Below are 72,089 nucleotides of genomic sequence, written 5' to 3'. Positions count from 1 at the left end.
ACTTAATTTTCGTCAGAAAGAGGTCAGGTTGGGCGCGTCCTTTTGAAAAATGACTGAATTTTTCGATGCAGGCATAAAAAATAAAAAAAAATCTGTGTAAATAGCCTTTATCATTTGGTGAACTTTGCCGATAACGAATTTTTCTTCTTTTGTCGTATATATTGAGATATAGCACCAAGGATACACAACACAGGAATGTCATATTTTACCATTGTATAGAGCAATTATTTAGCTACAAAACGGTATATGTAACTTTGTATTTAGATGGAATGAAACAGAAAAAAATGGGATAAGTAAATTTATCGAAAGCAAAATTTTCTTTAGCGGGAGTAGTGCAAACCAGCGATCGCAAAAGTTTTTTTCAAATCCTCACCATCCGGTTATTTTTCGAGTAATTTGAGTGACTTTGCTGTCATTGGGAAGCTAAATGATTACTAATGACTGGGTAAACATCAAAAATGGCCTATGAGATGTTTAAATGCCCTTGCATTGAAAGGGAAGATAAAAAAAAATAAACGTAAAATAATTGACTGTAGTAAGTAAGATGTTGCACAAACACATTTGAAAATTTTGTTGTAAAGCTCAAGTCTTTAGCTTTACAACAGTATAAAATTTTTGTAATTACGAGAAAATAAAGTGGAGAAAAAAATTGTTGCACGTATATAAAAAGTCAAGTTTAGCCGCAGGCATGTCTGAAAAAACACGCTATGTAGAAATTTTTTTTCAAATTTGTTATTTTTGACTAATATGGGTGACGTTGCTGTCATTGTGAAGGTACATGATTGTAAATTACTGTGTGAGCATCAAAATGGCTATGAGATGTCTAAATGCCCTTGCATTGAGAGGGAAGATAAAAATAAAGAAAAAAAGCGAATAAACGTAAAATAATTGAGAAAAGATGTTGCACAAACACATTTGAATATAATTTTGTTGTAAAGCTCAAGTCATTAGCTTTAAAATAGTACAAAAACTTTGTAATTAGAGAAAATAAAGTGGAGAGAAAAATATTGTCAAGAGAGAGAGATATGAGAAAGTCAAGTTTTGGAGAGCTTTCAGCACTGTCAAGCTACTGACATTCAGTAACTATATCCTTCGGAAAGACTCCTTAGTTTCAGCAGTTTACACAATTCAAATACATTACTGCTCCAGAAAAATTCCCCGAGGAGCGATGAACATCAAAATAAAAATTTCGGCAACGCTTAAGAATTGACATTAACTATACACTTCATTTCCACGTGGTGGAGCAGAGATTTCCCCTTGTGTAACGATTCATTGAATAAAGGAAAGTTTCTGGCAGGAGGAGAGGTTTCTTGCTTGCGTTTGCGTGCGTCTGTGTGAGATTAAAGCCAGAGGATCAGGCGAGATCCATTGTAATTTACAAGGATCATTAGTCAACACTACCTTTGTTGAAATAAGGACCGTCTGAGAAAATATGCTAGAGAAAACTGGTCAACTAATGAGCAGAGTTTCCTGCAGACGTTGTATGAGAGAGAAAAATATCTAGAATGAAATATTATATGACGCTTTCAACCAGCAATTCAAAGGTGGTTAGGCTAGGGAGGGGAAAAACCTTAAGCCCCGGCTAATACTCAAAGTATCTGAACTTAATATTTGGTGACACTCTAACAAATGATCTACTTAGGAGAGAGAAAGAAGAGATGAGAGGGGGAGGAAAAAAAAAAAGTGAAAAATATTGAACCTGTGACAAATTAGCAAGAAGCGTCGAGAATATGAAAACGTTCAAGGGTCATATAGTTCATTACCTTTTGCTTATTGTACAGTAGGTTATACGGCTCATCTGCTGAAAAGGATTAACGCGGACACATCGGAAGGAATTTTATTTAAATACTAACAGAAATTTGGCTCTATGAAATAATTTATTCGAACAAATTCCTCTTATTTACTAGTAAACCAATGATCAATGCTCATTCAATAAAAATGTCTATTTGCTGTCCCAGATGCCTTGATTGCCTGATTTGGAATTCAAATTATAAGTGTTGTTGTATGCCTGCTTTATCATCATTTCTGGAGAAGAAAAGTCTTTTTCCCTTTCTGTATTCTGCGGTATCAGGAAGCAATCCAGAGAGATATCATGACGTTAATTATATGGTATCGAAATTGAAATAAAGCATTGTTTGCAACTAGATGAAATTCGTTCTTTCATTACATCGTAATTGATAAGATTGGGGAAATATTAGTATTGACATGAAAGTTTAAGTTATTTCATAAAAGGCAGCAAAAAGAGAACGATAACAAAATAATAATTTTAAAATAATAATATTTAAGTTTATATATATATATATATATATATATATATATATATATATATATATATATATATATATATATATATATATATATATATATGTATGTATGTATGCATGTATGTATGTATATATATATATATATATATATATATATATATATATATATATATATATATATATATATATATATATATATATATATATATATTCATAGATATATATAGGTTATATATATATATTTAATGCTTATAGGCACTAACTTATGATTGAATGCCATTTTGCAATATCATGAAGAATAAAAGTGTATGAAGGTTACAAAGTAAAGACCCAAGTTCTGCATAGAGGAATTCTATATAGCCTATATAGAAATTTCTAAGGAAAAAACATTGTTAAACAACATGGCATTTGGACTATATATATCACTGAATAACTAAAAAAAAAATTCAGATTTCTGAGGCTCTGGTTCTATTAAAGTCAACAATTTTATGAGAACAATAAAAGCATCTGCAAGTCAACAGCTCCACCTGTCACAGAGATTTGGTAAAAGCCTTTGCTTTCGAAAACAATCTGCTTTTTATTGTTTATTTTTTGTAAGGAGTTCTTGTTGCTGTAAGTATCCCAGCAAACTGTGTCTATTCATAGCCAACACACTTCAGCACGTACGCTTACGGGGAGGTCGAATAGCAGGATCAGTAATACGTAATATATAGTACATATTTTCTTCTTACTTTTGAGTCATGGAAAAATGTTTTCAGATATTCCTTTATAAAAATTAATGCATTTGATTTTTAGTTTGTATGATACTTTAGTCATTCAATGATTACTTACGACACAAGTCCAAAAATCTATCTTCAACACATCTCTCATCCTCTGCCTCTCTCAAAATTCTTGTTAAGTAAGACTGTCTTCGAACTCTTCTAGGTGGACAGGGGAGCCCAACTGACACAGTCAACTGCCAATCTCGTTGGGGTTGTTCGAAGAATATGTCAAAGACAGCTCCGAGGTCTCCTTCTTCGTCACCTCATTTGTACCTGGGACTTCCATAATATCCCTTCGTTTTTAAGTCTCTCCTGCCATCTTACGCATCATTGTCGTAGGCCTCCATGAATCGCGTCCATTTTGCTCTGCAGATTGTATAATCTTACTTCAGTTTGCCGATTTGAACTGTTTGACTTTGAAATCCTGATGGTCTACCGTTGTTTGAGTTTCCTTTTAAAGTTATTCACCTCATCATCGTCTCTTCATGTCGTGTTGTTTATTTCCTGTATGTAACTGACCTCATTACTTCGGTTTTTCTTGGGTTTATTTTGAGTCCAATATATGATAAATACATCATATATAACACATTCATATATATATATATATATATATATATATATATATATGTATATATGTATGAGTGTGTATACATATATAATATATTCTATTAAGCAAGATTTATAAATATTTTGGTGTGTTGCTAAATAAAACGGCAACATCTGCATATTCTTCTAAATATGCCCTGTCCTGAACTTCTCTTCCATCGCCGACCATTATGAAATCTATGAGAGGGAAGTAGTTAATAAAGATAAAACAACATATTTCTTATCAGAATTGACGGATTCAAACCTTGGAGAGAGTTATTTAAGAAACTTCGTTGCTTATATCTCCTATTTTGTACAGGACAATAAAAGATTCCACACAATAAAAATTAGAGTGCATGCATCCGAACTGAGAATTTATTAACACTGGTCTGTTAATCTGTGATGAAAAACTGAACGTGAATGTGACCACGCAGACCTAACTTTCTGATAGAACTGTCTGTTTCTTTAACCCGAGACTAATTTTCTCCATCGAGCTGTGCATTGCTCGGAATGGCTCACTTTTCGATAAAGATGGTTCTGCTATTGACATCTGCTTCGAGATTTTCTCCTACCATTTTTTTTATACATAATCTGCTCTTGTATGGACGTTTATAGTATCTCGATACATTTATCTCCGAGGTAAAATTGCTCAGTCTGAAAGTTCTCCTAAGCCAAAAAGGATTCGGGTGTAATTTTGATCATAGGCCGGATTTTTTTTATGCCACGGTCAAGAATTCTGATTTTAATATGGGAACTCTGCGAAGCATTCTAATCTCTCTCTCTCCCTTTTCTGGTAAGTTGTTACAACTTAAAATACGAGAGAGAGGTTCTGTTTCTCTTGGTATAAAACATAATATAAAGCTGTAGAAATAAGCTCCTATCAGTAAAAAAAGAAAGTAATGTTACTTTAAAATCTCTAATTTTGCTATTATTTACATGGCTTTTTCTTCTACCATTCTACTAATAGTCATCCTAATATTTTCCCCATAACTGATTCATTTGATTGAGCTCCTTCCCATCTGGCCGTTCTTATATAATTATTTCAGTGTGATAAAGGTTGATGATGGTGTCAGTGGTCACCTAGAGTGACCTATATGATTCAGATGTCCGTTTAGCCGTCTTTGAAAGCAATTTACCTTGATACAGGATACGCCATTATCTCACTGGCCATTGCTCTTTCGTATAATTTTAAATTTTCAATTACGAAATTTCCCGTAAAACTGACTTAACTCACCTAAGGAATTTTTACACTAAACTTCCCGAATTTCTTTGACGCCCAGCTTAGATGCAAACGGCCTTAGCTGGCAAACTGAGAATGTCCTATGATTTCAGTCGCCCTATGATTGATATTGGCAGGGAAGAAGAATATTTTGAAAAACAAATATTTTGAAAAAAAGTTATAATGATAATAACAATGGTTATAAAGAAAACGAAAAACTTTACCTGTTAAAAGCAAATTTCATATAGTGTGTCGAGGTAGTTTACGTTTGAAAATATTTTGAAAAATCTTTCAAATAAAGTTATATTCCGTCTCTGTTGACTGAGAATAATAAGAACAATGGTTATATAAGAAAACGAAAGTAATCGGGTCCCCTTCTTCAAAACTACTTTGACATCCTGATGTGGCGGCATCCTTTAAAAGCGGAAGACCTCCGGTCTTATGCCTCTTTGAAAAGAAGAAAGGAGCTCTCGAGACCAGAAGTGTCGAGGTAGTTTACATGTTTTGAAAATGAAAGATTTACACAGTGGCTCAATAAACTAAGAAAAATCTTTTCAAATAAAAGTTCAACAATTGAAACGAAAGTTATAATACTGAAAAGATTACTAAAACTTGGTCATTGTAATTTTGATGAGTGGAGAACACGAGTAAGAACTTTGCCATAATTCCAGTGGTTAATATACTTATTTTTATGAAAGTTTTAACGAAAGACAAAACCTCGGGTCCCATTCTTCAGATCGGAACTACTTCAGGGCGATATTACAAAGTACACTCAGACTCGGCGAAAAATTAAAATTAAAAGAACAGATTATACTTCTCTGAGCCTTGATAGCTCAGTGGTAACGTCGACTGGAGTTGTTCTGGATGATCAGAGAGGCGTCTGTGTCGGGATTATGTATGTAATCGATAGCTTAAAAGCAAATGGGTGTTACAGACTAAATACACACACAAAACAAAGCCACTCCAACATCTAAAACATAACAAAACAAACATCTCACAGTCTGCCTCGTCCATTTATCACTATATAATTACGCTACTGGGGTCTCGGTGATAACTCTACCCAAAGCCAAATCAAAATCAAAGAAGGCATATTACCCCATACAAAAATGGGAAAAAGCACGTTAAAAGAAGAAGAAGATGGATATGATATTGGGTCCCTTGGTTCTGGAGAGTCCCAGTGGCCTGCAGCCATTCTGTGCCCAGCATATCTTATATGTTTTTATCTTTTCAGAATTATATAATGATCACGGTGTTTCAGATTCTTGATCCCTTAAAAATGTTTCTCACTATAAGGGCAACTTCAGACTCTTATCTGTGCTTAACCATAAATCGTGAAACTGGATATAAATATAAGCTATTCTTGCGCCTGTGATATTTTTTTTTTTATTAAATTAGCATATAATGGAGTTATTGTTTTTTTTTTAAGTGACCATTTTCAGTTCCATCCTGGAAATGCCAGGGTAATTCTATGACCATTTAAGGTCACTTGTGCTGTTTGCAGATGTAAATCTTCCAGGATAGGAATGTATATGAAAACGCAAGAAACGAAGTGAGTTTTATTACAAACTTGTCAGATGGACAAGAACTCCAGGACTACAGTGGACGCTTAACCCACACGGCTAGCATATATATACATGGTTATATATATCGTCTTAAATACAAACAGAGTTATATGTGGTGTAAACGGTTAACATGGCAAGGGTGGATATCGTCTCTAAATACAAAACACCTGAGTTCGACGGGAGATTTGTATTTGGGAGCCGATATCCACTTATACCTCACTTGCTAGCCGTGTGTAAGCATCCACTGTAGTCCTGATTGCTGGTTCGAGCCCACGGGACATATTATCAACTAAAAATTTCGGGAAAATATATTATTTCCCCGATGGGAATTAAATAAGTGATAAATGAACATCTAGATTTTGTATAAACCACAAGCCGAATAGGACGATAAACGCTGAGTCAGTTATTTTCAAATATACACCAGAGGTTAACTTATACCCTCTTGATAGCTATCTGTTAATAATTCTTCACGTTCGCAGTGCCCGTCCATTTATTTTTTTACATCATATTTGCGGATTTGATATTAAGCGATATTTGTAGCTTCATGATCGTATATTCGGTGTGATAAAAAAATGTCATAAAAAAGCTGCGTGTTTTTGAAATCATGGTCGAGGTGGGTTATATCCAGAATTTCCTGCTCTCGACGGGTAAATTTCCAATAACTTATGCTTTGACAGCTCAGTGGTTAGCGTCGACTGGATTCACTGGATGCGCGCGTCTGTGTCGTGGGATCGAGATCGGCAGTGGTCCATTTATCACTCATAAATTCCCTTCGGTGATAATTCCCATCGGATATTCCCGAGGTAACGTGGATATTTTCGATATTTGTAGCTTCAAGATTATATAAATCACGGTGTGATAAAAAAATGTCCTATATTATTTATATGTATGTATATATATATATATATTATACTTATTATCTTTTATATATATATTCTTTGATAAAAATCATATATATATTATATATATTTATAATGAGCTTGTTTGCGATTGTTTTCTTTGGCGCGCGAATGGATAAATAACCCGGTTAATAATTTCACGTTATTTTTTTTTACCATATGCTGCTGTCAGTATTTCCTGAAAGGCCCTTTTGAAACTCCGATCCCTTTGCAGCCGCTACAAATACGGGATGCTTCTCTTCCACGTCGCAACTAACTATTTTCCTGTTTAGTTATATATCTCCTGATTATTTAAATGCCTTCACTTATTATCTTTTTCTATTCTTTGATAAAAATCAAGATATTTGAGTATTTATAATGAGCTTGTTTGCGTCTTTGGCGCGCTGGGGTGGGTGGGGCGGACAAATCGGTTTGCAGGGGGTGGGTGGCTGTGTTATGTCTCCCCTAATGTCACCCGGGGACGACAAACAAGAGCCACTCGGATTTTATTAGCATAGATTGTCAAAAACTTTTCCGCACAGCAAAAAGGGATACAGTGTTGAAACCTCCTTCCATCTGACCATTTAATTCCTCTCCCTCTCCCTGCTACGTATCCCATCCCCTCCCCTATTTCTCTTCTGAGTCACTTCTTACTCGTTGCTTCTTGTTGGCATCCTAGCCTTTATAGTTCTTTCCTAAAATTTTCATAGTTTAAAACACACATTGCACTGAAATGCATAAATGATGTGAATACCCCCTGAATATACTGTAATACTTTAGGATAAATATTGTAAACAACTGCCCTTCAAATTCCTCTGTAATGCATAGATCATTATGAGTCCATTAGTTGTTACATTTAGCAACTATAGAAAATAAAGGCAATTTATTGTCACGATAGTTGCAGTTTATTGAAAGAATATTGCAACAGATCCTTTTAAGAGATAGATTCCATAAATGATTATCCAGAAGAAAGAAAAAATATGAATGAATTAACATAAGAAGAAAAGAAAGTAGAACTAAACAAGAGGTCATGAGTTAAAAACGGTAAGCTTACATACTTATCACTAAAAGAATAACCCTCACTTCTCCATTAAGTAGCACAGTTACAGTTAGTAGTTAGGTTCACGGTTAAGCTCACGCCAAAGTTATTGCTTGAAAAATACACTTGGAAATGATGATTGCACTGAACATGCTTGTAAACTCGCAAGTGTTGTTGATATGCTCATAACAAGTTTTATGAGGTATAACGATATATTCAAAGCCATGAGTAACTTACGTTTTCTAACTGAAGATCAAAATGTTCTCCCACCATCAATATAAGCAGTAATATTTTCTGAAATAGTAATTTGGGTCTCTTAGGTATAACAAAAAGAAGGAAATAACAGGAAATAAGATGAGTTGAGAATATCATGTAAAAGAAATGAAATGAATTGGATAACAGAGAAGTTTGTACAAAGTTGGAAAGAAGAATGGAAATCTAATGACCGAGGGGAATCACACATCGTAAAAGGAATGGTCAAAACTGGGAGGAGCCAATGAAGTTGGGGCTATGGGTATAGAAGAAAGAAAGAATAGGAAGGGATAACAGCAAGTGGATGGTCTAAGGTGGAAAAATGCAAGAAGAGATACAAATGCGGTATTTACAAAATGTTCTATGAATGACTGACGGAAATGGGAGTAAAAGAGGTCGGTAAAATAATTATTGATGTTGCGAAGGTGGAAAGCTAAACTAAGAAATAATAAGTGAAAAGACCCATAAACTGTAACTACGAAGTAAGAAAACGCGATTGGATAAAAGGAAACAAAAATGATTTCTACGAAAGAAAAAATAGGAAATAAATTATGGGAAGGAATGGTTTGTAGATGGGGATAAGTAGAAAGATGATTAATGCGTAGAAATGGGAAAGTAGGTTTGAAAGAGTGACAGTGGAAAAGGATAACGGAATGGAGGTGGTACAAAAGCGGAAAGACGGATGGAGGATAATTAATCAACCAGAAAACCCACCTGCCCTAAGGTTGATGTAAGCGAAGTAGAGGAAATAGAAGTTGACAACTTGGAATAAGATGAAGTTGAAAACATGCACTGAGATTTTTTCCTATTCTTGATATCTGTGAAATAATTCTCATGGACAGTTTTTTGATGTAAAGACACGAAAGGGATCATTTTCATATCATCAGTCTTTTTATTCTTAGAGGTTAAGAGTCAGTATTATAGGTATTTTTTTTTCTAAATCAATTTGTTGATGAATTGTTTATTTTCGTTGTTGTTAATGTACTATTTTAGCTGTTTTTTGAGCAACTTTTTTTTTATTTGCTGTGAAGCAATGTTTTACATCAGCCATTAATTAATTAATTATGTCACTCACTTCGTCTTATCAATAAATTACCTTTATAGATTATTTATTTCTTTCTTTCTGATTAAATGTAAGTATTCCTTACACTGACCACCATAGTGATAATTCAAAAAATTGTACATAAAGACATTTTCTGACAAATCCAGGGGTGATTTTGTCTTTAGCTATTTACACCATTTTTCATGCCAGCGTGAAGGTGTTATGGAACACCCTGTCCTAAGATATACCAAAATTGACCTTACTGATGTGTGGCTATCTGTACAAAGTCTTAAGAACTTTAGGAAAAGATCACAATAGCAAAAACTTTTCTGGTGGATAATTTGAAATAGACGGCATTTATATTTTTGGCTAGTTCATTGCCATCCATAACAATTTTCATAAAAAAATTATGTAAGTATTGAATTCGGATTTCTTTTTTCTCAATTTCAATATACAAAATTTGCAAGCTACATAAAGTGTAATTCTAAGAATCTGAAACGTTTTCATAAGGAAGAAATGTTACCATGACAGTAGAAAGAAAACTTTGCCTCAGTTACAAGAAGAGCCTTTCACTCAAATTATCTGTATTCCGAGTCAGTTCTTTTTTTTTTAACACAATAAGGAGGAAAGCATGAAAACTCGAGAAATATGTTGCTAAAACCGATGATGCAAGTAATAATTCCCATGAAAATTTGTCATACAGTGTGTGAAGGAATCTGAATTCAGGGACCATCCTTTTCACATTCTCCTCACAATAATAGCTACGCCTATCCATCTATGCTTGTTTATACACACGCACACACACACAAACACACACACACACACACATATATATATACACATACATATATATATATATATATATATATATATATATATATATATATATACAAAATCGTGAAGCTACAAATGTCGCTTAATATCAAATTCACGCTACCTCGGGAATATCTTCGATGGAGAATTATCACCAAAGGGGAATTTATAAGTGGTAAATGGATTGGTACTGCTGGGTCACGTCGTGAACCTCGACACAGAACTTATCCAGCATAGTTCAGTCGACGTTACCACTGAGCTATCAAGAGAGGTATAAGTGAATGCCGAGTCTGCTGTGCTGTTTTTACCTGTCGTGAACCAGGATAAAAGATTGTACTTGATAGCTCAGCATTAACGTCGACCTGGAGTTGCATGATAGTTCATTGGTAGGGTTTTGCAGAACAATCCATTTATTTTATAAAATAGTTTTATTCTAGAGGAGCGTGAATTTGATATTATACATTTGTAGCTTCATGATTGTATATAAATCACAGTGTGATAAAAAAATAATAAGAGCTGCGTGTTCCAAACGTACCAATGAACTATCATGGGAGGTGGGTTAATGCCGAGGTAGGTACAATTTCACTGAAGGGACTGGTATAAGCAGATAAACTCGGCATTCATTTATACATGATAGCTCAGTGGTAACGTCGACTGGAGTTGCTGGATAAGTTCTGTGTCGAGGGTCCGTGACCCGGCAGTACCAATCCATTTATCACTTATAAATTCCCTTTGGTGATAATTCTCCATTGAGATATTCCCGAGGTAGCGTGAACTTGATATTGCGACATTTGTAGCTTCATGATTGTATATAAATCACGGTGTGATAAAAATTATATTAATATATATATATATATATATATATATATATATATATATATATATATATATATATATATATATATATATATATATATATATATATATATATATATATATATATATATATATATATATATTATAGCAATGAAAAGCACCAGTCACTTGGGCAATATAGGCTAATCAACAGAATTAGACATGGGACACATCTTATGGTACATTTACATAGCTTTATTAGCGACGCTTCAGGGCCTTCCCCCAATATCACAGCTTTAAAAAGACAAATACAAATAAAATAGAATAAAGGAATATCGCCTTTTTTACTGCTGTTGCGTTATGGAAACGTTTATCCTTTTTGAGAAACAGAGATGGGGTTTATTTCTTTTTACAGTTTGCTAATGCAGCCCACACTAGTATAAAGTGAACCCTCTATTATGAAAAAGAAAGTTAGTTTTTTTTAAACATTGAAGTCTCACGCAACGCAGATAGTTTTACACTTCGGTTTTTAGAAAAACAAGTTCACCGCCTAGTTACAAATTTGTATAGCTTTTGCAGTTTTAGCTTTAAACTAAAGGGTTATATTCTCTCTTTCGCTGGGCCTTTTTCTTTTCGTCTGGCTAATCCGAATTTCACGAAGAGTTAACAATTTTACAACAATACTTCTTGGAAAATTGTTACCAAGGAGGTTTTTCTTTAATCGTTGAGACAAGTTCCCAAACGATAAATGAATACCGAAAAACAACGATCCAACTGCACGAGGATGCTGCTGCCATTCTTTGCCATTGTCCCTTTTATGAACAGAATAACGTTTTACAGCCAAGTTAAGCGACTAATAGGAGAACATTGTCCGGCCATGAAATGTCAATTGACCATAACGAATCCATTGACTATCGGCTCCTTTTTTCGATGCAAGGACAAATTGAGCCCCCCCTTCGGTATCTAATGCGGTCTATCTATTTTCGTGTCCCAGCTGTAGTCTGGGAAATTATGTCGGGACCTCTCGGAGGCTTCTGAAGGTCGTATAGATAGCCATAGGGGGTGACTTATGGCACAGGTGTCCAGCTGTCATCTCCACAATTCTCGAGTATTCGGGAGCATGCACAGAAATTCAAGTTTGATATCGAGTCTAAACATTTTAAAATCCTTACACGGGCTTCTTCCCCTCAACAGCGTTCTGTCTTCGAATCGCTTTTCATAAAAATGTTAATCCGACACTGAACAGATCACTGCTACCCGTCTCTACCTGGCATGACCTTACTCACCTGGGACCTTTTGTTTTCTGCTCTAGCCACTCGTCTTCTTCCCTTTGCTCGAGATGGAAATTTTCAGAGTGGTTTATGTCTTGTGTATTCTCATTATAATTGTATATTGATGCTTTTAGGGTTAGTCTTCTTTTTCATTCTATTTTGTGTGTGTTTGTCCTTTTAGAGCTGTGATGAGGGCCAAGGCCCCGGAACGTCGCTAATAAAACTATAAGAACATGCCATAACAGGTCTTCAAATCAGCCTTACGAAATGTTCTTTTGGCATCATTTGATATCGAAATTCTAAATACTGTTTGTGGACTCGTATTATGCACGCAAACAGTCACGTTAAAATAATTAAAAGTCAGTAAAAATGAGAGAGAGAGAGAGAGAGAGAGAGAGAGAGAGAGAGAGAGAGAGAGAGAGAATCTCGAATCCTTTGCATTTACAACACCAACAATCATTACTTATTTATAAATCATATACAACACCACTTATCGCAAATGCATATATCAGTGTGTTATATAGTAACTTACATATTATTTGGTACATGTTACGTATTTAAAAAACGTTGGTATGAAAGATAAAAATTGTATGATGATGATAACGATGGGTCTGCTGTTAATTTAAGTGACCCAAGGAGAATTCCAAATTACATAATGTCAACTGTAAGTGATTTTCAAGCGATACTGAAAAGGACGTCAACAATGCCTACGAAATTAATTAAATATATGTCAAGTTTCCATCAAGCATTTGTGAAATTGTTATACATATTGAAATTCGTCAATATTCCAATGGTATAAAGAGTCCAAGGCTGATTATTAAGGTTGTCCAAGAATACATTCACGCATTTTTATTCAACTGACATCAGATGAAGTTATTTGATTTCCAACAACAATTCTCTTTTCTCACTGGAATTCCTTTTTCACTAATGCATCAAAGACAATTCTAATTCCGCTTTCCTTTATCGCCGCCATATCCGATCATTACTTTACATCAGACATGGATATTGCTTAAGAGTTCAAGAAATTACCACGATACTGAAGTACTTAGATCGACAACGCCACTGACGTCGGGATTTTCGGGTGTCATAATTGACTCCAGCCACTGGTCGTACTAGAACCCGATTACTACATAATGGCATTCAGGTTTACTTACGATTCCGGAGAAAATCCGGCAGTCATATAGTTTGTGGGGGTCCTTATAGTATATGGCTATTGAGAAACTGCCATATTCTGCTTTAACTGACGAATCGTGAACGAGGGTACGAGGCCCCTGTTCAGAAAACTTCCACAATAGCCGCTCGAAATGCATACACAAAAGGCTAATTAACCTAAATACAAAATCCCCCACCCACCCCACATACTTTTCACCTTAATTTTGCATGCACAAGTTTCCTGAACATTAAGGGCTTCCTTTTTAATACCACCTCCAATTTGTTTAAAACCCTGTCATTCTCATATATTTTCACAAGAGACTTGAACAAACTTCTCAGTTTTATCCCTAATCAGGACCGCTGTTTTTAAAGAGCCCTTTTTAGGGGTGTCCATCTTCTCTTAAGCATTCCTCTCCATGTCCCTAGCAATTCCGTTTCCATGATCTGCAACATGTCACTCCATCATCTCCCCTCTTCATCAGGTGCCAAAACTATCTTAATTGACTTTTTAGCCTTCTTTGACACTTCAGTAACTTTTACTGGTCATCGGATGTATTTATTTCTTATCCTACCTCTTCTCGTCACTCACTCATACAACTGAGCATCCACATAAAAGTACCTGGGCACGATAACAGATGCAGTGGATTATATGGATACAGAGGTTAAGAATGGGTGGGCTAGAAACGGCACTACTGAAGAAAATAGAAAAGTTAGATGTGGCTGAAATATTTACTTCTCCCTACGTCCACATTTCTAATAATTTTAGTTCTTTTTTAACAGCACATGGAACAGTTTTTTGTCATATTAAACTCACCATTTCTTCTCATATGTTTTGGAAAGTAAGGTCTAAAAATCATTTTGTTTATCTTATATTAGTATATTATTTGTAGCGTGTCCTGCCTTTGTAAATATACTGCAGGATATCAGATATCTTTACAGAATGGTGCTTGCAGTGAAACCATATGAAATTTACTACCACTCATCACTAACATATCTTAATTTATTAGATTACTTAAAAACAAATTAACTCTGAACTACTTAGTACAGGCAATAAATAATTTACAAGTCACCATTCGAGTCATAACAAATAAATATGGTAATATGCTATACAGTATTATCTTCCAGATCAGGGACAGTCAATCATTCATTTACAGAATATCAATTACTTACAATGCGAGTAAAATTATTAAAATTATATTAAATTATATGAGAGACATATGAGATGAACTGAAAATTAACACAAGAATGAGATTTCACCTTGTCCAATTACCTGAATCTTTATATAAGCTTTGCCATACAATTCCTCTGGCATCTAAGCTAAATATGACAGTATACAAAGGAAAAGTATGTATTTACAATTTTCTGTACAGTATATAACAAATGTTCGTCCTGCTTTAACCCTAAAACATTACACATTACTTGAACCTTAATCTGCTTTCATGAGGTCCAATTCCCCACAAAAGGAATGATGTACGGTTTTCAAAATACAAAAAACAATCTTTACCACAATATAGTTCCTAACAAGTAAGGCTTCAGCCCTCCTTGAAAGGAGTTTGGCACACCTCAACTTGGCACCTACGGAACATTCCTCTCAAAATCAGCTTCAAGTACTTGTGCAACAAATTAGAGTTGGCCATGCATTACTCCTGTTCCCACAACTCCCAACGGTCCTTCCAGGCAAACAATGTGATATATTTGCCTCCAAATATTCACAAGCCATTACAACTACACTTATCCGTACCTTAACAAACAGTTTTCTCTAAGCTCAGGAGAAAATTGGTATAGTACTACTTTCAACTGCAAACTTAAACACTCCACCGACCATGGTTAAGTTCAAGTATTTTAACATTCTGACCTAATGACCATGCGGGACGGGTAATACTGTACACAAGCCAACACTTAAACTATCTAAATCTTGCTTGTATCTCACAAAACCTTCACTTTTGGTTGTTTTGCAAACTCAAATATGTTCATATTACATGCTAACATCATATATAATTCACATATAATGACAACAGTTTTCATACAAAGTAAAAAAAGCAGAGTCTACAGGACCAAAACTTCTTTTTAGTATTGATGAACTGAGGTTAACGGAAGTGCGCAGTAACAATGACCAAACCTAGTGATTCCAAACTTGGCCTAAACAGTTGTTTGTTTGGTTGCATCAAAAAGTAATTTTTTCTGAGATTTGATTAACTGTGTTTGGAAGCAGATAAGCAATACAACCTGCACAGATTTAAAAGTATTCAAACGTTAAACTAAGCATTTTAGCTACTAGTAACGAGCGTTAGGCCCACATTAGGTCTTAGTGGATTCAAATATGCAATGAACAAGGAAATAAAACAACACAACAAAAAGGTTCTTAATAACAGGTAGAACATTCTTAATCAGAAAAAAGGTTCTTAATAACAGGCAGAGCATGCTTATTCAGAAAATAGCTCTGATTAAGAACATTAGTAATAAGGAAAACAGTTAACCTAAATCAGCAGAGAACCAACACCAAACCATTAATACTGTAAACGAGTCAGCAAATATTAAGAGTACATAATGCTAAGACATGAAACATTAGGGATATATAAAATGGATGGTGAAAAAAAAAAATGCCTTCTGCTTGCTGAAGACCCATCTGCTGCTTTAAGGTTGCTGAGTCCTCAATGCTGCATGCAATTTTGCAGCAACGAGCTGCTCATATGAAAAAAACATTGTATAGGTCACATATATCTGGTTGCATCAAACCTTAAGAACATCTCAATATTCACAATAGAAATGGCAGATTTTAACCAGACTTGCCAATAATTTAAGGGGTAATTGGAATAACAACCCATGGAATAAAATGCAAGGTGGTATCTATAACAACAATGATTATGAATTCTGGCAGCAAAAGGGGTTTGTAAATTACCCCCACTCGAAGATTTGGTACATTACTTTGAATATAATGTCACATGACAACTTGGAATGTTAAGTCAGATAAACAACAAAAAACAAACTTGAGCAGAAAGACTGTACTTCACAGCAATCTGTGTACTTTACTATTATAAAATAATTTCTTCAAAATATCTTTAAAAGAAATGTGTATCTATAAATGAAAACAAAACAGACAGATTACCCAATAATAATTAATATAAAGAGCATTTCACTCATGACAGAAGACTTGCCCTGAAAAAAGAAGGGGATATACGAAGCTATCTATATTTTCTGGACAGTTTTGGTCAAGCCAATAACTATTGAAAAAAAAAAACAAATAAATAAAAAACAAATGTCAAAGGATGTAATCATGCTGGTCCAGGAGGTGGTAGGTGATGAGATGCCATGATCTGATGACAGAAGACCCCCTTCTGGATACCGGTAATGTAGCATTACATAACCCAGTGTCAGCTCCCCTCTTGACTTTGTCGACAAACTATTACTGCAAGTGAAGTCAAACTCTTGCTCAGATATGTATGGTGTAAGTTTCTGTGGAATATTGCTGAAGCCTGATACCCCCTCTCTACTTTTTTTATTTTTGTAACCGACCTGTAAATATCTGCAAGAGTGAAAATACATTAAAATCAATGTTATTTCTTATAGGACATTTAATAATAACCCATGGAAATTAAAATGAAATCTTTCTACCAACACATAAATCCTAAACAAACGGGCAACAAAATCCTTATACCTCCAGGGTTTATACTGTATTTCACTTCCGTAACATTCACACCAAATTAACCTCTGTTCATTTAATAACACTCATCAGTGCATAATTTTGATTCCATACCACCATCATCATCTTCATAAACAATTTTACATCAGATTTTTCCCTAATGAGATTTGCTGGGCGTGAGTCCTCTCCATGTTGTTCTGGTCTCGTGTACTTTTGTCATCCATTTACCCAATGAAGTCATGAATATCTTAGATTTAGAAGTGTGTCTTTGAACCGCTCTTATTTTACCATGACAATGCCTTTCTGCATGAAGGTTAGATAATGAGTAAAGCATCCTGTGGTTTCTTCAAGATCTTCATGAATCTTTTCCTTCATTTGTCCTTCACGTGTACTGTAATGTACTGATATAACTCATAACAGGTACTAGACATGACAAACTCTGGTCAGCTAGAGTTCTTTTTATTTGCAATAGTAGAAAACTACCTACCTGAAGACTTCCCATTTATTTACTGGCTGACTGGGCATGTCAGTTTCATGTTTTTAATGATGTGTCAAGATACGTTTATAATCAACTTAATAGAACAAGCTATTGAAGTCACCGGCATGTGCCTTTGATAAAGACTTTTATCAAGGTTGGGAGTGTGATAAACAGGAATCAGCAGAGACAACTGACATTTGGTTAATGATGCCCCACACTTAATTAATCGTATATTTTTTATAAACCCCAGTATTAGCACATATTTATCCCATCGACAGCGTGTTCATCTACACCTAACACATACAGTCTATTTTTGTGTGAAATAGTACCACTGGGGAAATCTTATAAAGGCCTTTTTCAGTTAGCTGCACGTCATGAGTTCCAAAGTTGTTTATCTCTGACAACAGCAGAACTTTCTCTCAGACTTCTATAAAAAAAGACCTCTTTATCTGTAGTAGTTAAAAAAAATCATCATCACATGTGGGTCAGTGTAAGGTAAGATTAATCCATTAAGTTGTCAAACCACAATTACTACTGGGAGTAGAGATGTAAACTAGATAATGAACACAATGACTACAAGAAGTTTAAGTCACGTAGGGAAGCTTACTTAAGAGCTGTAGGTTAACCTGCTTCTGGAAGTGTTGAAACTACTTCAGGACAACCTGGAAACACTCAGTAATAATGATCCTTCTTCACTCTCCCTTTCTGCTATAGTCCTTGTGTCAGCACTTGTCTTCACACTTTAATGTAGTACTGTACTCTGGTTAACCTGTTGTTACAGTACTCTCACTATGTCTTACGGGGAGGGTTGACATATTTTATCATTAATGCCAATTTTTTTTTATTACTGTCAAAATTTGATATTAATTTCTGTTGGAAATGGGTAGTTAAATCATTATGCACACCCCACATTCTAACAATACATGGGGGGTAATCACATTCTGGAGTTGAAAGTAGGACATGCCTGTACTGCTTTAATACTATGTTCATTTTCGTCAAAAATTAAAATACTAGACCCATAATATCCTATAAGTATTGAAGGGGGAAGGGCACAGTGGGCGAACAGGATTTTCGGTGAGGAAAACACAAAATGAGTGAAACCCAAAAGCTGTTTTTAACCTAACCTAACCTAGTGCACCAGGTCACTTACATGGCCAGGGGCTTGGCATCCCCTGGACCTCCAACAACCTAAAAAAAAACTGTGAATGAAAACAATAGGGTTGCTCCCTAACCTAACCAGTCGTGCAGGTTCCTTACCTGGCTGGTGGGTAACTGAGGTGTTGGTTTTGCTGTACCTTTTACCCACCCCAGCCTAACCTGGGGCACAGTAAATTATAATTAACAGGGCTGAAACCTAAGCTAACCTAACCTGGGGCACCATGTCCTTATTGGTTGGAAGACTTGGCATCTGAACACCTCCCCTAAAACTTACATAACCTTGGTCACCTGGTCTTTGCTTACACCTAGTACCACTTCAAGAAAGTTTATTAAAGCTTGACTTGATCAGATTCTGAACTAGCAAAAGTACCGTCTTTGTAAGCCTATTTCACTCTTGTATTTTTCCCGCCGAAAACCCTGCCCTCCCACTGTAGTACCTCATAAATGTAGGATATAAGTGGTTCTGGTATACTTAAATTGGTAATTTGTTACAAAATGAACGTCAGAAACATTCAAAACAAACACCAAGATTTAAATAAGCCAAATAATCCAAAGAACAAAGTTACAGCTTGCACCAAAGGAGACATGACTAAGAACAGATGTCAGTTTTTCAAGCAGCGACTGAAATCGAAAATCCAACTTATTTAGAGTATCAGGTGAAACTTAAAACAAGAAAATTAATCTGGTTTCAACAAAGTCCTCGCACCCACATTTTTTGGTGAAAATAACGTTATCATTTCCTTTTAAACCATTATGGAATTTTGGACTTGAAATAAAATTTTCTTATATTTTAATGTGGGCTCCGAACGTTTCTAACACTGGTCTTTTGGACAAACTGGTACCTTTAGTGATAGTGAACACCTTATAATCCACAATTTGGGGGACCAACATGGGAGAACTGAGTTTCTGAGTCGGGGTTACATACAAATTGAGTTACTTACAAGGATCTTAATCTCTCCGATAGTTCTCATTCAGATTAAGGTAAATTTAAGGAATGATGTCACATCAATATCAAGCACTCGCTTAGATGCTCTAGGCTAGGTTCATTAGGTTAGGTTGGGGGGTCCTGGGGTGGGCACTGGCATACCAGCTAGGTATCGACCTGGTCCTCCAACTGGATATAAAGGTGGGGTTCACTATCTCTAAAAGTCCTTATTTGGTAAAACATAGGAAAATATTTCCCATTCCACAATGCAATAAATGTAAAAAAAAATGTTTACCAAAAAAAAAAATTACATTAGCCATCCTTACCCACAATGCACTGAGACAAAATGGAATATAATCGGGAGGCCGCTGTTCTTTCTTCTACATAAAGTTACCCCTATGCTTAGGACTAATTTTCTTTATTACTTTTTTATATCGTTTTCTTTCTTTTCTATGGGTAACAATACGAGAATCTCTTGCGGTCATGTGAGTTGCGTCTGTAATCTCGGAAAACATAATAAACGTTGCAATTTCACAGAGTACAAACAAGACCATTCGTTCCAGTAAGTTTTTTTGGGCGATGCCTTTGTTTTTATATATATTTCACTTTATATCTAAATAAAGAGATGGTAAGACAGGAAACAAATTAAGTAGCGTTAAAGTCTACATTCTTCTTATAACATGATCATTTAACCGACGATCATATACTATACAAAGTACGTTATAATGCACTTGTAGCAGATATTCTGAAATCATCTCCTACCTTACAGGATATATATATATATATATATATATATATATATATATATATATATATATATATATATACAGTATATATGAGAAGGTATTAGTGTTATACCGGCACAGGTGTTGTCTAGTTTTATTAATTGGTTCCTTACTGAATGAATGTACAGAATCTTCAGAAGTTGTTATTGGCTGGCGCAGGAAGCCTAATGTGTGAATTTCTACGCACAGACAAAGACAAAACAGAATTGTGTTTCGGACATCTATGCTTGTCGACAGACAAGCAGATGAAGAACATAATATGTGTAAAATGATAAAACACATATCAGTCGAAAGGCCAAGAAATTCCACATATGGACATTTGCATGAGATTCGAGACAGATTCATGAATACAGTGTAGTAGCATAATATATGTGAAAATGGCGAGACGTTTGGCGTCTTCACAAGCAGAAACCTACATACAGTTTGATGCAGAAGACTCGGTGGAACATTACGAGTACATGATAGAATGCTTGCATGGTAATGCAAGTAGTGGTGATTGTACATGAATCGAGACAACAATGGTTGGAGAGAAATAGACAGGAATACTGTATGGTAGAAGCTGCGTTCCTTCGAGCGATCGCCGCTGACGCAAGGGAGGAGAGAGAGAGAGAGAGCGGGATGCTTTGTCTTGTTTTGTCCGATGGCTGACTCACACGAACATGTGCCCATAGCACCGCCATGCGGTCACTTACAATACCGCCCCCACCCCCAAAGCAAGGTCCCGATAACGGAAATCGTCTTGCTGACAATCTGAATGGGCGCGAAGGGCTTGGGCTTTGGGCGGGCAGCAGGGTGAAGGGCGACCCCGGTCAGCAGGAACTCGAGGAGGACAGCAGCGGGCTGAAGGATGACGTCGGCTGATCCTTCGGTAGCTAGCTCGAGGGGGACGCCAGCAGGCTGAAGGATGACGTCGGCTGGTCCTTCGTTGGTCAGCTCGTCCGGTACGAGTTCGGGGGCAGCGTCAGGCTTCCTGGAGGAGGCGTCCAGGGCTCCGGTGGTGGGGTGGGTCATCTCGGTGGGTCGGACATCTACTGAAGGCTCGGGAACGACTGAAGGCTGAGTCGAGGAGGCACCGAAGGGTTCGTTGGCGCATGGGTCGTCATCGTGGGTCGGACGTCTACCATCGGCTCCTTCGGGTCACTCCAGGGTCACCAGTGTGAGGAAGGTATTGAGTGACATACTGGCTGGGTGTTGTCTAGTTTATTGGTGGTTCCTTACTGAATGAATGTGCAGTTGTTGTTGTTTCAGATTTAGCTGGCCTTGTTCCAGCACGGGCTCTTGCTCCCAGAGGAGCCTGTAACTCTATGTTGATGAGTCTGTGAGATGGTTAGGTTATGAATGTACAGAATCTTCTAAGTTGTTATTGGCTGGTGCGAGCCGCAATGTAGTTTCTACGCACAGACAAGATGAAACAGAGATTATGTTTCGGACATCTGTGCTTGTCGACAGGCAAACAGATGGCGATTGTGAGAGACATAATAAACGTACAATGATAAAACATATATCAATGGAAAGGCCAGAAAATTCCACATATGGACATTTGCATGAGATTCGAGACAGATTAATGAATACAATGCAGTAGCATAATATATGTGAAATGGCGAGACGTTTGGTGTCTTCACAAACAGAAACATACATACAGTTTGAGACATTGGTGGAACATTATGAGTATATGATCGGAATGCTTGCATGGCAATGCAAGTAGTGGTGATTGTATATGGATCGAGACAACAATGGTTAGAGGGAAACAGATAGGAATATTGTATGGTAGAAGTTGTGTTCCTTTGAGCAATCGCCGCTGACACACGGGAGGGAGAGAGAAAGCGGGATGCCCATAGGACCACCATGCGGTTCCTTACACACACACACACACACACACACACACACACATATATATATATATATATATATATATATATATATATATATATATATATATATATATATATATATATACATTGTCATGAAACATTACCAAGCACCTGGTTATACAAAACTAATCACAGAATTCAAAATTTACCTCACTTCAGCCAGATACCTGAACTGTCATAACAATAAAAATTATGACTGAGTATTCTAAAGGTAACAGTGATCCCTTAAAAAAGCTCAATAATCATGTGAAAAATCAAACTAAGTTTATCAAAACAACTGTGAGGTACTGACAGTTAAACAAGAAATATACTAGAGTAAAAGGGGATCACTCCATCAAACAACTTTAACGGTTTCCCTGGTCTTAATTCACTTCAGCAAAATTAAGGGGAGCATTTGACGAAAAAATCGAAAAATCAAAATTTTCTGAGATATTTTATATATGGCATCATACATATCCTGACTATCTTCTCAGAAAGTTTTATTAAAAAATTCGCCATAGTTTAGGAGTTATAAACAAAAACAGTAACCCTATCATAGAAAAATTACATTTTTCGTATAATGTAATGATAATGTCAGTATATCGGTAGTAATTTCCTTTTAGCTATGAAATAATAATATCTAAATGCGTTATATGGCAACCCTGTGGACCTAGTGCGCATCCAGCGAAAACCAGGAATCGCAAGGCAGGCGGTGGCGTCAGACAGTCAGTCAGTAGCAGCTCAGAGCTTCACTAAGTAAGCGTCGCACTGCCCAACCTGAGCTGTGTTTTGACACTAAGCTTTCTAGCTTCATTTAGCGAAGTTATATTACTTTGCAAGTCTATTGTTATATATTTTTGGCATAAATATGTCATAAAAACATCAAACTGTGTAACAGCAAGCAAATAAATACACAGAGAAGCAAAAAATATCGTATATCTCAAAACTAAAGTTATCGACATTCAAACTGCATCTCCTCCATAACGAATGCACCGATCTCAATGAAACAAAAAGCAAACAAAAGCTAAATAAATTGTCTACAAACAAATAGAGTTTTTTCATTTGTCCCTCGAATTTTGGGAAATTTTTCCAAAACATCAATCCGAGATTTCAAAAACGAAAAATATTCATAAAAAAAAGAAAAAAAATTGAAAAAAAAACGCTCCCTTACTTTGTTCTAATATATAATATCTGTCTACCACGTAAATTTGAGCTCTTAGTTTGCAAAAGTTATGGAGGAGATGCATTTTGAAAAATTTTGGGGGTGGGGTTACCAGCTAATGGGGGGCGGAAGACGAAAATTATGTTTACAGTCCTTTGCCCTATACAAAAAATAAACCCAGGCACAAAAATTTGAAACTGATTCATTAAAAAAACACGGGAGTTATTAGCGAAAAACGATTTTATCAAGCGCTCCTCATATCGTTATAGAACTTTGAAGGCCGATATCTCAAAACTAAAGTTATCGACATTCAAACTGCATCTCCTCCATAACGAATGCACCGATCTCAATGAAACAAAAAGCAAATGAAAGCTAAATAAATTGTCTACAAACAAAGAGAGAGTTTTTTTTCATTTTGTCCCTCGAAAATTTTTGGGGAATTTTTTTCCAAAAAATCAATCGAAGTTTTTTCAAAAAACGAAAAATATTCTTTAAAAAAAAAGAAAAAAAAATTGAAAAAAAACGCTCTCTTACTTTGTTCTAATATACAATATCTGTCTACCACGTAAATTGAGCTCTTAGTTTGCAGAGTTATGGAGGAGATGCATTTGAAAGAATTGTGGGGTTAGGGTTAAACTAATAGTAGGGCGAAAAGTATGGTTACCAGTCCTTTGCCTATACAAAAATAAACCCAGGCACAAAATTTGAAACTGATTCATTAAAACACGGGAGTTATTAGCGAAAAACGATTTTATCAGCGCTCCCCTTAAAGGAACAAAACATATTTATCACTTTGCCTTATACACACAATTAATCCTATTCACTGGTGGTCAATAAATGAAACACTGTTTTTTAATAATTTCAAGTACAAAAATTGATTGTTAAATTCAAAATTTATAATCAGAATTCACGATCTGAAAAATTTACTGTTACTTGAAAACAACATAAAAATTTTATTAATTCTTGAGTTAAATTATTAAACAAAACTAAATCACAAAAACTTTAATTTACCAAGAATTGAATTAATCAAGCAAATTTAAACTATCAAAAATTGTCCAAGATTTGAAAGAAAATCTTAATCGTGAAAAATTAAATCAAGTATGCAATGTTAAATTATAAAAGAATTATTTAAATGCTAAGTAAATAAATGTTAAATCTTAATACCTGTAAAATGTGAAAAATCAAGAGATTGCAAACACAAGAACACACAAGATTACACAAAAGATTTATCAACAATAATTTCACTTAGGCAAAAATTCTCTTAATATACCTTATTATACCATGGTAATAATAAGTAAAATTCACTCTACCTTACACAAGCTTGTGAGAACCTGTGTAAAATCACTTGCACCTGCTTTAGATTTACAAAACACACTTTACTTTTTTGTTAGAGCGCCATTACTTTTCCTATGATCAGATCTCAAAAGCTAATGTGCTTTCCAATGACACAAATATAATACGTTAAAATGACTCTCTTTAAAGAGAAGAGAGAGAGAGAGAGAGAGAGAGAGGGAACCAAACTGATCGGTCTCAAAAATCAGAATGAGTAAATCTGAGGATTCAGTATGAAATGAAACAGTCATATGATGTCATTAAGGCATTTTGGGAAGGAGATACCAGTTTTCTAGAAGGAGGAAGGTGATGTCACTTCCAGCAAAACTTTTTGAAAGCAATCGGGACAGAGCAATGCAATCTTAAACATGACACACCTGCCATGAGCTTCAGTGCAATACTTGTTCGCATTTCTCAAAAGTACACGTCATTTACCAGAAAATCGTATGGAATGCATTTAACATAGTGAAATCATTAGTTTTCTCTTGCATGAGACAAAGCTTTTACAGAAATCTTGAAATGATCAAAACAGACTGTAGTTGGCTAATTATGACTGGCATGTTTTAAGAACAAAACAAAAAACTCGAATTGGTTTCCAGAATGGAGCAGCAATTGTTATTCACAACCTGTCAGTGCTTTACCTTAACTGGTGACAGATGGCACATCTGGTCTAAAACTTAATTTCTCTTACGTTACTACACTAGTATCAAGAAAGATATTATTAATTCTAAATTATGCTGTTATGTTATCTAAATCATTAACTCTTTTGAGATCTGACATTACACTACATACGACATTTCAACAATTATTCTTATTACACATAACACATGATAAACAGAAGAGTAAATATATCAAAACTATAGGATATACATATTACAAGGTAACATCATGAATAAAATATATATATATATATATATATATATATATATATATATATATATATATATGTATATATCGTGCCCGTTTCTTTCCTCTCGGACGTGACACTAAAGTAGCGTGTCGGGAGTAGTGGCGTGCAGTAATTATTGTTAAGTAGGAACAAGCGATTCTTTAAAACAATTAACTAAATTCCAAAAAACTTAAGGTTAGGGGGAAAATGATTAATTGCTCCTGTTTCTGGTTTATTCGCACTTATTGTCTTGCAGTTTCCACCCTATAGTTTCTACTGGTTCGAGACTTAGAATATTGGATTGAGAGACTTAACACATTTGATTAAGGGGACTAATGTTCTAAGAGTCAATCACGCATTAACACACTTCTTCTCGCGCTGTCTTTCGGTTCCTTTCCTGCTTCCTCTCAGTTAGGAACTCTTTTCTGCTCTCTCTCTCTCTCTCTCTTTCCGCTCTTATCAACTCTGTTCTTTTCTGTGTGTTTCTCCTTATATCCCCTATTTTCCCCTTGTGTCAACCATGACGTTATATTCTGGGCAGGTACTGTGTTTCTGAGGCACCTCCTCCACTTGCTTCATTCCAACTCTTGGAGGTGTGTTTTAAGGAATTCCTGTTGGTTATTGGGTATTGGCTCCTTGTAGGACGCCTTTAGGTCTCTGGCATTGATGGCATTTGATTGGCAAATCATCTGACCTGACCTGTGAAAGTGGCTTATTTTCTTGGACTCTCCTTTGAAGGCAAGGGGGTGAAGGGTGTCTTCCATGCTCTGCTTCCGGTTGTCCCCTCATAGGACTCTTTGGTTTTGGCCAGATGCGACTTCTCTTAGCGCCTCGTTAGTACTTGTGTGTTCTTGAAGTTGCGGTTGGTGACTTGTTGTGACAGGAGGAAAGATTTATGTGAGATTATGGTCCCTTCTACAGACCCAATAGAAATACGATATTTCCACTTTGAAAAAATGCGTTTTCTCTGTTCTCTCGATATATAAATTATATATATATATATATATATATATATATATATATTGGGGAAACGAAGTTGGGAATTTACGAACAGCTGATCTGTATCCCCTAAATTTAATTATCTGCAAAGGAGGTACGTTTGCATAAATATTCCTTTATGCTAGTGTTGAATATAAATATATAAATACAAAAAGATGACCAGAACAAACAAATATATGTACTCACTCTTTTACTGTAATTCTCCTAGCATGAAATTAAGCTGCTGTAGGAAGATGGTGTATCTTCTGAAGTAGAATTCAAAGGATATCAAAACTTTTCGTAATCCTTTTTTTTTTCTAAAAGTGTGGTTCTGTGCTTACTGTTGTTGTTTTACTGTAGGTTAAAGCCTGCACTACACTGGCGTGAGCTCTTGCTCCTAGAGCAGCCTGTACGTGAAATTGAAACCTGTGAAAGAGAAGAGAATACTTGGTCAGGCAGGAAAAAAAAGGGTAGGTAAGATTGAAATTCTTTTGAACCTCATGGTACCAAGCAGTGAGAAAGGAAAAGAAAATAATAAAAAAAGTCTTGTTAGAGAAATGAAAGGCCAGAAACGTGAAAAGATATATTTTTCGTATGAGAAAAAGGACAGAGTCCAATGAAAATATTTATTAAAGTTCGAGAGTTAGGATTATGTGGAAAACAGAGGAACTATGGTTTAGCTCAGGGGCGTCATTTAGCGAGGGCTGGAGGGCCAACTGCCCCTCCAAACTTAAGTCCCCCTCCCCAAATCCAACTTGGCCCCCGTCACCCGCCAAAGCACCAAGAAGTCACAGCATGTGGCTTTCCATTATTCCTACCGAAATTCAAATGTGTCATCACATTTGACTTATAAAGTATACTTTCATTAAAATGTAAAAAAAAGTCGTTTTCTTTTTACTGTAAATGTGCAATCATAAATATATGAAATTTCTCGGAAATATTACGTTTCTTGATCCTTATCTGTCTACTAGCTACCAGTGATGATGAGATAAATAAACAGTAATAATAATAATAATATTCTTTATTGCAGCTCTGGGCCATATACATAGAATATACAAATACAATACACACAATCTAGATACATAAGATAACATGATAAAAATAATAATCGGCAGTCTCCACACACTTGCTGAAGAAGTAGAAAAAACAGAATTCTTAATAATGGTAATGACGGTAATTATATGGAGAATAATAGTAAAAATAATATATTAAAAATGATAACAACTAAAAATACAGATTGCAGACGATTAATTTCCATCTGGTGACCTTAGGTGGTTACAGAAGTCAGGCCAAGAAGACTAAATATGAATATTGAAAATTGCAAAACTCTACAATATTAATCACAGTAGTAATAAAAAGTAAAAATACCAAGAATAACAAGAAACGTAGAAAAATAATAATAATAATAATAATAATATTAATAATAATAATAATAATATAATAATAATAATGACAGATTTCTGGAGATGACACTTCATAATTGCAAAAATAGAGAATAAGACATTTAAGCACAGACGCCTCATTATTTCATCTTTCCCATAGTTTAGATATTCTTCTTGCCTAACTGCTTAGGGAGCCGAAGGTGTACGGCAGTACATTACCCCATTTGACACAGAATTGCTGTGTGGAGAACCAGCAGTATAAAATACCAATTAGATATAGAGGTGTGCCTTGTTTGTGCAGCTTCGGGTAGTTTACGCTGTCAAATGCTTTTCTCACATCTACAAAACATAGGAAAACAGGAGAGGCTGATGATATGTAATAGCTCAGCAATGCTTTCAGGATGTAGATGCAGGTGTCGGTTGAGTGGTTTGCTTTAAAGCCGAACTGGTTGTCAGTAGTGTGTAGAAAGGGGAGAAGCCTCACTAGGAGAACGGACTCAATTATCTTCGACGCGTTTGTAGTAATTGCAATTGGGCGATAATTGCCAGGGTAAGCTGCATCCTTTAGCTTGGGAGTATATCATTTTTGCTAAAATACCTTGCTCATGTGGCTTCAAAAAGCACATAAAATAGCTCAAAATAAAAAAACCCAGCTGATTAGGCTCGCTTCGCTCGCCAAACCGTCTTTGCCACCCACAACAAAAATCTGAAGTGACGCCCCTGGTTTAGCTTCGTCAGTGAGTAATTAGGGGACGGATAAAAAGGACGAAAAACATCTAAGGATTAGCGGAAAAACTCTAAGGACAGCGCCCCTCAGATTTCAGTAACTGTTATTACTCCGGTGAATACGTGCTTGAGTTCTTATTAGCGTGGGGAGGTAGGCTAAGAGGAAGGTGGTACCACTTATATAATATATATATATATATATATATATATATATATATATATATATATATATATATATATATATATGCAAATTTGCTCTTTTACTCTGCTTCTGCTGAGAGTTCATTCCGATTTCCTTGTTATGTATACTTAATTACATAACAACCGTCTTTGTGAAGAAGACGGTTGAATTGTCTTGAAGTGACTTGTTGGGCTATAATTTTGCCATGGTACTCTGAATTAGTGAGTGACGTAACGACAGCTGACTCCTGGGGAGGGGAAGGGGGAGAAGAGGTGGAAAAAGTTGGAGAAGGTGCGAAACGAAGTATAGATTTGAGGTGAGGAAGTTGGGACTGGACGGGGGAATAGTTGTATATAAAAGTGTTGCCATGGGAGCAGGTGACGTTTGCTAGCTCCTTTCTTGAATTTGTATCTCAATTTCTTTCATTTTTTTTTTTGCTCTGAATTTTGGTTTTGGAGGTGAGGCTGCTAATGCTGCTGTTCTTGATGCTGGCACTGGCACTCACTTTTAAAACTTATCAAGTCAGCACTGCCTACAGTGCATCATGTGAGGTGCACTGACGGCATTACCCCTCACGGAAGTTTGCACTGGAAATTGGTGTCTGTGATCAGTGTGAAATACCTTATTTGAACATTTGAACCGAAATTTTTCCCTAAATTCCCGACTTAGATAATAAATAACCCCAATGAGTAACTGATGACTATGGTACACGATTACTAAAAAAATATAATAATATAAAATGAAAAGTTAGGGAAATTTTGACAAAACTCTTTGTGAACTTAAATGAAGGAATGGCGGAAGTTGAATGATCCACTTGAATTATGTGGAACCTTTCAGATTCTGAATATTTGCCAGAATATTTGAATTTCCATTACAACAACATTTTCCTCTGAAAATCTCAGTTACTTGAATATTATTCAAAATTTACTGATCTGTCATATTTGCGTTTGCCTTATTAATTATTAAAATTTATGTTTATGATTAGTCAAAAGATTGAAATAGTCTCTAGAAAATGATTGGCTTGGGTGTTAAAAAATAAGTGCATAAAAATGTGACCAAGCCTGTTTCGTTTGCTCGGTTAAATCACAAAGCTACTGCTCGAATGAAACTGTAATCACGCAAAACAAACTTTAGGTACTGATCTTGGATTAAGAATTCCTCCGGTAAATCCCTGAGTAAACGCCGGACTTTTATGAGAGCCTCGCAATCTTCCAGGGCTTTTTTTTTTTTTTTTTTTTTTTTAAACGGCGAACGTAGTTGGTTAAGGATAGCACCCACGCAAACATAAATTTTGGCATACAGTATGGAGACAGAAAGAATCTGGGATGTTGATATATTTTTTGATAATGGCTAACGGTCTGGAGCCAGTCTTTCCCCTCCCACTCATCAAAGGTTGATTATGCTCTCAGGGTAACTGGAACCGTGAAACAAAATGAGCTAAATTTTAGATTCATTTTGTGAAGTATCAGGATCAAAATTGAAGCTCAAAATTTCAGGCGGTAATCTATAGGACTGAGTGCCGTTACACGGGCCGCACTATATCGAACAGATTAACACTGGTAAAATCTTGAACGTACCAGGTAGGAAAATTCCTGTTCTTTGTATGAAAATTGTCTCCCTATTCTCTCAGTTGCTTAGTATGAGTTCGACATATTACAAAAAAATATCGAGTAATGGCTTACTTTACTAAAAACAATACAGTTTCTCTTATCTCTCTCTTTTTTTCCCAGCTCAGACATCAAAAGCAAGCCGTAACCTTTGTTCTTGCAGGTTACAAATCAAATTCCTCCCGTGATCAAGGGGACTCTAGATCCGGAATTTACGATCGCATGGCATGTGACGGATTTACGTTTTCCCGGAGAAAATCACCTCAGTGCGGAGGTCAGAGATTTCTGGGTCAGTATGTGCATGCATACTTACCAGGGAAGGTCCTGAGCTCAAGCCTTTCGCGATTACGGTCGCGTGAACCTCGTGAGGATGTTATTAGGGTTCTTCCGTGCCAAAGGTCTCACCTGATGAAGGCCAGCGTTACCAATTCCACCACGGCTTCTTCTTCTTCCTTTTTTGTGCCACGAGCTGAGCACGTAGCACGGACCAATCAATGTCCGTCAACCGTCCCTGCAAACGAGTCTTTGCGTGATATGTCACACGCCATGTTTACGTCATAATTATTTATTTCCATCAGTCACTGGGACTTCAGGCGACCGAAAAAAACGACATTAATCTCTGTTCGTCGCGAACTTGCGATGATTTTTCGCACCTTGCTTGCAATAATTCTTTGTTATTCAGAACGTCTGACTGGCTTTGGCGAAGAAAAAAGGGCTTACCATCCTTAGTACGAATGCCCAAGACGAACCCTTCTAATAAGCTTGCAGTTATTTTCCGTGTTCATACCGTGACCTCTACAGTTTAATGTGCCTGGAAGGCATGCGTTTGCCTGAGGTCACGCGATTCTAATTTCTCTTGTACACAAGTCGTGGTAATCCGTAATGTGTCCTTGAGACTTCTCGTCCGTCTGTTTGTTTCCGTGTGTTCCTTTATGTGGATTAAGCCTTGCTAATTATTCATTTTCTCAAATGGCGATTGTATTTATTCTTTGCATACAAGGTAGCTCAGTGACATTGACTTTACATTGTTTCTGCAGATTCCATAAAAAAACCACCACTATCTTGTAAAAATAGTTAATTTTAAGAATATATCCCATTTTACATTGGTAATTTGGGAATTTTTTTTTTCCATGAAAATGCAGAAGCAAAGTTTACAACCAGTTTCCCACGTGTTTAAGATGGCGGATAAAAGTTACTTGGTAACATACGTCCTCAAATGTCCCAACGACTGTAACACCTACATTCTGTCTCCTGACAGCTTCAGTCCTTCCAGAACAGGCTCCTTCTGAGCATTATTTACATCCGTAACACCCACCATAGCCGTTGTTACTCGGTAAGAGGCACTTCACCATCTACATTTTCACCAACCTTAGATGGACCACATAAAGACGAAATGTTTAGATTGCCTAAAGAAAATTATCATTTCTGTGCAGACTTGACTGTGTGGTAGCAAAAGAATCTAAAAAGACAACATACATTACCAGTACAAGGCCTATTTAGTAGAGGATGGAAAGTAAGATGGAAGAAAGACAAGAACGAAGGTATGGTAAAAGGAATGAAAGGGGTTGCAGCTAAGGGGCCGAAGGGACTCTGCAAAGAACCTCAAGTAATACCTAAAGTGCACCTTGTGAGGTGCACTGACGGCACTACCCCCTACAATTTAAATTTTTTTTTTTCTAACATTTGGCTGCAGTGTTGTTGGTGACAAACGAAGATTACCATTTCTCAACATCAAAGTGGAATCACTGGCAAGTAAAACCATAGAACAAAACCTATTTGGCCAAATGCCTCAGTCTATTATGTAAACATTTTTGGAAAGTGATGATCCATGGCACTGTACTACAGAGTGAGTAAATCAAGGCTCTTTTCTATTCACAGAGGGGCTCTTCACTAACTTATTTATGGCAACAGAGTGCAGAGGAATTTTTGTCACGCCATACTTCCTCCTTGAGTTGAATATTCGATTGAATACTCGAAGGCTGAGAGCGATACTGAGTCAAAATCGGTCACGGATCAAAATTCACGGTACTTTGGTATTATTTATGCTTGTGATACCAGAGGTCAAATGTATAGTGTTAGTTACGTAGTGAACACTCCCTACGAAAGCGAGTGGCTACGCATTCGATGAAAAGTTTGATATAAGACTATTTTCACACACACACACAGAGAGAGATTTCGGTATGGCACATTCATAAATATGACGTAAGTTCGGTGTTACGCTGGAGCTACAGAAGCACATCTATTTTATTTTTCTAAGTCACTACTGATTTGTTTTTGCACTAACATAAAAACTAGATTTTTGATGTCATCGATTAGCCATAATTTTACACGAACTAGTGAGAAACAGTTATGCTACAAAAACGACAGATAAATACCAAAAAAAGTCCCAACGAAAGCGTATCAATTTCTCATAATCAATATAGAATTTGTAGAAACGATTTTCATGATATTTGACCCAAGCAGAAGGATAGTGAAGAGGAAAATCTTCGGCTCACGTCAATTTTGAATGAGAAAAAGATCGCCAAACTACTGTTTTTTATTTTCTGACCCCTTTGGTAACACTTAAAAAATGCACGTCCTTCATCAGTAATTGCTACAATGTTCTAGTAACCCATTAAATCTTGTTGCTCGTCGAAAACAGCAATTATCAGCAATTACCTTCGTCACCGACTCTGGACGGAAACTGAGCACTCACCCGTGTCTGTCTGTAGGTCTGTCAGTTTTTGTGTTCTCACGACTATCTCAGAAAATTACAGACGAATTTCAATGACACCAACCCAGTTCTTCAAATTTTGTTGACATGGGATATGTCGCTAATTTTTTTCTCATTTTCTCAAATTTCAAGATACTGATGGAGAATTCAACTTCATGTAAGCAGGGAAATCGTCTGATTTCACGAAGATGATAAATTTATTTGGTCGTGATATATACAGGCGACATATTTGGATATACATGTGATATATTTGGTCATGGTATATACTGATGATGTATACCATCTTGGCTTGCATGAAGATTTGACAGTCTTTTTATTTTTATCAGTTTGACATTTGATTTTCAAGGATGCAGCCTTGGTGACATTCAGTTTCTAGCTCGGAAAGGCCTCACGCTGATCCACTGTGGCTACTGCCGGCATCTGTCTCCGCATGTGCACACACACACACATACAGTACATACACACACGTAATCACTTACACACACACACACACATATATATAATAATTTATATGCATACTACAGCTCATGGTCTGCTTTGGAGCCTCCGCAGGGCCAATAGTTATTAACGTCCCTCTCCTCCCAAATCAATGAGATTCATATATAAATATATGTATATGTACTGTACACACACACACACACACACACACACACACACACACACACACACATATATATATATATATATATATATATATAATGATACACACACACACATATATATTATTAAAGAGTCCAAAGCTGAAAAATAACGTTACAATACTGGCTTACTAGCAATGGCAACTTTAGGTGTCGACATTATTGAATAATGTCGGTACCTAAATTTAAGAGTGCGAAAACTCGAAGAATCAGAATAAATCTCCACAATCATAGGTCATCTTTCCAGGTATTTTCGAGGAAGTTCCATTGATTCTCGTTCGACTTTTACGAGCAATACTTGAAGAAGTTTGAATGTGCAATGTTGTATTTTGTAATTGTCTTAACTTTACAATCCGAGAAAAATCTGCAGAGAAATTTTGTTTTATGATGAAAATCACACCAAAATCCAGTCAGAAGAAATTTGAGTCCATGGCATACTAGAAGCAACCACCAGTTCCCCTCGCCCGAGAAAGAAATCTATCATAACTCCCATGACATTAAAAGGTTTCAGTAATTACAATAATAACAACGTTCGCGGAGCAATAGTAATAAGAACTAGCAGGGAATAATACTACTGATATCAATAAAGCTGCGGAATCTATAAATCCTTGAACACTGGAATTCCGATATTTACGAGATTTCGTGATAGGCCTAGACCCCTTCCCAGCGTCTTACGAACAGCACTTCTGAAGGCATTATATCAGTCGTCGTGAGGACATGGAAGGGACAGGTTAGAGAAAGGAAGGGTTTGCGGGATGGGAGAACGGGTCAAGGTAATCCCCAACACGCGCGAGAAGGGGTGGTTATCGCTTCCCCGTCACAGAGTTTCAGAAACTCAGTCAGAAGGTCCCCAACACTCGGTGCGACAGGACGTACGTGACTTGCGCGCGCGATCCGGTGCCACAGACGAAATTCTGTCTCGAGCACAGGAACGAGAATCGACCTCGCTCGAACTTGACAAAAGTAGAAGTATAGATAATAAGCAGAGAGAAGTGGAGTAACGAAATACTTTCTTTTTCAATTACTCCAGCGTAGGATACAGCTGGACTTCAGTTGGCCAGGACTTCCGAGAGTAATTTCCTCAGCCAACTTCCCCCTGGAAACAGCCTGAATGGAACATGATCTCAACCGCAAGGGAGTGAAGAACGACCCCTCTGTAGGGCATGAGAGCCTCGCCGAGGGCAAGGAAGGAGGCCTGTCCAGCGTGGAAAAGTTACGAGGATATTATGACGAAGCCAGGAACAGGCTGAAAAATTACCTCGGTAGGGAAGAGGGTGAGTTATTGTTGCTGCTGCTGCTGCTGCTGCTGATGTCTTTGCTTCTTCTTCTTCTTCTTCTTCTTCTTCTCTCTTCTTCTTCTTCCTTCTCTCTTTCTTCTTCTTTCCCTGCTGCCTGTTGCGATGTCGTTGCTACGGAAACCGGAACGTTCCAAGGTAGTTCTGACTCTCGTTTTTCTGTAGTTGTTGCTTATCTGTGCGCCAGACCAGTGGCCGAAAGAAGCAGACATGCTCCTGTCACTGTGTAGTGAATGACGCCACGCTTTTGATTTCATCTGCCTTTGCTGGTGTTGTTCTCCGTAGTTGTTATCCTTCTATGGAAAAGCTTTTTGTAGTACACTGCCTCACTGCAAAGTTTTTTTTTTTATACATTTCTGTGTAGATTGCTCCTGTAGTTGAACTGTAGGAAACAGATCAATGAATAGTTTATATGTTAGTATTTCAGTCATACTGTACATACTTGCGCAGATGCACTGACATCCTCATTGGCTTGTTTTCTTAATAGAATAGATAAGCACCTTCTGTTCACTATGACGGTGAAAATTTCACTGGAAAGACAAACAATTCTATTTAACTAACAGCTGGAAAACACAGTACTGATGCAACATTTATGTAGAGACAAGTAGCAATTACTGATTTGTGTTGGATAACACTGAAGCAGGAAATGTTTTAAAAGGGATCCAAATCGTGCAAGATTTTATTCAAAGTTTAAACATTTATAAGTGTTTCAAGTCATCGTGTCAAATAAGTGGTATAATGTAAATGTATATGTACATAATATGCGCATTCATCTATGCAATATATATATTTAAGTGTGACATAATATATAGGCAGTTCATGATGGGGTTATTTCACGCTGGTCGATCTGTCACATAATAATTAGTTTGAATTCTGAATGTCAATTAAATTGCCGAGGATAGGCCAATAGCGGTGTGAACAAAGATACGTTTATCAGAGAAATTAACTAATATTTTTCTTTCGTTTCAACTGACGTAAAGTCTACCTGAATCACATTGTAAGACCTAGCATTAATATCTCAGAAATCACTAAAACAAGTAAAATATGCGCCGAAGAAACTTCGGCGCAGACAAGTTTTCTGTACAGCGTATAATCAAGGCCACCGAAAATAGATCTATCTTCCGGTGGTCTAGGTATAATGCTGTATGAGCCGCGACCCATGAAACTTTAGCCACGTCCCGGTGGTGGCATATCCGATATCGTTGCCAGAAGCACGAGCATTGCTAACTTTAACCTTAAATAGAATAAAAACTACTGAGGCTATTGGGCTGCAATTTGATATGTTTGATGATTGGAGGGTGGATGATCAACATACCAATTTGTAGCCTTCTAGCCTCAGTAGTTTTTAAGATCTGAGCGGACAGAAAAAGTGTGGACAGAAAAAGTGCGGACAGAATAAAGTGCGGACGGACAGACAAAGTCGGCACAATAGTTTTCTTTTGCAGAAAACTAAAAACGAGAAGTCGATGATATTCATAAACTGGATCTTTACATCCCAACAGTCTTGTCAAAAATAACTCATTCCACGTTAAATAAAGAGAGAGAGAGAGAAAAAAAAAAGAGACGTGTCTGTCATTTCATCCGTAATCAAACTTCGCTCTTTTTTTTTTATTCCCTTTTTTATATCTTCGAGTTTGGGCTAAATTCATTTATACGAAGTCTTTTGGGAAACACGTCACGATTTGAAAAAAACCACAAAAGCAGATTAGCTTATGCGGAAATAGTAGCAAGCAGTAGATAAACAAGTAGCAGTTATCCGAAGTTGTGTTTTTTATCAGAATTATCCTTTCTAAGGAAGTTTTATTTATCAGAGTCTCGAAAGCAGTATCATTTACTCTAAACTTCAGTGTTTATCATCAGCGTTTACTAAGTAACCCCAATTTCAGGCATTTCACAAAACATTCAATAACCCACATATTCTTTTGTAGTTCTTCGTAATGTCACCTATTACAAAGTTGTTGATGAGGCACTTGTAACGGCTATAATAAACCTTAATGCAGAAAATTCATATTAATACCCAGAAAATAATATAGAGACAATGAATCTCATCCACATTTAGTTCATGGCTATGACGCTCAGACAACCTGTTGAAAAATTGTAGAAATGTAGAATTAATTCAAAAAGCTCTCTTGAAATAGATATACAAATTCACTATCTATAACTCCGCAGGAAAAAATAATTTTTTCTAATACGGTAAATAGAAAATAACATGAAATAATATTATTGGTATACAGTTTTTTTTATTGCTGATCGGTTGAAACTAACTGAATGTTCGAACTGCTTCACTGTATTTTATGTGCGTAAAAGAAAAGAGAGAATGTCATTATTTGATGTGACTTACAACGGGGCATTCCTGCCAAAGAAAAAGATGAATAATGAACATTCCTGCTAAGAGAAAAAAGAAGATGAATATCAATTTATTAACATTTTCACAGAATAAAAATGGGTTTACGTAACATTACAAACGCAACATCTAAAACTAATTAAAACTAAACCTTCTTAAAATCACGTTTTATTAATATTTTCGGTACCATATCATTTGTTCTCTAGTTGTTATTTGCAAATTAAGCCCTTTTCGTAATTCGTAGTTTTACGGAAAAAATTATTTCAGACGCAAACACCTTTCTAGGCCAAGAAAGTCCTCTTCTTATAAGATATATATATATATATATATATATATATATATATATATATATATATATATATATATATACATATATTTATAAGGGGTTTGTGTGAATGCAAAGGTTAGGAAGAGATGAGGAGTGTCTATGGATGTAAAATTTGGAATGCATGAAAGACTTGTAGTTAACTTCACTATGGAAGTGAAGAGTGGTTGTTTACTGTAAATGGAAGAAACAATAAGAAAACTGTTGATTTGAACATATGGTTTGTTATGTTTAAAGGTACGAAGGGTTACAGTGGATATAAATGCAGAGACGTAAAAAACCCACAAACAAATACGGAAAAAGGTGCAGTGATGAGAAGACTTATCACAGCGTTTCGACGTGGACTGGTCATGTTGAGAGAATGAAGGGCTACAGCCCAAACTGAAAAGGATCCCTTAATTATATACAGTATACATATATGTGTGTATATATATATATATATATATATATATATATATATAATATAATATATATATATATATATATATATATATATATATATATATATATATATATATATATATATATTGAACCTTCAAGATAGGGTTGCCAGACCATGACTTTTCTCGACGCTCAGTAGCTAAATATACAGGGAGTCTGACCGAAGTATTTTGCAGATCATAATATTATCTAAACACCTTTTTTTTGGTCGTTCCAGAAATTAAACTTCATTTGCACTCTTGGTTTATTTGTGTTGCCCTCGAGTCAGTAATAATGTGATGATATTATCAACGTAATAAAAATAACAGCAACATTGTAATATAATAATAGTTAACTCAAGTTCCCGCCCGCAGAGCGAGTTTTCATCAGAGTACATTCCTGGAGTTATTTTCTTTTGTTTCAAATATTATCCTGTTCGCGACACATCACCTCTCAACTTGTTATATATATTTGACCGTAGTATGAAAAGCTAAATTATGTAAAAATACAAAAAACTTATTAGTACAGAGTTCAGCAACGAATATTGTAAAATGATCGATATCGCTCATATATTTTCGGTACCAACGAACAGTTATTAACCTTGCAGTTGGACCTTGGTTGTACCGTCACGAAATACACATACATTAAATCTAAGTGTAGTTAGGGATCGTGGACTGAATTCGAATGTAAGACTTACCTGGAGTCAATACAACAACGATATATTTACTTTTAATATCATATTCTTCATCCTGTTTTCCACATCATCTGCGCGAGTCAGCGGATTAAGACTTTTCCCGCCCATGTGTGACGTCATAAGTAAGAGGCGAGATTCTGGAAACTTTTTCCCATTCTTTTTGTTGTATTTTCACCAGCTTTGTGAAATATATATAATTAATTTTTCTTTAGGTTAATTCGATGAAAGTGATTAGATACTGCGTGTTAGTAATCACGCTTATTTCTTCAACAAATTTCATTTTTTTAATGACTCTTCTTCCTACAGGTCTCAAGCGAATTTCTCACAATGTTTTTTCCTTGTCATTCCTTCACATAATGCTAGCCGTATTACGAATAATGATATTCTAATGCAAAAAACGCATTTCCTTTCGTGTATCGAAGGAATAAGACATAAGTTATTGTTTAGTGAACAAAAACTATTGGAACAGTTGCAGAATATTTTTGACTGAGTGCACAATACATACACACGGGCAAGGGCGCGCACTAACGCACATATGCTTACACCACGTAAAATCGACGAAATGCTCTTTGCGGTTACGAAGATCAGTGAAATAAACGCTTTCGATTTTAGCGTGACCTAAGCGAATCATAGACTGTAGCTTCGCCTTGTAACATATCGGTCTATTTCTAATAGGTCTATGGATTCCCTAAGCGATTGCTTGGGCAAGAGGCAAACTCAGATACATTAACTATATTTTCGGAAGTTTGTCTTTCACCAAAATTTCCCCTTTTGACAATATCTCTTTTAGTTCTTCGTCGGAGTCGCCGATATGTCCTTAAAAAAATAAAAAATAATAATAAATAAATAAAAAGAAAAGAAAACTTTTAAATTGAAATATGAGCTTCACTGGTCTAGAGTTATCCTAACTCACCTATATCTACTTCGTTTTATCTTTCTCATATACGTAATACTACTCCAACAACATTTGTTGATCCTTATCAAATTATTATGTCTTCTTCTTCATCTCCTCCTTCTTCTTGTATTTCTCCTTCTTCTTCCATGAAAAGAAACACTTATTTTACACGGGTGTTACAGTTATGCAGCCATGTATTTGGGTCAAACGATTACTTCTTATCTCTATCATCTACGGAAGATAAGACGAAAAGGAGGCCAAGTGGACAGTGTAATACCAATTAAGGAAAAATTAGGATAATAAGAGACTAGCCAACAAAAAAAATATAGCATTCGAAACGTTATCGCTGTGACCTGGTTACGCAGGATATAATCGCTCCTCCCGCCTCATTTAGCTGGCTCTTTCTCGTCTTTCCCTTCTTCCTCCTAACACATCTGGATCACAGAATCTTTCCACTCACTATCCTGTCGTTCTCCATTCCCTTCACATGACCACACCACATCAGAACACTCTGATCTGTTTAATCACGAGTGCTGCAGTTTTTACATTTCCTATACACATATATATATCAGGACGAAGCTTTTATTTTGCAGACGTTTCTCATCACTAGAGGGGCATCTTCAAGGCTGGAAAGTTACACATAGACTATTGATACATAAAAGATCAATAATATATTAGAAGTAAAAAATGTGATACCCGGTTGGGCATAAATGATTTTAAAATTACTGGATCAGCCCATAAGGACCATGAGTTCATGATGGAGCCTCTTTTCATAAATACAAATATACCTACACTAAATACCCAATCCTCGTCCATCCAATCGTTTATAGCCTAATCACCTTAGTTGACCTCCACGTTCGCTGATGGCATTTTTCATGTGTTCATTTCTTCCCTTCCTCCTTTGAGTTACTTTTTAGCTCTTACCTTGGTGGCTGTTTCTTTCGAGTTGTCCGCTTGTTTTTGTAGATTATTTGCAAAAAAGTTTTTTTATTTTTATTTTTTTCTAGTATAATTTATTAGTGGCCTTTTATACATTTATAGTCTATGAGTACTTTTGTAGCCGTGATGATTTATCATGTGACGTGAAAAGTCAGCAAAATAAACCTTTTACTCGTGAGAGACATACAATGGTATGGAATATCAAATTTATGCAAAGGCCAAGGGATGGGACCTAAAGTCATTCAGCACCTGAAAGGAAATTGAGAGTATAATGGTTTGACAGGTGTAGCAGGAGGAAAGCCTCAAAGTTAACTGTGAAATATATATATATATATATATATATATATATATATATATATATATATATATAATATATATTAATATACGTATTAACGTGTGTCTTGGCTGATTATGTATTATTCAATTTACATAATTTTTACGGCCCTGCAGACCAAGAATACATGTAACCTGCCGCAAGCCAAAGTTAACCTCAAAGACAGTCGTTAATTAGCCAAAGGTCGCCAGTTAATGGTAATTAACCTTAACATGAATATTTGAGATGAATTTTTAGATTTTAAACGCAACGGTTCTTCCAAACATTCGGACCCTAGGCATAAAAAGCATCAGCGACTTAACCTTTGCTTACCTAAATCCTAGGTATTTTACTGGAATAACGGGGTTGAAGCTAACAATAAAATAATTAGGCTTAATCTAGACTTCGTAAACACATATACCTAAGTGGTGGCTGAAGGAAGAAACAAAGAAAATGAAATACAGAAGGAGTAAAAAAATGGGCAAGTTTTCAACAAAATCGGACTTACCTTGGAGCGTCGTCGCTGCAACAAGGAACTTCAGGAGTCGTTTCTGGCAGTCTCCCCAATTCACTAATTAAGAATAGGACAAAGTAATAAAGGACAAGAATATCTTCCAGACGTCTGCCGAGGCTCGGCGTCACCTCTGGTTCTTGTGACCAGCCTCTCTCTGAACCTCGCTTTTCCGCCAGATGAGCTTAGGCCTCTTGATACGCCGGGCAATCCGACCTTGACAAAGGCATCGCCGAATGCAAGAATAAAGCCAAGGCCACCATAACTTAAAGTTATTAAGAAAGCCCTCTCTGAGGCTTAGGTCCCCTAAATGCCTAATATTTTGTTTTAAAACTGCCCAGCCTATCTCAAATGCCATGTTAAAGTGATTTAACTTAAGGCATTGTCTAGCCTAATAGGCGGGGACAATGGCTTTTCTCTGTCTCAGTCAATCTGATAATTTCTACACCTCAAATACATTACGAGGCGAACAGCAGTAATATTTATAAAAGCTCCCCCTTAAGAGGGCCTTCACTCCTTTTCGGGCGTGAAGGTCTATACTAAACAAGTTGTTAGCCTCTCGTAGGTTACTCTCCTTCCCTGAGCAGATTAGTCCTGGTTAGCCTGCCTAGCTACAGAACTACCTAACCTAGATAGGATACGAGCTATAATCACTACTTTACCTAATTCTAATAGTACTAGAAGGTGCTCACGGTTATTATAGGCTACCTCCTTCAATCATGATGTGTTTTAGACCTAGCCTAGTGGTACATTCTATGATATTCCCTAGCCTAACCTATCCTAACCCGACCGTAGCACCAACATAAGAGTTAATATTCTAACTAAATTACAACATGGTTTATGTTTAATACAATTAAAATTTACTAGTTAATTCATGAGGTTGCCTCATATGATAAATGGGTGCCTCACTGAGGTCTTAGGCCATGCGTGTCACTGAGCATCGTGGCTCGGTTCACAATAGTTAAGATTACTGAAATTAGTTAGGCTACTTACGTGATTACTGCGGCTCGGTGGTAAGTGGAAAGAACAAGGTTACTAAATTGATGTACCGTACTTTAAGGTGGCCTAGGCTATGTACAATAAAAGGAAGAGATCACACTGGCTACCTCCTCTGGGCAAGGGCCAGGATCACTCTTAGATGTTAGGGCACTGTGCCGAGAGGGCACTAGTGCCAGGATGAGCTTATAGCTCGGCAACTACTGGGCTCTCTTCCGCCCTTCTTCTTCTTCTTCGGGTTCCTCCAAGGCCTATCAGTAGCTGGCCTAGGAGATGATGAGAGCACCGACTCGGGGACAGGCCAGAAGGGCTAGCGGGCGCGAAGTCAGGGCAACTGCAAAAGCTGCGGGAGGACTCCCTACTCCGGCTGCTCGCGACAACCGGAGCAGGCGATCTCGACTTCTCATCCGAGGATGCCCGTTCCTGGTCTTCCAAGGAAGGGTACCATTTCGATCCTCCTCCAGGGTTCATCCCTGGAGTCAAATTTTGCACAGAAGTAGTTTCGGGTGCTGGAGGCTCTCAGTCGCGATGATCAACTGCATGGGGAATCCTAAATCTCCGGAGGAGGATTCGCCTCATGATTTAGACCGGCATGGGGGCCTTTTCCATTGGTAGCTCAACGTCCGTGGACGGACGGAGTCTGGCACTGCTCAGTGCTCGCAAGTGGCACTGGCAGCAGTTGAGAGGTCAGGCATGCCTGACAAGGGGTCCGGAGGTGCAATACCTCGCGGACGACTTGTGTTTAGCTGCGGCAGAGATTCCTGCCCCAGCAGGAGATCGTAGCCTCTCAGTGAGTTTTGTTCGGGGCGTCCGCTGGGCGTTGCTTGTTTGGGCAGCCCTCCCAATTTGTGGAGTGGTCTGCCCGCTTGCGTCCTGCAGCGGTACTGCTCCTCCTGAATCTCTCTTCGCGGAGGAGGACCTCTTGGTGGGCCAGCCCTTCGCGATTGGAGAAAGCTAGGCCTGAAATAGTTTGGGTTGTGCCCCTTCTCGCGGACCACTTTGGTGGGCGGAAGGTGGAGGTTTGTCATTATTGAGAGTGTTAGATGGGGCCTCCGTGGAGGAGGTAACGTGGCTGCGTGGCGTTGGTACGAGCTTCCCAGAGAAGATCCCGACCCAACAAGAAGACCACTCGGGCCGAATTCCACCTACCACGCCGAGGCAGTGGGGTATCGTGCCCCAAGGTGTCATAACCTGGAGTTGGACAGTAGGAACGGTGATGGTGTGGCCCTCTATCCACTTCATTTCCCACCGGGTTTCTTCGTCAACCATGGCACCGGCTGGCACTTGGGCCCTAGTGATCAGGCTAATGTCTGCGCAGTGTCTACTGTGACCAGAAGGGTCACTGGCAGGCTAGTGCTCTGAAGAGGGCCACCGAGATGAACTGGGTTTCAGTCTCTCGGGGTAAAGGATCAGTGCGGACCAGCAGCAGAAAATGAAGTGCTGATTAGGTTGACAAATTTGGTGGTGGGGACATGATGTGGACAGGCCGGAGATCCAGCATTGTAGTGGCTAGCAGCCCCACAGGATTTGCACGGGCCCTTTGGATGGGCTTGGTGGCCTGCAGTAACTGTTGGAGGAGAGGGCTGAGCGGATGAATCGGGGCGGAGTTCTGGCTGGTAGGGTTAGGCTGCTTATTAGTGCCGAGTTTGTATCGGCACTCAGCTCAGCGTGGCCCCCTTCTTGCAATAGTTGCACAGGGTCTTGCTAGGCAGCCCATTCTTCGGGCAGTGGAGTTCGAGAGGTAGGCCTGAGGGATGATTAAGCTTCTGAGAGGTGCTATGCGACTGATTGAAGGTTTCCCCCGAATCAGCCATGCGACAAGCTTCCATAAGTGTGGAGGCTGTTTATCGTTAAGATATACAGCAAGGGGCCCAGGCACACATTGGAAAAGGTCTTCTAGCATGGTCCAATTGAAAAGATCCTCAAACGTCGTGCAGGCCAAGGAGTCGAACCAGCAGCGTACCGGACTGGGTTTTGTGACATGCCCATTCCGTCCAAGACCAGCCGACTTCCTTGGCAAGACCTCGGAACTGTTGTCTCCATTTTTCTGGGGTTATCTCGTAGGCCTTTGTAATGACTCTACGAACTTCTGCCATGTTGCCTCTCTGGCTCTTCTCCAGTGAGTGAAGCGCTGCCTTGGCTTTTCCCTCCATATGCTTGGCTGGTATTAAGGCTCTCTCCGTCTCCGTGGTGCTGTAGTTATCGAAAGAGCCTCGATCTCCTTCAGCCATGCTTCTGGCTCGTCCTCAGTCCACTTGGGGACTAGGGAATTGATGCTCAAAATTGGGCGTTTGATGCAGCAGGTGTAGGACTGGAGGCTTGCTGTCTAGCCATAGCTTCGGCATTCTCCATTTCGCTCTTTCCAGCTCGAGCTCTTTCTCCTGAAGGCTAGCTAACTCATGCTGTCTTCTTCTTTCTTCTCTTTCCTCTTCATACCTCCTCTGCTCGGCTTCATACATCCTCTGCTCGACTTCATACATCCTCTGCTCGAGTCTTTCTTCCTTCTCCCGCTTGGCCAAGTCGTCCACTTGCTCCTTAACCCAGGTGGTAAGTTCCGAGCCGGTGAGACCTGCCGCCATCCCCAGCCCCAGGAAGGTTTTATGATACTCTGCTGCCATGGTTCTGGTGGGGAAGGGCGTCTAACCAGGTCGACGGGCATACTTGGGCAGCGAAGAAGTGTCCCTTCAAATGACGTGGCACCCTTTCAAAAGGTGGCACTGTAGTTTGGGTGTGCCGTGTACAGGTCACACTGGTGGCACTCAGTATCCCTAGGCACTGGTGCAGGTTAGGTTCCAGAAGAACTTTCTCTTCTGTGTTCCCTTTTGTTTTTGTTTTATTTATTGCCTATATACTTGCTTGGTGGCACTTCTGGTGCCAATGTGTTCCTAGGGACCCTCTACTGGAGTCCAACTAGGCTATATGGGAGGAAAGGCACTCTACACCCCCTGCAGAGTGTGACAATCGAATGAGAGAGAAAGGGAAGGTAAAAGAGAGAGAGAGAGAGAGAAGTAAGCTATTCGAGTGATGACAGTGGAGCAAATTATTGGCACTGTGGAATAAAGTGAATTTGGGTTTTTTTTTTAAAGATCCTCGTGAGTGGCTGGTCCCAGTACCCCCCAGTGCTGACCCTTCTTCTTTCAGAGGGTGAAAACTACTGTTTGCTTCGGTCTGGATAGCAGGCCTCACTCGTGACCGACAGTTTATCACTGTATTGTAATTACTCTTAACTTGTCCTCATCTATTGTGGGACAGAGGTGTTTCTTTTATTTGGTTTACTGTATTCGAATTAATTAGCCTAGTGTCGGCCGTTCTTTCTTTGAAGAGGGTCACGTACACTTAGGTTAAGAATGCTTACTTGAATGAGAGAGAGAGAGAGAGAGAGAGAGAGAGATTTTCAATCAGCTAATTTCTTGCTGGTTGAGAACATGTAAACAAAAGATTTTATAAATGCACAATGGCATGGATCTTAATAAACTCAGATATAGATGCGTCGTCTTGGCTTCCTTAGGGATTTTTCTTTATTATCTTAATTTTCCTGGGAGCCGATCGTCGTCAAAGTTTAGCTAAAATTTTAAATTCTTTTTATATGATTTTTGCAGCATGTATTTGTATAGGAACTTGTTATGGTATTACTCCTAACTAAGGCCTATCTTTCCCTGCCTAAATTATCTTTTGGTTTTGTCTATCGAAGTCTGTCTAGCTAAGATATTGCACGGTGGGTCTACCCGAAGAAAAAAAAAAATATGACCCAAGAGTGGCGGGGAGCAGAGACTGGTCACAACAGCGGATGACAATAACACGGGTCTTCAAATGGCGGCCAGGTCCCGTTAGGCCTAAATTTCAAAACCTTGGGCGTGCGGCAACATCAAATGGCGGTTACAAACTAGTTTAAACAATTTCAAAACAACCATTTCGGGTATTTTCTTTTTTTTTAGCACAAATTCAAAATAACGAACGAAACAAATGCAGGTATCAGATTTTACTTTAAATATACCAATCATGCATAGCGTTTTTACGTTACGGATGGAAAACTAAAATCACCAAACAACTTTGTGTCTTTTGTTTTCGTATTTTCATCCGGAGATTAAAGAAAAGAATGAAAAACTGCTGGCCTACCTGCGTGAATTTACGTTGCTGCACGATACATTTTATTGTAAAATTACTATTTCCGTTCGTTTGCTATTTCACTGACACAGTTTTTTAACTGATTCCCGCTATATGAACAATAATGATCGGAATTGCCGACTGCGATTACTACATTACTTTGTATATGAAATGGGCTCCGCTTTTCTCAGCCTTAATTGAACGACACAAATTGTGATTCGCTCTAAATTATGACTCTCTGTCGCACCCTTCCTACCTACGGCTAATTCTCACACCTGTTATTATAACTATTCTCTTTACTGCTTATTATTATGCCTCGTTCTTTGTTTGGAAGAATGAAATGGAATTCAATATCTGACTTTATCTTTGGAATTAATGTAATTTTAATTTCCTTTTCTCCAGATTCTTTCTCTAAAAATTTACTTTAGATTCTACGCAAGGTCGCCAATGTTACGTGTGTGGGTCTTGGCTGATCATGTATTGTTCAATTTACGTAATTTTTACGGCCCTGCAGACCAAGAATACATGTAATCTGCCACTTGAAATAAAAGTTAACCTCAAAGACAGTCGTTAATCAGCCAAGGTCGCCAGTTAAGGGTAATTAACCTTAACAAGAATATTTGAGATGAATTTTAGATTTCAAACGCAACAGTTCTTCCAAACATTCGGACTAGGCATAAAAAGCATCGCGACTTAACCTGTTTTGCTTACCTAAATCCTAGGTATGTACTGGAATAGCAGGGTTGAAGCTAACAATAAAATAATTTGCTTAATCTAGACTTCGTAAACACATATACCTAAGTGGTGGCTGAAGGAAGAAAACAAAGAAAATGTGAAATACAGAAAGTACTAGTCAATCGACGAAGCTTCAACAAGAATCGGACTTACCGTGAACGTCGAAGTCGCTGCGCAATACGAGGGACTTCAGGAGTCGTATTCTGGCAGTCTTCCCAATTCACTAATTAAGATAGACGTAGGAGTAAAGTAATAAAGAACAAAGAATATCGTTCGAACGCACGCAGCGTCACCTGGTTCGTGACCACTTACTCTCTCTGACCCGACCTTGTTGCCGTTCCCGCCAGATGAGGCTGGCCTCTTGACATACCGCCAGGGCAATCCGACCTTGACAAAGGCATCGCCGAACGCATAGAATAAAGCTTAGGCCACCATAACTGGGGTCATTGAGTGTAAACCCTCTCTGAGGCTTAGGTCCCTAATGCCCTAGCATATTTTGTTTTAAAACTGCCCAGCCTATGGGGTTAAATGCCGCCATCTGTCTACTGCAAATCGTTAAATTTGAATTGTCAGCCTACTAGCGTGGGCAGACAATTTCTCTGTCTCAGTCAATCTGACTAATATTCTACACCTAAATACATCGAGGAACAGCAGTAAATATTTATAAATATATATATATATATATATATATATATATATATATATATATATATATATATATATATATATATATATATATATATAAATGACATTTTTATCACACTGTGTTTTTGTATACAATCATAAATGCTACAAATTTTGGAATATTAAATCCACGCTGCCTCCAATAGCCCCGAAGAATTATCACCGTGAAGATAATATTGTTAAGTGATAAATGGGCGGGCACTGCGAGTATCCATCTACATTTCTCCTCCAGCAAACCAGTCGGATAACCACTGAGCTATCAAGATGATGTTGTATAAATTATGCTGATTCTCAGGCTCTTATTTATTTACCCGTCAAAGCGGGAAATAAGAAACTTCTAAAAAATGCATTAACCCACCTGGGCATGTAAGGATATGGAACAAATTGGAACAACAACTCTTTTATGACATTTTTATCACACCATTATTGCTATATACAATCATGAAGCTACAAATATTTGCTTATCAAATGCTGCTGCTGCCTCAGGAATATCCCCGATGATATATCACCGAAAAAATTTATAAGTGATAAATGGACGTTACCATGACTGGAGTTGCTGGATAAAATCTGTTGCAATTCTATAAAGTTCTATTGCTATCAGTGCCTGTCATTTATATATTCGGTCAATGGAACTGGATCTCCATCGGGGCTAATATATTCAATGCGTTGGATTTAGGTTTGAAGAACATTTGTAGCTTCCATGATTGTATATAAATACGGATCGTCCGATATAAATTTCATAAAAGGACGCCCATTTTTGGACATTACCAAATAACTATCATTCCGAGGTATTAATGCCATCCACTATATCTATAATGCTCCATGATTCCATGACTTCGGAAATAAAACAAAGACTTGGCATCGTGGAATACCCACCTCTTGATAGCTCTGTTATAAAGCATGACTGGAGTTGCTGGTTATGCCATCTCTTGACCTTTTCACCAAGGTGAAAATATCAAGAGAGTGCCAACGTCCATTTATCAAGTAATATGGATTAGGAGGAGAGAAAGCTGTTCTAAACATTTTGACCATCGGGGATATTCAAGGAATATCCAGGAGTTGATAATTCTCTCTTTATTTTGTAACTTATTCATCAATATAACTCTTAGATATAGATCAAATATATATATATATATATATATATATATATATATATATATATACATTTTTTTTTTTCTCTAAATCCTTTCCCTATGTGAGGAGCATGTTTCTGACAGCTTTCCTCCACCTAGCTCGGTCAAACACATTGTCTTCTGACAATTGTTTGTCACTCAGCTCTTTAACAACACCCATCCACCTTCGCCTTGGTCTTCCTCTTGCTCTCCAACCAGGCACCTAAAAAAGCATCACTCTCTGTATCGCTAATGTCTCAGTGTTCTCATCACATGGCCATACCACTGCAGTCTTCTTCCCTGGCCCCTCTTTGATAGTTCTCCGACTTTTGAAGTTCCTGCTAATTTTTCAGTCCTGATCCTGTCCGTTTTTGGCACTCCACACATCCATCTATGTACTTTCATCCATCTGCACCGCATCCAGTTTCTTTTCTTCTGCTCTCTTTACCGGACTTGTTTCAGCTCCATGTACCAAAGCTGGTCTCTCTACTCTCTTATACATTCTTCCTTTAACATTTATGTTGATTCTGCAGTCACTCAAGACACCTGAAGTCTTTCTCCAATTTTTCCATCCAACCTGCACTCTGTGAGTTACTTCTACATCCAAATTTCCATCACCAGCTACTGTTGAACCAAGATACCTAAATTTTTCTACTCAGTTCAGCCTTCTCCCTTCCATACTAATGTTGGAGCCTGGAGCCTTGATCTTCATTGAACCTTTAATATTCAGTCTTCTTTCTACTGATCTTTAATCTTCTGTCTTCCAGTACCTTCCTCCATTGCTCTAGTTTTAACTCCACTGCCCCTCTGTTGGTGCTGCATAACACGATGTCATCAGCAAACAACATGCACTAGGGGGATTGTTCTCTTATTCCTTGAGATAGCACATCCATAATCAGGTAAAGAAAGATATGGACTTAAAGCAGATCCCTGACGTTAACCAACTCTTACTGGTATCCATTTAGTTAACTCAACACTGCGTCCAACCTGCATTTTTGCCCCATCTTTGACCAACCTCACATACTTCTCCTGTGTTCCCTTTGCTCGCACACACTTCCAAACCACTTGGCGTGGGATTCTATCATATGCCTTTTCCAGATCTATGAATATTATGTGCAGTCCTCTTTGCTTTTCCCAGTGTTTTTCCATCATCTGTCTGAGGGCAAACACTGCATCTGTCATTCCTCTTCCTGGCATGAAACCTAACTGGTCTTCACCTATAGATGTTTCTTCCCTAATTCTTTGATCAATTAACCTTTCCCAGATTTTCATGGTATGAGTCATCTGCTTTATTGCTCTGTAATTTGCACAATCCTGGATGTCACCCTTCTTTTTTTTTTTTTTTTTGCTAGGTCTCACACCATGTCTATTCCATCTTCTCCTAGGCTCTTCCACACTTCTGTAGGAATTCCATCTGTTCCCATTGCATTACCATTTTTCATCTTCTTTATTGCCTTCTTTACCTTTCCTGTTAATAGTATGTGTCATCTTTAAAGAACCTATTTAACAAGGAAAGTTTATAATATCCTTTCACCTCTTCATCTTATCCTCGTTGCAAAAATTTCCCATCCTAAACCTGTTTTTATATGACAGTCTTTGGTTTAACCTTGACTTTAGATAATATTTTCTCCCCATCAGGTGTTTCAGCTCTTTGTACTGTACATGTCATCTAATGCTTTTGCTTCTTACTGTCCTCTTTGCTTGTTTCTTGTGTCTTTGTATCTCTTGCCCTCTTCTGTCCATGATCTTTGGATCTTCTTGGCCCACCTTTTCCATTTCCCATTTCCTTATTGTGATGATTTAACCTGTTTTGTTTGTACCCACTGTTTTAATTCCACCATTCTTGCACCCCCTTAGGTCTAACTGTCACTCTTAAATTCCTGCCTCTATCCTCTTGTGTCAGAGTCCATGTTGACAAAGATCTATATTCAAAGTCCATTACCACCACCCCTGCTTTTCAATCTCCCCACCTCTCTCATCTGCAGAAATCAATTTGTTTCTCAGCTCTTTGTGTGCAATGACTTTTACTTTAAACCAGGTGTTGACAATGTATCAAATCAAATGACATCACTAATGCTCTTCTCTCTCCTCTCATTTATCTCTCCAACTCCCAGTCACCATGCACCCTCTCAGTACCCTCTCTAGTCCTTACTACATGGCCATTCATGTCACCACCTGTAATTAACTTGCTGGTATTTCACTCAGCTGTTGGTCCATTTCCTCCCAAAATGCTACATTATCAACGTCATCACATCATGTTTGAGGGGCTTAAATACAGTGTTGACTGTTTTTCCATCTAGGCACAGTTTCACAACCACTATGCTGTCACTTGTCCTCCCCATCAAAGTTATTTATTATTCCGTCTTTTTTAGGCTTTTGATAGGATTATTCCCATTATGTTCTTCTTGTTTGCTCTACCATAAAGCAGTTTATATCATCCCAGTCCCCAAACCTCCATTTGTCTCTTGCAAACAAACAGATTATCCAACACTATCTCTCTTCTCTTTCCAGTCATCGTCCCCACGTTCAAAGTTCCAACCCTCAAAGCTACCACCCTTTTCCTTTTCCTCACTCTTCTTCTTCTTCTTTGGGGTCACTTCTTTAACCAGGGGCGCCCACTACCCAGCAGGCCTTGCCCATTTATCACAGGAACAGGTGAGACGCCCGTGCATCGCCTACCGGGGTGTGGGGGCCCCAGCACTATCCGATTTCTGATGAAAGTCCACTGTTATATTTGGTTTTGCCTGACTTGTATGGCCGGATACCCAACCTGACGCCTGCCTTTCCCATTTAACCAGGTTTGGGACCGGACTGGGTTAGACTGGCTTGTTCCTCCAGTTGCATGGGTTTAAATATATATATATATATATTATTTCTAGTACATAAAACTCATGATATATATATATATATATATATATATATATATATATATATATATATATATATATATATATATATATATATATATATATATATATATATATTATATATTATATATAAATTATATATATATATATATATATATATTATATATATATATATATATATATATATATATATATATATATATATATATATATATATATATATCCTTATTTCTAGTACAAAAACTCATCCAGATAAGATCCGATTTCCCCGAACGTTAAGCTTATTATGAGTGTCACAAAATAATTTCATCTATCTAGCTCCATCATTATCCTTTCACCCTTTCTTGAAGTATTGCATTAACACCACGCAAAGGCAGGGGTGGAAAGCTTCACCTGTCTATTTTGACGTCGGACGTAGAATTATAAATAATAAGAAAGATTATGATTACAATTTCTTGATAGGGTACCTTGAATGATCGACTAATAAGTAAATTATTCATGAATAAAGCCATTCGTAAATATATCTGAGATTCTCTTTCCAATTCACGCCCCAAATAAGTTAATTGTATATCCACACAATTATATCTTGACTTGGAAATCAACAATGAGAACAAAGGGAAATATCAGGACAAAGATCATCACCTTCCTGAGCAGAGCTGAAAGGTAAACCGAAGTAGATTTCATTCCTTAACAATTAATTCAATCTAAGGATTTAAAACAATTCTAAGAAGTATTGTACTCCTTATTTAGTTTCTTTTCAGCAGTGAAATGAGTTAGTGCTGATACTGATGTTATGCCTTAGTGCTGATAATGATGTTATACCTTATAATACAAACGAGATGAAAATTAATGCTTATCTGTATGAAAAGTTGATGGTTGATGGTCAAAATGGAGCTCTGCTCACACTGAGAGTAATCATTACACAAGTTTAATTCAAATCAGTCCCCGTCGAATCATTCTCATTGGAAATAAATATTTATGCTTCTGGGAACAAAACATCCAAGAACATCTTGAGCAATAATTGCGTGAGCTTGGTCCGTGTTACGACATTTGTAATGTATTCCACAAGTCCTAGACAATGGAAGCGAAAATCGTATTGGTCCGTCCAGAGATTCTCGACTGGATTCCCAGAGAGTAGCAGGATTTGAAAGAAAAATACAATTATAAAAATAATAAAAAAATACCCATCGAAGTTGGTTATAAGAACTGCTGTGTCTTGAGGTACTAACACATGAAAGAAATGTATTATAAGATGGCATTTGGATTTTTTATAACGACTGGGTTCCAGAATAATACTAATCAAAAATCGACGAGCATTCACGTTCCAATTAATAATAGAAGAAAAGTCCTAATATGTGAAACTTATATTTCTATTTTCTTTCTGTCGTGTGGACATTTTTACAGATGAACAAATTCTTTCGTTTTCTTAATACCCTCTTCTGTTAACCATTATGGGTATGCAAGTTTCGTAAAACTAATTGTTTTGTGTATCAATTCTTCTTCTGTGTATTTTGGACTGCATGTTTTGAAAGCCTTCAAAAATAAATTTACTGGCGCACTGGTATGGAGCAAAGAAGGTCACCGGATTGAAAATCGTATCACAATGACAGTCGGAAGATGATTGCACTTTGTAAGTTGTTCATCTGTAAACATATGTATTACACAAAGTGAGGCGAGGAAAGCTACTTTAAATTAATAGGTCTTTTTCCGCATTAAATAATGATGATTATTGTCATAGTTATCACAGTATCTTTATATTAAGTGAAATTTATAAAGTTAAGTCCGAAATACAAAAATGAAATATCGTCCTGAGTCAAGAAATCAATCGCCAAGGTAGTTAGCGGTTAGTAAAGCCCAGCAACCCGGAGTCCACAAAAACGCCGATTTTGGCCCTCTATAACTCTGGAAATATTCAACCGACTGGCTTTAGAGTTTTCCCACTAAGGTCTCTAACCGTGCCAAATTCATTGAAGTCCGCTAAGCCGTTCCGGAGATCCAGATATCGATTTTTGGCGTTCAGGGATGTGGTAGGGGTGGTGGGTGGGTGGGTGGGTAAGGGTCCTAACATACCTGTGGAGCAGTACCGGTAAAAGATACAGCCACGAAACTTAGTTTTCTGAAAGGTCGTATTCTGGAGGGGTGCCTTCCGGGGTTTGTTTTTTGAAAGAATGGCTTTTAAAGGTAGAGTGGGCCATTCAAAGTAGGCCCAGAATTCGGATTTCCTGATGCTCAGGTACGGACTCCTCACAGCTTTGGAAGAGACGCTGCTTTCTTCATGTGTGTGAATAGCAGCAAGTGGTGTCAAGAGAGGCTGGATGACTTTCTCTCAATTATCTATCTGTCTCTATCTCTCTAGAATCTAGGTAATACTTAAACTCCCCCTCTCCCTCCCTTCCTCCTACCCTTCCCCCTCGCCTTCCATCTTCCCTCCTTATCCCCACCCCATCCCCTCCCCTCCCCTCCCTTTCCCTCTTCCATCCCCTTCCCTCCCCCTCCCCATTCCTGTACCCTTTCCATCCCCTCCCCAAGCACAAGATCAAGTGTTAATTTAACTGTGTCCTCCCCCTCTCTTTCACTTCCCTCTCCCTGCCCTTCCCCCTTCTATCCCCCTTCCCCTCCCCTGCTCTCCTCTCTCCCTTCCCTTCCCCCCTCTCCTCCCCTTCCTCCTACCCCTCCCCTCACCTTCCATCTTCCCTCCTTTCCCCTCCCATCCCACTCCCCTTCCCTTTCCCTCCCTCCCCAAGCATAAGATCAAGTGTTAATTCACCTGTGTTCCCCCTCTCCTTCCCTCTTCCTTCCCCTTCCTTTCCTCTTCCATTCCCTTCCCCTCCTCCCCCTCTCTCCTTCCCTCTTCCCTCCTCTCTCTTCCCTCTCCCATCCCCTTCCCCTCACCTTCCCTCTTTCAACCCCTCCCCCTTCCCTGTCTCCCTCTCCATTCCACCTCCCTCTCCATTCCCCTTCCCCCCCTCCATCTCCATTTCCCCTCCCTTCTCCTTTCCTCTTTCATTCCCCTTCCCTTCCCCTTTCCTCACCCTTCCTCCTCGCCTCCCACTCACCTCCCCCACCTCTCCCCTCTCCTCCTTCCTTCCTGGTCCTCCTTTTCCTCTTCCATCCTTCCCTCCTTCCCCCCTCCTCTTCTCCATTCTCCTCCCTCCTCCCTTCCCTCCCTTTCAATTCCCCCTCCCTATTCCCCTCTCCTCCCCCTTCCTCCTCCCATCACACTCACCTTCCCTCTTCCCTCCCCTCCTCCTCATCCTCTTCCTCCCATTTCCTCCTCCACTTCCCCCTCCAATTTTCCCCCTCCCCTCCCCTTCCCCTTCAGCCTTCCATCCCCTTCCCCATCCTCCCCCTCCCCTCTCCCTCCTACTCCCTTCCATCTACCCTCCCCATTCACCATTCCCCTCCCTCACTCTCCCCTCCCCTCCCCTTACCACTTGCCTCCCCCTCCCCATAAACGGGGCTGGTGCTGCCGTAGACTTTTGCTGACTATTATTAGTAGGGTTAATTTAGCTGTGGGTATGGGTATGGTACAGATAGGTATGGGTATGGTATGGATATGGGTATAGGTATGGGTATAGGAATGGTATGGTATCAATATGGATATGAGTATGGTAGCAATATGGATATGGGTATAGACATTGGTATAGGTATGGGTTTGGGTATGGTACAGGTATGGGTATGGGTATAGGTATGAGTAGGGTATGGTACAGATATGGGTATGGGTATGGGTATGGAATGGGTTTGGGTATGGGTATCCGCATGGATATGGAACTGATATGGGTTTGGGCATGGGTATGGTTATGTGTATTGGTATAGGTGTGGTACAGGTAGGGGGTATGGGTGCAGGTATGGGAATAGGTATGGGTATGGGTATGGTAGATATGGATATGGGTATGAGTATTATACAGATGTGGGTATTGATATGGTATGGATATGGGTATAGGTATGGGTTTATTATGGATATAGGCATGGGTATGGCACTGATATAGGTATGGATATGGTATGGATATGGTACAGATATGGGTATGGATATGCTATGGATATGGGTAAGGGTATGGGTATGATATAGGTATGGGTATGGATATGGTGTGGAAAAATATAAGTATATCTTAGTTTAACCAGACCAGCTGATTAACAGCTCTCCTAGGGCTGGCCCGAAGGTTTAGATTTATTTTACGTGGCTAAGAACCAACTGGTTACCTAGCAACGGGACCTACAGCTTACTGTGGAATCCGAACAACATTATGACGAGAAATGAATTTCCATAACCAGAAATAAATTCCTCTAATTCTTCACTGCCAGTCGGAGAGTCGAACGCTGGGCCAACCGCGTACTAGCCGAGAGCTCTACCCACCCCCTCCATTGAAGAACTGATATGGTAATAAGGTATGGATATGGGTATGGTATGGGTATAAAAAGTCCCAATAGGTCATGGATGGTGTATTATATTACTAAAACTCTGAAATTTTGTGTTTGTTTTTTACTGAGTATGGGTATGGTTATGCTTGTGGGTATGGGTATGGTATGGGTATGGTATGGATATGGGTATGGTATGGGTATGGCATGGATATGAGTATGGGTATGGTATGGTGTGGATATATGTATGGTACAGATATTGCTATGGGCAAGGGTATTGTTATGGGTATGGGTATAGGCATGGGTATGGGTATGGTTTGGATATGGTTTGGATATGGGTATGGGTATGGTACAGAGATGGGTATGGGTATGGGTGGGTATGGGTATAGGTATCGGTATGGGTATGGTGCAGATATGGGTATGGGTATGGTACATATATGGGTATGGGTATGGGTAGGTGTGGGTATAGGTATAGTACAGATATGAGTATGGCACAGATATGGGTATTGGGTATGGTTATGGTAGGGATATGGATATGCACTAAGAAGGCTCCATTTACCACTCACAGAGGACATCTTTACCGCCAGACAGGTATACAGACGACACCTTTGTGAGGGTGAATAACGAAGAAGACCTAGAAAAATTAGGGACTACTTTTGAAGAATGTTCCGTCCTCCGTTATCTACCAGCTACGGGCTGAGGAAAAAAGATAATAAGAAGAATAGAGAAGACTCTGTCGACTGCCCTCAGAGAAGGTCTCCCTCCCTAATTACAGTATACCCGCTTACGGCTCCATGACCCAACTGCTACAAGAGAAGACAACACCACCACATCCTTCAGGAGGACATTGGTGCTCCGCCAGCTGGGAGAGAAACGAAAGAGAAGAGAGAAATAAAGAAAGAACTAGACACACTACAAACACAGAGAGAGACAGACAGCTTCCCAATGAACCCCCCGTCCAGACGTTGATGCCACCCTCCGGCACCTGCAGCAGGATTATTACCGCGAGAGAGAAAGGGTCATACTTAAGAAACTTGTGAGGCTTAACGGCTCAAGTTTGAAGATCCCTCGACAAGAGAATGAATTCATCAACCTTACCGAATATTATTATTATTAATATTACCGCTGCTGATGTTGATTTTATTTAAAAACTGTGCCACCAACTGCTTCTTGAAATCTGTCTTATTTACCGTTTGGTATAATATAATGAAACATCATCAGGAACTGAAAATAGAATTGTTTGTAAACATTTTACCTTTTAGTTCCTGCATTTTTGTATAATTACCGTTTTGGTGGTAATGTTCATAGTTGGAAAGAGAAACCCACAAGATTCTTGTGTATAACTTGTTTACTGATAAATATTTACATATTACTTTGATCTCGAGCACTTTCAGGTCCTAACTGTGACCCTTTTTCAAGAGATGACGTAGTCAGGCTGGTTCAAGGCCCAGCAATCTTCTGGAACTTCTTCTCCCTATGCTGTCATTTATATGATGGCTGTCCTGGTTTCCATTCTCTTGAGAGTTGTTGATCTCCTCCTGTCGGTTTGATATCCTGATCTGATGGTCAGTGGTATTAATCCTTGTGGTATGTGAGTAGTCACCATCGGTCTGTTGGGCAGGAGACCTAACCTCCAGGTCAGAAGGTCGATCTTAGCTTCTTTTAATATTAAACATCGGTGTATGGGATCTTTTGAGGTAAATCCTTTGTTTCCTTCTATCACTTTAATCTGTCTGATGAGTGCCCCTTCCACTGCCCTCCTATGACTGATGTTATTGCTTTTGTATATAAGCCTACTGTTTTTAAAATCCATCCTATGGTCCTTTTCCCAACAATGACTAGCTATAGCACTCCCTGTGAGTTGAGCTATACTGCCCTCCTGTGTTCTTGGATTCTAGTCTTTATTCCCCTACCTGTTTCACCCACATATTTGTCTCCACAATTGTTGCAATCAATTATGTATACTCCCCTACATCATCTGCATTACTATCTTCTCCTTCCAGTTTATTTTACATACTTTGTTTTTACGGTGTTGTCAAAGGTATGCACAAATTTATATTTAATTTCTTTCATTTTGATGTAATTTGTTTCATTTTAGGCATATAAGGGAGGGAAACTATTTTCTTGTTTTCTGTATTCCATGTACTCTGCATTTTCATAGTGCTAGGCATTCTTTCCTGCCTCATACAGATTTTGTGTGATTCATTTCGAAAGCTCTGATGCAAATGATTCAGGAAGGAAAATGAATTTCCTACTGCACAAGAATCTGATAGTTTGTTTTTTGGCGTCCGTCGCTATCTGTGGAAGTTGCTTCACTCTAATTTAGAGAAATGTAAAAATGAAATGTCATTTTGATTATCCAGTCTATGTCAAAGGCCTCTGGAATTTTTGATGATTTCTCGAGGTACAAATATTGACAGTTTCGATTTGCTTTATCAGTCTGGCAAAAATTCCCTTTAATGATGGGCATTGAACTCCTCAAGACTGGTTGTCTATACTTACCTTGATTCATAATTTAGTTTCACTACTCTTTCATTTCTGTACCTATAGATAATATTCAATATGAGTCTTAATGAACAAGAATGATCCATTGTAATTATAATCATTCTATTATTCTTGTTCTTTGTAACTATACGAGCTTGTTGGCACTTGCTGTGCAAGCTGTGTCCAATACCCTCCCGATCCCCTACCTACCCCGCCCCACCTGGTGCGGACAGACAGGTTTGGAGGAGGAGAGTGGATGTCTCCCCTACCCTCCCGATCCCCTACCTACCCCGCCCCCACCCGGTGCGGACAGACAGGTTTGGAGGAGGAGAGTGGATGTCTCCCCTACCCTCCCGTTCCCCTACCTACCCCGAACCCACCCGGTGCGGACAGACAGGTTTGGAGGAGGAGAGTGGATGTCTCCCACCCTCCTGTTCCCTACCTCCCCTGCCCCCACCCGGTGCGGACAGACAGGTTTGGGGAGGAGAGTGGTTCCCCCCCTACCCCGCCCCCACCGGGTGCAGACAGACAGGTTTGGAGGAGGAGAGTGGATGTCTCCCCACCCTCCCCGTTCCCCTACCTACCCCGCCCCACCGGTGCAGACAGACCTCCCCTACCCTCCCCGTTCCCCTACCTACCCCCGACCCACCGGTGCGGACAGACAGGTTTGGAGGAGGAGAGTGGATGTCTCCCCTACCCTCCCGTTCCCCTACCTACCCCGAACCCACCCGGTGCGGACAGACAAGGAGGAGAGTGGATGTCCCTACCCTCCCGTTCCCCCTACCTACCCCGCCCCCACCCGGTGCGGACAGACAGGTTTGGGGAGTGGATGTGTTCCCCTACTACCCCGCCCCACCCCAAAAGTGTGACAGGTTTGGAGGAGGAGAGTGGATGTCTCCCTACCCTCCGTTCCCCTACCTGCCGAACCCACCCGTGTGTGCACAGAAGGTTTGGAGGAGGAGAGTGGATGTCTCCCCCTACCCTCCTGTTCCCCACCCCCTGAACCCACCGGTGCGGACAGACAGGTTTGGAGGAGGGGAGAGGGATGTCTCCCCCTACCCTCCCGTTCCCCTACCCCCGCCCCACCGGTGCGGACAGACAGGTTTGGAGGAGTAGAGTGGATGTCTCCCCTACCTCCCGTTCCCCTACCTACCCGAATCCACCCGGTGCGGACAGACAGGTTTGGAGGAGGAGAGTGGATGTCCCCCTACCCTCGCGTTCCCCTACCTTTTTCCAGGGGTGGGTGGCTGTGTCATCATCCCCTACTGTCACCCGATGACAAACAAGACAGGGGGTGGGTGGCTGTGTCATGTCCCCTACTGTCACCCGGGAGAGGACAAACAAGATCAGATCCTCTCGGATTTTATCATTATAGATAGATAGACTATCAGTAATCCCCCGAATTGAGTATATCAGTATTAATGGATGACAACATCAAAACACTGAAGTAATCTCAAATGGAATGTACTGAACATCCAAGTTAATTGAAAAGTTCTGTAAAAATTGTAATTCCTATCCTAAAAGATTTCAAAGAAATGAAGAAAGATCATTTCCTTATGAGGCGCAATATATCTAATGGTATGTTTATGTATTTATTAGACTTAAATTTTGAACTTGAAATCTTTATACAAGTACCAGAAAATGATTTAATGCATCAAAAAAGCAACTGAGAAACACGCAGCAAATAAAAGGTCATGATGGATGACATTCTAGTTTTCTGCGCAACTTCCAGTCTTGAGCCTTAGATTCACTTTTCGTCTGTTCATGATTTTTTATCCCCTCTTGATAATCTTGTTTTTTCCTTTAATTTTAAACATTGATGAAATACACTTGCTCTGAATACATGGAATTATTTGGGATTACTTCATACTAATTTGATGAAAGAAAATGGTGACTACTTTTATAAAGTAAAAGATATAACTCGAATTCTCACTCCTGTCGTAGGCGTCAAGTCTCACAGCACGTTCCCCAGTCCAAAATTGAGGATTTAATCTTGATTTGGGCGAACAAATGTGGGAAGGCACCTGATGCCTTGATGGAGAGTTGGAAGATAATCACCTCTCCACTATCAGTCTTAAAAGGAAGTCCAGCCTTATGTAGGGCCTTATGAAGAGAAAGATTAACTCAGTGACAAAGAAATGATTTCTGTAGTTTGGCCTTACAGCACAAATTAATCAGCTGATGGGGGCAAATGAAACGTGCACTTAGTTAAAAAAAAAATTATTCTTGTTTTAATTCACAGACGTCAGGGAACAGATTGGAATTTTGACTAGTAGACAAATTATATGTTTTAATCCATGTCACAAGAGTACGGAAAATATCAAAACTTGAGACCAAAATTTCATGGAACATTAACCAGATCCGTGTGCTGATGAAGAACCAGAACTTCATTAGCTGGACACATCTTAATTAAACAGAGACAGATGAATTTTCTCATTGTATATATTTTTTTATTTATTTATTAGCATGATAGTTTATTATTTCTTTGCAGTTTGCCACTCCCAAGTTTAACGAAACTAACACTCGGGTCATCAGAACATTCTGGATTCACAAAGATGAAACACAGCAAAACCGTACACCTACATTAAAGATATGGATAAAAAAAACTGGGTCTGCTACCTAATCTCAACCTTAAGAATAACAACAACACAAATACACAACACGCTTGAAAGAGAATGCGTTCAGGGAAAATAGATCGGATCTACTGTATAACTTAAATTATGCCATTCATCAATTAGAAATACAACTAAACCCTAATTTTATCAATGAACGCAATACAATACACTTTAAAAATACTACACAGCTGGGAAATAAAAATATATCCCTATTTGATTGACGAGCAATGCAACATAGATGACAGAAACTTAAGAGGGAGCCAAATCTTTGCCCTTGTTTGAATAATAAGCTTAAAAATGGCCACGTGTAAACAAGAAAAGTATTGTGCTCAAAGGTTTGCATGTTTCTTCAAAAGTGAAACTCCACTGAGCATATTTTCACTGATCAGAAACTGTAGGGTTCAAATTGAAATCTTATATACCAGAAGTCAGAAATCGAGATCCTAGTGAAACTATTCAAGTGGACGGGAGAAGTAAGTCCACGTCAGGCCTTCTTTTTAGAAGTTGTGAATGAAAGTGATTACCAAATTCTGTCGAAAAGATGCGTAGGGTTTCGGCTTTTAGACCTGGAGTATCTGGAACGAGGCTGAGCAAGCTACCCTGTGAAGTGCCCCTTTCTCCCAAAATGTTACATTCTTTCCTCGTTATTTCTATAAGATGTTCATAGAATTTAGTACATAGTCCCACTGAGAAACATAGAAATAAACAAATCAAGCCAAAAGTATAACTTCCTTGGCAAAAATGATAACCTTAACTCTATCTACTATGTAGCAACACACACATTGCAGAGAACATAAACTGGAAAAAAAAAATCATTCATTTATAATAATAAAATCCGTGTGGATCTTGTTTGCCCTCGCCGGGTGACAGTACGGGAGACTTGACACAGTCACCCACCCCCTGCAAACTGCTTTGTTCGCCCCGGGTGAGAGTGGGGTAGGTAGGGGATCGGGAGGGTGGGGGAGAGAGCGAGTGCTAATTTGAATAATGAACACAACAAAGTACACAATAATAAGAACATCAAAGGGGTTTAAATCTTACTTCTTGTGATGAACTTATTGCAATGCACAGTACAGAAAACCCAGGAATGAAATGATGAGAACCAAGCACAAGAAATGAAGTATATATCATGGACGATAAAAAAGATGGAATAACCATTGTTGTGGATCCTGATCTTCTCTTTTGCAAACGTCCCATTAATTTTGCATGCAGCGTGGCAACGGAACAGCAAAATCACACAAAATTTAACTCTCCACGGATTTTGCTGCTTGGAAGAAACTCCCATCCTGACATGCTGAGCAATGCCAGGTTTGACTTAATTAACGGGATGTTTCATGCTTTAGCATTCAGTTAGTCACACAGCAACAATAGAAGCCAGAACAGTATCTGAAAGATTCCATTTTATCTTTCTTGAAAGGATTTTCGCTTCGGGTCACACAGTGCTTAGTGTAGGTTAATAACAGAGTAAAGGCGGCGCTCAAGGCGTGAATTTTCTATGTGCAAAGGAATCAAACAGCACTAGATGGAGAAAGGAAATCATTGAACTTGAGTCATTTAAATACTTATGGGCAATAATATCCAGCAAAAGTTTCTTTAGCTGGAATTTATCGTAAGATAAAAGGAAATTCAAGCAATGGAAAAGTGAACGGGGTTTGGGAATCAAACAGACTAAAACTTTATACAAAAGTCATTTACATTTCCATTTATCTGACACGATCTGTATTGCCAAAATGACCAAGCGCTTCTTGGATGAGACAGAGACTGGACATGAGTCGAAATTTGTTGAAGTGAAAACATAGTCAAGATTCGACCAGTGTAATTTCACAGAAGTCATTCCTCCACGCCTCAAACAGAAGTATCGTTGCCACTCTGAGGCGTCTATTCCAGGTTCTTTATTCTAATGTTGCATTATATACCCTAATTACAAATTATGCTCGTGTTATGTTAAGCCTCGGCAGGTATTTAAGACCAAGTCGATTGTCACTTGGCTTTAATGATCATTTAGACTATTAATCGCCTGTTTGTTAGTTACCTTCTCCAATGAATCTGAAGCTACATTTGAATAATCTTACACAAAACCCTTAAATCTTTTAGCCTTTAAAGATAGGTATATGAGCATCTGTAATATTATTCTACGTCATAAACGAGATGCCCCTTTCAATTGGTTTTCTAATTTTAGCATAATTTCCCCTGTTCACCAGCGCCACACACTTGTCCAAGCTTTAAGCCCTATGAAATGTCTGTTTTCTCAAAGCATATTTCTTGGGATATAAGCTCCTCTATATTGAGGCGACATGATTCTTGCTTAAACTTATTTTATTAATAAATGCTCTACATATACTGATTCCAGAAGGCACTCAGCAGTGCATCGAAACAAGGTCAGATAGGGTCGTAATCTCTTTCTACATCTGCTTTAAGAGCAATGTCATATCATCTTATGTCTAAGATTCTCCGGTAGCAATGGGCAGCTTTGGGTCAGCACATCATTCTTTCTCTCTCGTCGACTCCTCTCATCCTATCTATCCTCAAACAAAGACTTACTGGAACAAAACGCTGAGATACAAAACTGGGCTTTATTTGTAAAATTAACGAAAGCATTTCAGCAAAGACTATGGTCATGAAATGGAGTCTCTCACACCCCAAAAATTCGGAAGTCATAACTAAGGGAAACTGAGACTCACAATCAATCGAATTAACGATTATAGACCAATCAATACTACTGACTAACACCACGGTCGCCAAACAAAATAAAAAGGTTGTGATTACTCTAGACGAAAATAAATGTCATATAGTATGTTAACCCTCTCACCCCCGCCGTATATGGCAATTTGGGAAGCCTTACTCCCGGACTATTTTGGATTGCAAACGCATTTTGTAATATATTTTTTTCCAAATAGCGGTGGCGGACTTAATTTTCGTCAGAAAGAGGTCAGGTTGGTCGCGTTCTTTTGAAAAATGACTGAATTTTACGATGCAGGCATAAAAATATAAAAAATAAAAATCTGTGTAAATAGCCTTTATCATTTGGTGAACTTTGCCGATAACGAAATTTTTTTTTCTTTTATCGTATATATTGAGGTATAGCACCAAGGCTACACAACACAGGAATTTCATATTTTACCATTGCATAGAGCAATTATTTAGCTACAAAACGGTATGTGTAACTTTGTATTTAGATGGAATGAAACAGAAAAAAAATGGGATAAGTAAAATTATCGAAAGCAAAATTTTCTTTAGCGGGAGTAGTACAAACCAGCGATCGCAAAAGTCTTTTTCAAATCCTCACCATCCGGTTGTTGTTCGAGTAATTTGAGTAACTTTGCTGTCATTGGGAAGCTAAATGATTGTTAATGACTGGGTAAGCATAAAAAATGGCCTATGAGATGTTTAAATGCCCTTGCATTGAGAGGGAAGATAAAAAAAAAGAAAAAAAAAGCGAATAAAGGTAAAATAATTGACTGTAGTAAGTACGATGTTGCACAAACACATTTGAATATAATTTTGTGTAAAGCTGAAGTCTTTAGCTTTACAATAGTATAAAAACTTTGGTAATTACGAGAAAATAAAGTGGAGAAAAATACTGTCAAGCCTACGTATTTTAAAAGTCAAGATTAGCCGCAGGCGTGGCTGAAAACACGCTATGTAAAAATGTTTTTCAAATCCTTACCACACGGTTATTTTTCGACTAACATGGGTGACTTTGCTGTCATTGTGAAGGTACATGATTGTAAATTACTGTGTGAGCATCAGAAATGGCCTATGAGGTGTCTAAATGCCCTTGCATTGAGAGGAAGATAAAAATAAAGAAAAAAAAAGCGAATAAACGTAAAATAATTGACTGTACTAAGTAAGATGTTGTACAAACACAATTGAACATAATTCTGTTGTAAAAGCTCAAGTCATTAGCTTTAAAATATCATAAAAATTTTTGGTAATTACTAGAAAATAAAGTGGAGAAAAAAATTGTCAAGCGTACGTATATGAAAAGTCAAGTTTAGTCGCTGGCTTGGCCGAAAACACGCAATGTAGAAATTTTTCAAATCCTTACCATACGGTTATTTTGAGTAATTTGGGTGATATTGCTGTCATTGTGAAGGTAAAATATTGTAAATTACTAAGTGAGCATAAAAATGGCTCAGAGATGTCTAAATGCCCTTGCATTGAGAGGGAAGATACAAAAAGAAGAAAAAGCGAATAAACGTAAAATAATTGACTGTAGTAAGTAAGATGTTGCACAAACACATCTGAATATAATTTTGTTGTAAATCCCAAATCTTTAGCTTTACAATAATATAAAAACATTGGTAATTACAAGAAAAAGTGGAGAAAAAAATTTGTAACCGCACCCACCCGTTACTCAATTTGAAATTGTGGCGGGCTTACACAAAAGCCCAAAAAACACAAAAATAAAAAACATACACACTTACCTTGCACTTCAGACTCAAGACGAGGCTCGGCTGCTGGGAGGTCGATGAGGCTGTCGTAATAACTACAGTCGCAAACAACCATAAACACAACACGGAAATATAAAAAAACCCAAGGAAATAGGACCATATACACACAATAAAATAGCACACCAACAAGAAGAGCTAACAACTGTCGGAAAAACGTACAAAAAACTGTCCAACACGAAACCACTGACTGGCACTACCTCTGACTAAAGACTGACCCCCGATTACACAACGCTCAGGCGGAGACAAACGGACACGCAGTCACACCCGAACAAACGACCAACTCCCGAACAGCCGAATGGCTCGTCAACAATAATTATGCTCTCTCTCTCTCAACTTGGGTTTCATAAAACTCTCTCTCTCTCTCTCTCTCTCTCTCTCTCTCTCTCTCTCTCTCTCACACACACAAAACTTATTAACTTACGAAACTCTCTCTCTCTGTCTGTCTGTCTCTCTCTCTCTCTCTCTCTCTCTCTCTCTCTCTCTCTCTCTCTCTCTCTCTCACACACACACAGAACGCTGGGAAATGCACACTACATAATCCCTCCATAAAATCAAATCTAAAAAACATTCAAACACGCTCTGATATATATATATATATATATATATATACTCATATATATATATATATATATATATATATATATATATTTATATATATATATACATAAGTAAATAAATATATAATACATATATTTTCTCTCTTACCTTCTATCCTTGACACTGTGTATATATATATATATATATATATATATATATATATATATATATATATATATATATATATATATATGAAATAACGAAAAGTTATGAAATGAAAATGTTTTTCTCACTTACCTCATGTCCTGATCCTTCGTGCTGTTATTTTCAACATCCTCCTCTGCTGTGAAGGATCGTGCAGTTTCCTGCATATAGCAGGTAAACAACAGAGGAGGGACCCCGCCCGCCTAATTACGCCCGGGCACCCTTGCCCGACGACCGTCACCGCTCCTGCGAGGTGTCCAGTACTGCTGGAGATTATGGTATTCAGGAAGCACTCTCCGTCACTTGGCATAGGGCTACTTTAGAAGTCGAACATTGGTAAACCGTATCACGACGGTAACCATTCTTGGAACAAACACGGCACATTCCTTGCTGGCGTACACCACCTAGTTTTTCATGTTTATGTACCACTCTCACACCGCCTCCAACGATGGTACCAGTCAGGAGTAGCCTATGAGGATGGTCAGGTTTAGAGGCAAGGCGAGCATGAGCTGCTGGACGAGCAGCATCGGTGGGCGGGGCAGCAGCGGCAGGAGGGGCAGCAGCTGCAGGAGGGGCAGCAGCGGCAGGACCTGCAACAACACCATCACCACCAGGAGGTGGGGAAGGACGAGGTGGAGGCTTATCAAATCGCTGTTCCACAGGAATATCAGGGGCATGGGCAATTCTCCTGCCAGAATCTGGCCACATTGCAAGGTCAAAGTGAAGGAGGGCTGTGGCAATCTCTTCGTGATGCTGCCTGAAAGTGAGGCACTTGCTCCTCCTGTCAGGCCGGTACTTCCGATACAGGACGTACGAGTTGAAGAGGACCACCTGCAGAAGATACAGGGTCGTCTCCTTAGTCCACCGACGAGATCTCCTGGCAAAGGTGTAGTAATTGATCATTTGATCAAAATGGTCGACTCCTGCCATGTAGGCGATATAATCTCCAACAGCCTGGACAGATAATAAAAAGGTGTCTAGTGTTTTGCATATACTATATACGGAGGTTATAGCTTTTTTATACTTCCATACAAATTTTAGTAAGTCAGTAATTTTTCTCTCATGATCTCTTTCGCTCCCTCGTTCTCCCTCTCTGTGTCTGTCTGTCTGACTCTCTCTCTCTCTTTCTCTCTCTCTCTCTGCCTGTCTCTGTCTGTGTGTCTGTCTGTTTATCTGTCTGTCTGTCTCTCTGTCTGTCTGTTTGTCTGTCTGTCTATATCTCTCTCTCTCTCTGGCTGTCGGTCTGCCTGTCTGTCTGTCTGTCTCTCTCTCTCTCTCTCTCATGTTTATATTATTTATACCTTAGGTCTCTGAAGGTGCTGCTCCTCCAACTCGTAACATCCTTGTTTCTTGACCCTTCTCTTAGGAATGAAACGCTCTGTGGCGACATTGCTGGCTGTAGTGATGAAAGTGACACAACGAATGTATTGCCAGCATATCACAAGTGTATTATCTTTCTTCCGCCAGTCCATATCTCCTCGGGGCAACCTCTTGTGTCAGACACAGTTTCGTAGAACCTTAGGGGCACCCCTCCGAGTGATGCGAAGAGTGCCACTACAATGAGTGCCTCGACTGTACAGTTCTTTGGCAGGCGATCTCCACTGAATTATAATAATTATCCATATAAATGTGATAACCTTTATCCAAGTGTTGCCCCATCAACTGGAAGACAGTGTCCCGTAGTGACGAAGAAATGCCTCTGTAAACACTAAAATCAAGGACATACCCTGATGTACTTTCACATAGGAAAAAAAATTTCATCCCATACTTTATTGGTTTTTTTGGGTTATAGACCTTGATGCTGAGTCTTCCTTTCCACTTTAGCATTCCTTCATCTAATGAGAGGTTCTTTTGTGGCACATATAAGGTCTTGCACTTCGCTTGGATATATTCCATTACAGGGCGAATCAGGACAAGCTTGTCTGTGTTGTCCTTATGGAGGGCTCTGCGATTGAAGCAATGGAAATATTTGCCCAAGGCCTCAAACTTTCTTCTGGACATTGTCATTGCAAAGGCAGGCATGGAGTAAGGTTTGTCTCGTGCCCAAAACATTTTCATCTCGGGCAAATTTATGATGCCCATCCACATGACTATGCCCAAATACTGAGCAATGTCCTTCACAGTACATCCAATCCAATGGAAATCATAGGTCTTCTTCATGTCTCCCATCAAAAAGTCTGCATACATATTTGTTTCCTCCATCAAGAAATAAAGCAGTTCAAAGGAAACAAACAGCTGAAAAAATTGTAGAGGCGTTGTAGGGAAAGGACAGGTCATGCCAGGTTGAGCTGTGAAGGGAATGGTAGCGGGTGGTGTGGGGTCCTGGGCCCATCCTTCATCTTTCCCACCAGCAACCTCTCCCCCCTCACCATCAAATTCTTCACCAACATCGGAATCAGGGCGATCTCCAGCCACAGAGATAGGCGAGCGAGAATGAGAAGCAGGCACCCTCCTTGTCCCTCTCCTCCTCGGACGACCACCAACCCTTGATCTGATATGAGGTCTTTGTTGACGCATCCCCATCTATCCCTTCTTGCAGGCCTCCAGGATGGCCCAGGTCTTGCACCAGAGTCCTCCTCACTGTCACTGCTACTCGAATCACTCGCTATTTCCTGGATTAGTTCAAGATTTGCTTCAGCATGATGCCCTTCAAAATCATGTGCCTCTGGGAAGTATTCATCATCACTGGATGCTGGGGTCTTGGAGCCATCTGCATCCCAATCACTAACACCATCATCCTCCCCATCACCATCACCACCTTCAACTCCAACACTAGGCGTGCGATCACTCAACACTACACTTGGAACCTCTTCCAACTCGTCCCCCTCATTTTCATCTATATCAATCACATCCTCTTCATCATCATATTCATCATCAAAAAGAATTCTGTGAATGGCGCCTTGAGATAAACTACGCTCACGTGCTCACAATGGCACCACTCTATTTTCATTACGGAAGTCACTTGACCCCTCAGCACCACTAAAAGCACTATATGGCTGGCTGGATGTCCATGCAGCCATTGAAGACCTTCGAGAAACTTTCCCTTTATACACTTCACCCACTTGCCCTTTCGGCATTTTATGACACCAATGCCTTCACGAAACACACAAGAAAATATTCTGAAAGTTTCAGCAAAATCCATTTACTATTGCCAATACTACGTGTGTAAACGTCGCAGCTAATGCACGCCTCAGAGTAGCTTTGTTATGACAGGGGGCCTACCCACATGAGAGGGTAGGGTTGCGTTATGCATATACCATACCGTGACACCGAGAGACCTCTATGGCTGCGTTTCGAACACTTAAGGAATCTATGAAAAAATGCTAAAAGTTTCAGCAAAACCATCCACTACTTCAAAAACAAAGATTATGAAGGTCACAACCAATGCATAACTCGAATCAGCTGTGTTATATCCTCAGAGTACCCACGTTGTTAGGGAGGCATTACGCTTCTACCAGGGCACTGAGAGATCTCTGTGATTGCTCATCGAACATGTAAAGAATCTATGAAAAAATGCAAAAAGTTTCAGGAAAAAATACCCTCAACTTCGAAAAAAAAAGATCATGAAAGTCGAAACTAATGCATAACTCGGATCAGCTGTGTTATGACACGAGAGTAATCACGCTGATATGAAGCCGCCACACAGTGGTCACGCGGTTCTTTCAAATATAATTTGTGTAATGGCTAGTTACTCATGCATAACTATAGAACACGTACGCGTACGTGGTTGGGGGTTAAAGGCTGAGTTTTGCTACATGTACAGGTACGTGCTTTTGGGGGCGAGAGGGTTAAAAAGCACACCACTTCTAATGTTTACGTCCTCACAGGACTCAACCAGATTTCCTGTCAAAATAAACATAGACTATATTAAAAACCTGAAATGGTGCATAAAAATAAAACACTTAAAATGAAAAAAAGACATAATGGGGAACAGAGGAGTTTCACTGCAACGTCAAATGGGTATTCCACATAAAGTCTGAAAAAGGTATAAGTGTTAATGAGTTACCTTACTCACATTCTATGGCCACTAGGAAGCCGCCCCTCCAAGTGGCTGTTCTTATTCACAACACAGCTCAAAAGAGCAATCACAAAAGCCGCAAATTGAAGTGAATACCCATTCTATGGTTCCTCTATAATATACACATTAATAACCCCTCCCTTAAAGCGTGACGTTACCATTGCCTTCAATGTTCGAAGGACTCCACCTTCTGAATCCGCAGATATTGCAAAGCTTCCATCAATCTGTCACGTTGTCTCCCGGTATCTTGATTGTGACAGGAAGGTATGACTGCGTCGGATACCCGCTGTATCCAACTGTGGAAAATACCAAAGTCAACATAAAGGCCACCTGCACTACACACACGTTTTTTCGAAGGTCAGCAATTAGTTAGCTTAAACTTATATATATATATATATATATATATATATATATATATATATATATATATATATATATATATATATATATATATATATATATATATATATATATATATATATATATATATATATATATATATATATCTAGAACAAAACCTCGGCTGATATGATCCGATCACAGAAGCGGAAAAGGAATTAAATATCGTATAGTATTATCAGTAATACTGGCATATAAAGGTTCAATGCATAAACCATTAGAATTCTTGGTAAGAGTCAATTCTGAGGAATAAAGTAAAGTTCCCCCCCACCAGCAAAGGTTTTCATTTTGACGTCCGTATATTGGAAGACAGTCGATATGAATGCGATATTTACTAGAATCAGAAACGGTATACACCTTGGCAATGGATGGAAAAATGGAAATATCCTATTGTTTGGTTCCTTTATAAAAAAAAAAAAAAGATTTTACATGGTGTATGGAAAGTCAACAGGTTTAGAGAGTATTGTACTGCAGGAATCCAGAATAATGGAAATTCGAAGTTTGGTGTCCAAATCACAGGGAAAAATGAGACCAGGGAGAGAAAAGCTCAGATATAACTATTAAAAGTGAAAAACTTGTTCTGATTCCTTATTCCAAGAGAATAAAATCCCTGCAGTGTGGCGATAATTGTTTAATAGTATTCATGCGTTGAAGAAAATTCAGAGCGGGTTGCGTGATTTACACTAAATATCCACGAAATACTTTGCATTT

General features: G+C 38.5%; 1 long non-coding RNA gene across 1 annotated transcript; it reads right to left on the bottom strand.

Moving 5' to 3' along the window:
- Positions 1-14,489: 14,489 nt before the first annotated feature.
- Positions 14,490-27,262, bottom strand: LOC136832027 (uncharacterized). The gene is made up of 2 exons (XR_010851022.1): positions 27,038-27,262; positions 14,490-17,156 (listed from the first exon to the last, which is right to left on the bottom strand). It is a non-coding gene; the product is annotated as an uncharacterized lncRNA (long non-coding RNA).
- Between the last annotated feature and the right edge of the window lie 44,827 nt (positions 27,263-72,089).

Source organism: Macrobrachium rosenbergii, chromosome 49, assembly GCF_040412425.1.
Source record: "Macrobrachium rosenbergii isolate ZJJX-2024 chromosome 49, ASM4041242v1, whole genome shotgun sequence".
Taxonomy (NCBI): domain Eukaryota; kingdom Metazoa; phylum Arthropoda; class Malacostraca; order Decapoda; family Palaemonidae; genus Macrobrachium; species Macrobrachium rosenbergii.
The sequence above is the reverse complement of the archived record's forward strand: the minus strand, read 5'-3'. Positions and strand labels throughout refer to the sequence as shown.